Here is a 72,089-nt window from a genome sequence, read left to right as displayed (position 1 = left end):
AACTACTATGTATATTGAAGAGTGGAGGGCCTGTTGGCAGCTGGGGAAGAGAGAGAGAGGCAGGAAGGCGTCCATGGCTATGAAAACAAAATCTACTCTGGATCATCCATCTGCTCTCCTATCTAGGAGCAAGCACATCATGCTCAAGCATAGCTGCTCTCCTCTTTCCCCGTCACCCTCAGAGAAAATATTTCCAAAATCGTATGAAATTCTATTAGGTGATCTCACTTTGGGCACCACTGTGCTGGCTCCAGAAATTTCCTTTTCTCTGAACCAATATATCAGCTGCTTTTGCTTAAGTTTGTTGTAGGTCCAGATAGATGGAACCAAAAGTACCTTTTGTAGGACTTCAGTCCCTGCTCTAAACAAGAAGAGGCCTCGCATCTAAAACGTTGCCTTTTCTGTGATACAAGGATGCGCCTAAAGCCCTTGCCCATCCAAACACACAATAATTCATATACAGTTACTTTAGATACTTAGTGGTCAGATACTTATGGTCAGTTGAGAGTTTAGTATGCAAGGAGGAGCAAGATGGGGGATGGTAAGGAAGGGGAAGAAAGAATAAAAAAAGATCAAGCAGATGGTAATTAAAACATTAGAGCAGGCAGTGGACAGGGCATAAATGGCCATTCCAGGTAAACTCAGGAAAATCCTCCTTTGTCTTTTGTTGATGGCAATGATTCCATTTGTGTGGAACACTGGAGTTCATTTAGATTAAGCGTCCTCCAGCTTGGTTCCTAAGCTCTTGAAGATCCTAAGAGCAGAGAACTGAATGATGCCAGGGAGCTTATCCTGAGCTTTGAAGAGATTATCCCCCAAGTTCGCTGGCAGCCCTGCAGAAGGTGACCGCCTGTTATCTCAGAACACTCCACACAGTGGAGATCATCAACACCATTATGGCCCTGGGCGCCGGTAAATGCCTTTAAGCAGCTTTAGATAGAAGATATATGGCATGGACCCGGAGCAGAAAATTTCATCACCACAATTTCTCTGCTGGGCCCTTGTTTAGAAACATTGCTCACATCTTTTGGTTTGACAGGAAAACAGCAGCTGTTTTCTGCTCATGTGGCCATCTGTTCTTTATTGCTTATATTATTAACATTTACAAGGGCTAATTGGTATTTTGAAGTGACTAAGATGATTGATCAAGAAATACCCAACTATGTTTATCATAATGCCTGCTCTAAAACTGCCAAAGGTAGCAGCAGTTACATAATACTATCTCAACTTAAACTTTAAGGTCCACCTGACCAAATTCTCTCAGTTTTTTTTTTTAAATACTATTTTTTTAATGTTTTATTTATTTATTCGTGAGAGTCAGAGAGAGAGAGAGAGAGGCAGAGGGAGAAGCAGGCTCCCCGCCCAGCAGGGAGCCCGATGTGGGACTCGATTCCAGGATCCGGGATCATGACCCGAGCCAAAGGCAGACGCCCAACCATCTGAGCCACCCAGGCGCCCAAATTCTCTCAGTTTTAATAATCACGGAGCAACATGAAAATATTTACTTGTTTTTGTTTTTGTTTTTAAGTTAAATCTACTTAGCCAAATCATATCAACACCCCTCTCTCTGTACCACGTTACTTGCTTACTAGTTTGCTCCCCTGTTATGATTTAAGCTATTGAGCTTAAGGGCCATGCTTAGTTCTCTCTCTTTCTAGAGTAACCACCAATTCTGGCATTTTGTAGTTTTTCAGTAAATGTTTGGAGAAGACGTATAAATAAAACATTACAGAAACCACATTATTAATTGCTAATCCTTCTCTGGCACTTACAACATAAGTATAAAGTGTTTATCATATGCAATGGTATCATTCAATCTTTACAATAACCCTTGTAGGTAGGAGCAGCTTTTTTGTTCCTGTATATCCCAGTTTAAGCTTGGACCAAAGAAGTAGCTCAATAAATATTTGTTGACTAAACTTTCATAAGAATCCTCTAACGTAAGGCACTATGAACATACCCATTCCACTAGGATCACATTAGGGATAAGAAAAATAATTTGCTCAAGAACTGATGCTCTAAATAGTAGATTCAAGATGTGGACCCAGGTTTATCTGATTCCATAGCCTATGTATTTTACTACTCTGATGTACTGCAGCTTATAGATGAGGAAAAATACTAGATTCAGAGAGAAAGAAGGACACAAATATTAGGACAAACCAATAATTATTCTAAAGCATTTATAATCTATATTATAATATAGAATAATGGAATTCATAATCATGTAAAAAGTAAACAAGTGGTGGCCAGTTGGCAGTGAAATGCATTGCAATTATACTCTTGGATAGAAGGGAGAACTAATGGAAAAGAAGGTATTAAATTGAACCTTGAATAGAAGCAAAGATGTATAGATATAAGGAAAGCCATGCTTAACTTTGGGATCACATAGGAAATGTCACAGATGCATAGATTTTCCTGGTATGATCAGAATAGAGAGTGTGTAACAAGAGTAGACTGGATGGGAGAATGAAGAAAATATCAGGTGGATTCACAGAACTGAGGAAATGGCTCAAATTCTAAGCTAAAGACTTTTTCATTCTACAAATGATTAAGAGATTTTGAAAAAATCTGATCTCTTATTTACTAACTCTATGAGGGCTACCTTGGAGGAAAAGAGATGAGAAGCAGAGTCCATTAAGGGACCTCTGAGAAGTGTAGGTAAGAAATGACAAAGATTCAAGTAAATAAAGGGCAGTAAGGATGGAAATAATGGAGTAGTATAAGCTACATTGCAGATTAAGAGTCTATAGGATTTTAGCAACAAATGAGTATGGTGCCCAGGGTGAGGAAGGGGAGGAAAGGAAGAAGTTGTAATGAATTCTGCAGTTCATTGTGTCATATAAAGCCTTGAGCTACTTCATTGGAATTGATTAAAGACATAGTCTCTCATCAGAGAACCATACTGCAACCACAGTAACAATATTTATTTATTATTGAAATGCATTTATATTATATCTGATTCCAAAGGTTATATGATAACCCATACTAACAAGAATAGGCTTTGTGTTTTCAAAAAGACAATTATTCTTTTCTTGTCAGTAAGGGCAGGCTCAATTTATGTATCTCTTTCTTCTTAAGGAAATTGCATTTTCTTTTTGCTTCTTTACTAATACCAGTTGCCTGATAGATAGCAAATAAAAACCTGGCATTCAGTAATCTGGAAACTACCAATATCCAATGGATAAACTGGGGAAACAAAGCGGTTGGAAAAGAGGCTAACGTCAGGTGTTTCTGGTCAGATAATAAAGGAATCAAAGAAGAGATATAAGTGTGCTCTGGCATAATGTTTATGAAACTCAGGGTTATGTAATTTTCATAAGTTTTCAATTATCCACAGTATCTCTCTAGGTAGCCCACAAAGAGGAAGGCATAGCTTAAAAATAGCTCTTCCTAAGGAAAAATACGATATGGCTCTAAATTCCTTGATTCATCTGTTTTAATTTTAATCTAAATTTATTTGTAATTGTTGCTAATTATTTAATCATTTGAGTAGGATTTATGGTATAAAACAAGTGATTTCTTTTTCCTAAAATGGTTTGTTCTGATTTCAACAGGTCAACATATTTTAGGTATCTTATCCTGAATAAAAACTCCTTACTATCTGCTTCCAATTTTGACATCACAGTTTTTATTTTTATTGTTATTATTATACTATGATATGTTATGCTATCTCATTATATGCACACATATATGTATATATGCATATATAACATAGAACACATTATATCACATATAATAACATAACACACATATATTATATATACGTATATATAATATAGTGTGTGTATAGTATACATACAAACTCAATGAAATTCATGATTAGAATATTCCATCCCAGAAATTTGGCCTATTAGGGGAGGCTCAACCACAATTTCTTCTCAGATCACTTAAGGCACTTAAAGGAATTTGAGTGAAGAATAGTGCAAAATTTATGCTTTTATTAATTTTATCTGGGTGTGGCTCATATTCAGATTCCTGTTTTTGAATGTGTATATCTTTAAAATAATATACTTACAAAAAGAGTGGGAAAAATTTTTCCCCAAATTAAAAAAAGTACCAAATAAATCTCTACTTCAATCTTCACATGGTTCATTGTGTTCATTTGTTAAAATTTTGTCAACCTAGTATATTAACTGCTTTTTTGTTAGTGTCAAAGAGTTATTAGACTATATAAGTACTATAGTACTTATAAACCTCCGACCCCAAAACTTAGACTAGTGCAAAAATTGCACTAGAATTAGGTTATAAGGTCAACATAGGAGCTAGTCAAAAGTCACATATGGAATACTATCTCACAACAAATGTATGAGGTTGTTTCTTGTTTCTGTGAAGCATCCGTGACTAGCCTATAAGCCAGGGTACACATGTGCACACACAAAAACATACAGTTCTTCATCTTCCCCATATAAAAAACAATAGTTAATTGGGAGTAGTTGACTATCCACTGGAGAAGAGTATTTGTTGAAAGCTTTGAGGGTTTTATCTGTGAGAAGAATTTATGTAAAGAGACATTCATAGTTCTAGGGCTTTGTCTGAGTATTGTGTTGACTTTGCAAAAAATTTACAAAAGATACAAAAATAGCTCAAAAGTTAGGGATAATAATTTGTGTGCATTTTTCACATACATATTATAATAGTAACCATTATGTTACCTTCGATCATCCCACATAGGATTGGGGGAGTGAAACAGGAGGAATACAAGGGTAACATTTAGTCCTTGGACCTATTTGAAAAGCATTCTTCAGATCCCATATATTTATTCTAATCATTTACACAGGGTTATGAATTTTTTATTTGCTGGAAATATATGTTCCAAGAGTAGCATTTAAATGGAGACAGTATGAAAACAGAAAATATATCAGTAACTCTAAATTGAGGATGCTTTATGATGTAAAATGTAGAGATGAGATTGCTTATGTTCAGTTAAGCAAAGACAATGAGTGTAATCAGCAACATGTGCTGTGCTGAGCTACCTCTCAAAATAAACTAGAAGCATTTTTTCCATGTGTAATTACTGCTGATAATTAAGTTACATTCAAAGATTCTTCCTGAATTTTATATGGTTTTCGGTAAATAGTAGCCATTCTAAAATCTAAATAAAATTATACATAATTGAGTTTTTCTTAGATATTAGAGCAAAAAATATGTTGAATTTTAATTTTCATAAAAACTGAGGATTAGATGTAGATTAGACCTGGAAAATCTACTCAGTCCATATTTATGACTAATTGTAATATTTGAAATGAAAGACGAAATGGAACAGGAAGCAATCCTTAAAATAAGCAAATATAAGAAACAGAAAAGAAACAAAAATTCCATGTAATATGGGTGGAAAAAGTTAGGTAGGTGGCTGCCCAGCAAGAATTTCTTTGCTCTATTGCCCTTCCTTATTTTTGTAGGAAAAGTTTTTCTTAAGCACACACACAAATAGAGATATTAAACCGACTTTTACATTTCTCATCTGCAGTGTATTTTGACTTTTTTTTTTTTCCTTGTCATCATGAGAAGATAACATCCAGTGGGGTAGAAAGAGCAGCAAATCTGAAAATAGAATTTCTGAGTTTGAATCGTGGCTTTGCTCCTTAGAAGTTACATGTTCCTGGAAAAGACATTAATTATTGGATCTCTCTCCTCAGATGTAGGTAGATTAGATAATTTCTAATCCTCCTACTAATTGTAAAATTCATTGACATTTGAGTAATTTTTCTGGAGAATTTAAAGCAAAGAGAAAATACCTGACTCATGGAAGATTTTTAATGCAGGACTGTTTAAGGGTAGAAAAAGCAAATCAAAATTGGCTACCTAACCACAGGCATGATCCAGAATGTACCAGGGACTTTCGATCAGCCTTCCTGCATTCCCAAACACCCCTTACCACCATGGGGGAAGGCCCAAATGGCACAAAAAAGACCTCTTCTATCTATAGCCAATTATTTGCAAAATTCTTTTTTTTTCAATAAAAATGATTTTACTTCTCTTTTTCTCCTGATCATATAAATCAGTGCTTCAACCCAGTCAGAGGTAATACCTAATTTCTAGACAAATATTCCAATAATGCATTTATTATCCTTAATGAGAGATAACATAGCCTACCTACAACCTACAAGCATATTTTTTAAAAAATAGGTATATTATTCTAAATGTAATATAGAAGGAGAAATAAAAGGAAAATCTTTTAAAATATTCATAAGTAACAGTTTCTATTTTTTGTCTCTTGTAACCCCAGTTTATAGTAGGGGAAGCTTTAGAAATACACTGTTGTCTGATTGAGAATAGTTTAAATAACATCTTTAATTAAAGATTATCTAAAAGTTTGTATTTAACATAGGTCTTAAAAGTTAGAATTCAACTGTGAAACTTTTGGATCCAATTGTCTTTGTCATGGTAGATTTTAATTACTTTGGCAACTTCTAGAGTAATTGACCTATTTAAATGGTCTACTTCTTCTTTGATTAAGTTTGGTCTTCTGGGCTGGTAAATAACTTTATTTTTCAAATTGTTGACTATAAAGTTTTATCATTTTTGTCTCCATCGTATCTCTAATCATGTGTCTTTTTATTCTCAATGATTGAATGTCCTGCATATTTTTGCTTTATCTTCCTTTTTCCTTAATCAGGCCAATGTGTTTTGCATATTTAATTATTCATTTTAAAGAACCAGCTTTTGTATTATCATTACGATTATTATTAGTAGTATATATTTTTAAGATTTTATTTATTTATTTGACAGAGAAAGAGAGGGAACACAAGCAGGGGGGGTGGGAGAGGGAGAAGCAGACTTCCCGCGGAGCAGGGAGCCCGATGCGGGGCTCGATCCCAGGACCCTGGGATCATGACCTGAGCCGAAGGCAGACGCTTAATGCCTGAGCCCCCCAGGCGCCCCAGTAGCAGTATTTTAAAGTGAGTTTAGTTATACAGACTCTATAGCTGGACTACCAGGTTTTGAATCCTGACTGTTCCACCTATTGTGCAACTGTAGGCAAGATACTCAATCACTCTGTATCCAAGTCTTTCTGCCCTCTTCCCAGAAACCCTCACTTCAAAGCTTTCTTGTTACAAATGCCATGCGTCACAAATTATATGAAGTGATTTTTAACATATACCAATGCAATTTGCAATGGTGGTTTTTTGTTTGTTCTTTTTACACTTGTTTCAAGATCCTGATAAATCTTGGAATTGTTCCATGAATGATTCACCTGTAAAAATAATTGTACCCTCAGGTCTCTTTCATCTACAAAGTCAATAAAAATAAAAATGCTAGGAAATGTGATCTGATCCAAGAGATACTTTTTATCTCCTGGGAAGCTGCAGTGGATGTGCTTTTCCAAGTTGTGCATGCCTTGATAAAAAGGAAGTCCTCTATGACTTCGTACATTGCACTACAGCATCTGGTGATGATGTTCTTGTGTAGTGCATGTCTAAAGGGACTTTGGGAAAAAATGAGGTAAATTATACAGAATAGAACATTTTTATTATTCCTATCATTGCAGAAAGTTCTATTGGATATTTCTGGCTTTAATATTATCAAATTTAGTAATAAGTTGGTCATTATATAGCCTATGTAGTATTATGCTGCATATATTATGTTATTTTATGTTATATTATATATGTTATGTTATATTATGTTATTTAAAATTATATATATATACCCTTAGGATTACTTTATTATCTTGTAAGCAAACATGATGACATGATGACATAATTTGAAACTTTCTAAGAATCAGGCCAGTCATTTAGCTTTTTCATAAACTATTTTTTTATAAGGGTACACCTTATAATCTAAATAAATAAATGGTTAGTGAATTAGAATTTAGCTAACGTTTTAAAAATCATTAGGTTAACTCTGCTCTTGGCAGAAGTTTTAAAGCAGCTTAGCGGATCATATGGAGTAGATCTTGTCTGAAGTGTAGTGCTCATGTTTTTAGGTAACAGGTGCACACGTGTTATGAAGGATAAAGAAGTAGACTTGTATTCTCCATAGAGGGCTATAGAATATCTGCATGAATGGAAGATGTAAAACAGCCCAAAGACAAAACCAGGAATATTTATACAATATACTGTTAATTTTGTGCTCTATTTTGAAAAATATTTAATAGAAGGGGCAACAGTTCTGGAAAAGTTTGAGGAAGACAACAAAGGTTCATCACTACCGTAAAAACTAACTTGACTTGAAAAAATGAATACCTTTGAGGAGAGCTGCATTCTGATTGATGTTCTAGGTTAAATAGTCTTCAAAATGTACTTCCAAATAAATAAATGAGCTCCTGATCTGAGATTTTGTACTGAAAGGCAGTGATTTGATGGTTTTGCGAAGTTGATGGAGAGCCATTGTTTATGACAATATTTGGTCAACAGAATAGGGGAGGATATTAATTTTCCTGTTGTTAAGGCAGTGTTTGGAGAAACTAAATAAGAATATAGAGTGATTAGAGCATGGTATGATTTTATGCCTCTTTAAGTGAAAATATTATTTGTCACAATCCACTGTCTATTCAGTGACTTTTACTGGTAATGCTTAAAGGGTCTAAACGTGTTAAAGCTTTGGGATCTATGGAAAGGCCATATATCTTCTGTCAAGATCAGAGATGCTCAGCATTGGTTTCATATTAGAATTACCCGTGGAGCTTTTAAACTGCTGTTGCGCAGGGCTTACCCACACATATTAAATCAGAAGCTCTAGGGATGAAGCCCATAAAGTGGTAGTTTTACAAAGCTCCCCAGGTGATTCTAATGGGCAGCTAGATTTGAGAACTTCTGACTTAGATTAAAGGATTTAAAATTTTCTTTTTAGTTTTCAATTTTTTATTAGATATCACACCTCATTCATCAAAAGAGAGATTTTTAATTTTTTAAAATAACTTTAATGTTGCATCTAGTTAGTGGTAAACATACTTTAAAACAATATAGCATTAATGTACATTATTTTAAAAATATAAAATATAATCTAATGTTTACAATCAATGAGAAGCATTTCCTTCTAGACTCAATTATCTGATTTTTCTTAGCAATTAACAACAGCTTATGAGCTTCAGCACATCAGACATTTCAGAAAATCACTGTATTCTGGATTTCATGTCACTACTTTTACAAAAAGCTTCACCTTGCCCCTAAGCAAGGAATCACAGCTTAAATTTGTCATTTAACTAATTGCTACTTAAGCCATTTGAATTGAGTTGTCCTTACCTAATTATAATTCAGGTAATGAGATTGTCGACTCCACAATCCTCTTTTTCTTCACACTCCTCTATCCTTAGCATCCCATCTAACTTGGAAGACTATAAGAAATAACTTTAGCTTCCTGTTACTTCAAGGGCTACTGAGTCACAAATTAGGGGTAAAAATAAAGCTAGATCTAGCTACAGACCCAATCCTCCATGGTTCTCAAACCATAGCTGGGTCTTAATTTCAGTCAGGTTTTTCTATTTATCTGTTTAATTAACACTTGTTTCAAATGGCCATCTTTAACTGAAATTTACATAGTATAATGTTCTATGGTTTCTACATTGCTTTTTATGTGGATGTTCATCTCATTATCCATGCTAACCTTACAAATTAGGTACTATTTTCCATTTTTCAGGTTGAGTGAGAGAAGTTTAGAGAGATTAAATTTTTTGCTTAAATTCTCACAGCTAATAAATGGCAGTGTTGGGGCCCCTGGGTGGCTCAGTCGTTAAGCGTCTGCCTTCTGCTTAGGTCATGATGCCAGGGTCCTGGGATGGAGCCCCACATCGGGCTCCCTGCTCAGCGGGAAGCCTGCTTCTCCCTCTCCCACTCCCACTCCCCCTGCTTGTGTTCCCTCTCTTGCTGTGTCTCTCTCTGCCAAATAAATAAATAAAATCTTTTAAAAAATAATAATAAATGGCAGTTTTGGGACTTGGCTATGATATTCTGAACCTAAACCCAGTGATTTTTCTATAATGTCATGCAGTGACATTTTTTTTGTGACATCCACAGATATATTCTACAACTTTCTGATTTTTCATGATCAGAAAATACAAGTCGTCCACTATATGTTTAACTACATAATGGCACCATTTTTCCCCATAGTAAAGGAACCTACTTTTTCTTCCTTATGTCTCAGTAAGTATTGTATTATAGCTTCTGTGTTTATGACACAGGGAAGTAACCACTACGATTGGAAAATCCAAATATGTAAGGCACAATACAGAGAACAAATTAGGATTTGAATTTGGAATTTAAGTACCCATGAAATTCACTTTGTAGATTAACAAAATTAAAGTATGTTGAGAATTTCTAAGTTTAAGCCTATTTGCTAGATCCATTATTACTAACTTCAAATGAGTATCAACTGGGAAGATTTTCTATTTCATGGAGGGAATTTTCCTTGTAGCTTTAGATGGGGGTGATTTCTTCAAAAAATTCTCATTTTAGAATGACAAAACTCTGTATGACAGTGCTTTCTGATTTATGTTTGGAAGATTTTGAGATTGGTGAATAGGTGTTGAATTTATTCATATAAATCCTAACAATCCCAAATATTTTTTTGTATGACTTTCTCTCCTCATTATTCCTGAGTTTGAAATCTACTTTCTCTCCGGAGCTTTAGATTTTTATTTCTAATTATATACTGACACTGGGTGTCTCTCAAGCATGACAAAATCAACATGCCTCAAACTAACGTACTCTTCCGTCCCTCATTTACTCACCCTTCACCTAAAACAAATACCACTCCTGTATTTGAATTCCTTATCTTGGTGAATTACATCATCAGTCACGGGGAATACCCCAACTGTGATCCTGTCATCCTAATTCCTTCAACATTTTTACTTTTGAAAATTTCAATTTTCACTTGTTAAATCCTAGTATACCTACCATTTAAATCTCTCTTGAGAAATATTTTCTTGTTAGTATAACTCCTGCCATTGTCTGTGCTCAGGTTTTCATCTGTGTTCAACTGGATGGACAATTGCCTCATCTACCCCATTGTCATTCTTCCTTTAGGTCCTCCTCACCTAACTGCAGACTCTACAACTACTGAAACTCTTTTGAGTCCTTTCCCTTGTTAGGTCCATAAAAGTGTTCACTATTTTTTTAGGATTAAATTCAGCATTAAAGTCCCTAACTCTCCATCTAATCGATCTGCTCTGATTTCTCCCATCACACAAATTCCATGAACTAGCTATGAATATTTCCTCCTCATTCCTTTCCCTAATGGCTTGATGCAACTTGTCATAAATGTCACTTCCTCAGTGGGACCGTCCCTGACCACCCACACTAAAGTAGTCTCCTGATCACTTTATATCATGTCCTCTTGTTTTAATTATAGGCACAACACTCATAACTAATTTTTCCTTTGTTCAGTATCTGCCCCTTACTGGAATGAAAACTCTAGACTTTGTATGGCTAGTTTACCACTCTGTTTCTAGAATATAAATCACTGGTTGAAACATAAATTTCAGTAAGTATTTGTTGTGTGAATTTCGTTTTTCTGCTGGGGATACTCTTTCTTCTTTTCCTTGCGGGGACATCTTCCTAATCCTTTAAGACATATCCCAAATGTTACTTTTTTCTTGATAACCTTGCCAGGCAGTGTTAATTGGTCCTTTTCTTCTGCTCTCTTAGCCCTTGGCACATTCCTCTATTATAATTCTTACCAATTTCTATTATATTGTGTGTCTATTTTCCCTGGTAAACTCTGAACTTTTTCAGAATCCAAGCTATGAGTTGTCCATTGACAGGTCTGTTGATGTCTATTTTTGTGAGTTTTCATGAATGATGTAATATGTTGAGGAAATATTTTTTATATAGCTCAGTAAGAAAGTATGGATCTTTTCATAATGATAATTTTAAGAATACATTTCTTAATTTTGTTAATCATGATGAGATCATTTTGTAGCAAATGTAAAAGACAGCCATTGAGTATCAAAATAAAGTTTGCTACTCTTTTAGAGGAGAGGTTAAAAAGAACACAGATAAACCATGGATAAGAAAAAATGATACTCATCCAAGTTAATAAAGAGACTTTTTAAAAATGAGTTAATAAAGTACTGTTGACTTATGCTTCAAGACAAATAATTGTCACGTGCATTGTTTTTAGAATGTGTAAGTATTCACAAATGTATTTAAATCACAAAAGTTTTGGAATTTTACAGGACTTACATTTATTAGGTATTTGTAAGTCTGGGTTCCCTTAAACAAATAAACAAACAAATAAATCTGAAGCAAGTCTTAAGTGCTAATACATTATTGAATGGTGCAAGACCAGAGCAGGTAAAGTGGAGAAAAAGACAAATGAAGCAGGGAATGATGAGAAATAAATACAATACAATACAATACAATACAATACAATACATTACATACTCACTGTTGCTTTATGATGAACTGTGGAGAAAGAACAACCAGCTGCTTGGCATGTAAATCCACTAGGCTACCTGGGGAATCTCCAGCAAGTTGATTTTGAAAACATTGCCTCAGAATAGTCCACCAGCACAAGAAAGGGAGATGGGATATATCATACAGAGAGGGGATGTAGCATACATCTGCTGGTGTGTTCGATCTCTCATCTCCCTTTGCTCTAATTTCCCATTTGAGGAGAGTTGATTCCCCCACTTCTCCAGCTGATATCAGTGTTGAAGCTTTGGCAGCTTCTGGGGAGGCCAGACTCCATGCCTTAAAGTATGGTGCTTCATTCCTTCTTTGAAGTGGTAGGAGGAGTCATCCAATCCCCAAGTGTAGGCTGAATGCCCTCACCAGAGATGGTTCAGATGAAGTTATTAGGGCCCCAAAGGTGACTGAAATGTAACAAGTAGCTCAGGGTGAAGGGGGTAGGAGAGAGCAAAAGAATCTGAGGAGATATCTGTGGCCTATAATCCACCCTTTGATTTATCAGGATCCATTCATGTCGCCCCATTATCTGTCTTCCACAATACAATATAGTGCCTTCATTTTATGAAAGATGTCTTCATTTCTTCCTCCGAGGAGAGTTACAAACACAATCAGCCCCAGAATCTTCTTGAGCTAGTGGACAGTCATGATCTCATAGACTAAAGACAGAAACATAAATAAAACAAGTTATAGTTCTTGCTGCTGCTGCCAGTCTTTAGACTATGACTACTTCATCTCACTTCTGGGACACCCAATTTTATATTTCCCTCATCATAGTCCAGCACATTTCTGTCCTGGATTACTTCCTGGTGAGTAACCCAGAATTTCATCACTGATAGTATGAACTTTTGTTTGTTTGTTTAGGTATGGTTGCTACAATTATCTATTGACAGTTATCACAGGACAAAGAAAGACCCAGACAAGCCCCTGGGTTCCAGACATATGTATCCTGCTTCTTTTGTATAGTAGTAACCCTAGGCCTTTATTAGATCAGGATTAAATTACTTTATTAGAATCAGGATTAAATTACTCCCACCAGTATAGCAAGTAGCTGTTTTCTTGATTGTTGATCCACTAATGTGAGAAGCCAGGGTGAGGAGATTATAGTTATAGTCTCAAGATCTGTAAAACCCTTATTGTGCCCCACATGGAATGTTCTATATCCCTAGGAATATGAATTCTAATCTGATTGAGTCTAATGTCATGGAGATTGACACGAAGCACAAATTTTTCAAGTGGATCTCTAGCTATGATAGAGAGAGGCCACCATTACCATAATCAATGTTACTTCTCACAAAACTAATGCTTGGTTATGGAAGTGAAAAAATTAACAATGGTAAATCCATTCATTCATTCACTCATTTTTTTGTGTGTGTGTGTGTCCCAACTTTTCTAATGTAGTTTTTTTTTTTATTATGTCATGTTACTCACCATACATTACATCATTAGTTTTTGATGTAGTGTTCCATGATTCATTGTTTGCATATAACACCCAGTGCTCCATGCAGAACGTGCCCTCTTTAATACCCATCACCAGGCTAACCCATCCCCCCACGCCCCTCCCCTCTAAAACCCTCAGTTTGTTTCTCACAGTCCATAGTCTCTCATGGTTCATCTCCCCCTCTGATTCCCCCCCTTCATTTTTCCCTTCCTGCTATCTTCTTCTTCCTTTTTTTTTTAACATATAATGCATTATTTGTTTCAGAGGTACAGGTCCGTGATTCAACAGTCTAACACAATTCAAAGCGCTCCCCATAGCACATACCCTCCCCAATGTCCATCACCCAGCCACCCCATCTCTCCCACCCCCCACCACTCAAGCAACCCTCAGTTTATTTCCTGAGATTAAGAATTGCTCATATCAGTGAGGTCATATGATACATGTCTTTCTCTGATTGACTTATTTCGCTGAGCATAATATCCTCCAGTTCCATCCACGTCGTTGCAAATGACAAGATTTCATTCCTTTTGCTGGCTGCATAATTGTATATATATATATATACCACATCTTCTTTATCCATTCATCTGTCAATGGACATCTTGGCTCTTTCCACAGTTTGGCTATTGTGGACATTGCTGCTATAAACATCTGGGTGCACGTACTCCTTTGGATCCTGACATTTGTATCTTTGGGGTAAACACCCAGTAGTTCAATTGCTGGGTCATAGGGTAGCTCTATTTTCAACTTTTTGAGGAACCTCCATACTGTTTCCCAGAGTGGCTGCACCAGCTTGCATTCCCACCAACAGTGTAGGAGAGCTCCCCTTTCTCCGCATCCCCACCAACATCTGTCGTTTCCTGACTTGTTAATTTTAGCCATTCTGACTGGTGTGAGGTGGTATCTCATTGAGGTTTTGATTTGGATTTCCCTGATGCTGAACGATGTTGAGCACTTTTTCATGTGTCTGTTGGCCATTTGGATTTCTTCTTTGGAAAAATGTCTGTTCATGTCTTCTGCCCACTTCTTGATTGGATCATTTGCTCTTTGGGTGTTATGTTTAATAAGTTCTTTATAGATTTTGGATACTAGCCCTTTATCTGATATGTCATTTGCAAATATCTTCTCCCATTCTGTCGGTTGTCTTTTGGTTTTGTTGACTGTTTCTTTTGCTGTGCAAAAGCTTTTTATCTTGATGAAGTCCCAATAGTTCATTTTTGCCCTTGCTTCCCTTGCCTTTGGCGATGTTTCTAGGAAGAAGTTGCTGTGGCTGAGGTCGAAGAGGTTGCTGCCTGTGTTGTCCTTCAGGATTTTGATGGACTCCTGTCTCACACTGAGGTCTTTCAAACATTTTGAGTCTATTTTTGTGTGTGGTGTAAGGAAATGGTCCAGTTTCATTCTTCTGCATGTGGCTGTCCAATTTTCCCAACACCATTTGTTGAAGAGACTGTCTTTTTTCCATTGGACATTCTTTCCTGCTTTGTCAAAGATTAGTTGACCATAGAGTTGAGAGTCCATTTCTGGGCTCTCTATTCTGTTCCATTGATCTATGTGTCTGTTTTTGTGCCAGTACCATACTGTCTTGATGATGACAGCTTTGTAATAGAGCTTGAAGTCTGGAATTGTGATGTCACCAGCTTTGCTTTTCTTTTTCAACATTCCTCTGGCTATTTGGGATCGTTTCTGGTTCCATATAAATTTTAGGATTATTTGTTCCATTTCTTTGAGAAAAGTGGATGGTATTTTGATAGGGATTGCATTAAACGTGTAGATTGCTCTAGGTAGCATTGACATCTTCACAATATTTGTTCTTCCAATCCATGAGCATGGAACGTTTTTCCATTTCTTTGTGACTTCCTCAATTTCTTTCATGAGTATTTTATAGTTTTCTGAGTACAGATCCTTTGCCTCTTTGGTTAGATTTATTCCTAGGTATCTTATGGTTTTGGGTGCAATTGTAAATGGGATCGACTCCTTAATTTCTCTTTCTTTTGTCTTGTTGTTGGTGTATAGGAATGCCACTGATTTCTGTGCATTGATTTTATATCCTGCCACTTGACTGAATTCCTGTATGAGTTCTAGCAGTTTTGGGGTGGAGTCTTTTGGGTCTTCCACATAAAGTATCGTATCATCTGCAAAGAGTGAGAGTTTGACTTCTTCTTTGTCGATTTGGATGTCTTTTATTTCTTTTTGTTGTCTGATTGCTGTGGCTAGGACTTCTAGTACTATGTTGAATAGCAGTGATGATAGTGGACATCCCTGCCGTGTTCCTGACCTTAGTGGAAAAGCTCTCAGTTTTTCCCCATTGAGAATGATATTCGCTGTGGGTTTTTCATAGATGGCTTTTATGATATTGAGGTATGTACCCTCTATCCCTATACTCTGAAGAGTTTTGATCAAGAAAGAATGCTGTGCTTTGTCAAATGCTTTTTCTGCATCTATTGAGAGGATCATATGGTTCTTGTTCTTTCTTTTATTAATGTATTGTATCACATTGATTGATTTGCAGATGTTGAACCAAACTTGCAGCCCAGGGATAAATCCCACTTGGTCGTGGTGAATAATGTACTGTTGGATTCTACTGGCTAGTATTTTGGTGAGAATTTTTGCATCCATGTTCATCAAGGATATTGGTTTGTAATTCTCATTTTTGATGGGGTCTTTGTCTAGTTTGGGGATCAAGGTAATGGTGGCCTCATAAAATGAGTTTGGAAGTTTTCCTTCCATTTCTATTTTCTGGAACAGTTTCAGAAGAATAGGTATTAATTCTTCTTTAAATGTTTGGTAGAATTCCCCTGGGAAGCCATCTGGCCCCATGCTTTTGTTTGTTGGGAGACTTTTGATGACTGCTTCAATTTCCTTAGTGGTTATACGTCTGTTCAGGTTTTCTATTTCTTCCTGGTTCAGTTTTAGTAGTTTATACATTTCTAGGAATGCATCCATTTCTTCCAGATTATCTAATTTGCTGGCATAGAGTTGCTCATAATATGTTCTTATAATTGTTTGTATTTCTTTGGTGTTAGTTGTGATCTCTCCTCTTTCATTCATGATTTTATTTATTTGGGTCATTTCTCTTTTCTTTTTGATAAGTCTGGCCAGGGGTTTATCAATCTTGTTAATTCTTTCAAAGAACCAGCTCCTAGTTTCGTTGCTCTGTTCTACTGTTCTTTTGGTTTCTATTTCATTGATTTCTGCTCCGATGTTTATTATTTCTCTTCTCCTGCTGGGTTTAGGCTTTATTTGCTGTTCTTTCTCCAGCTCCTTTAGGTGTAAGGTTAGGTTGTGTATTTGAGACCTTTCTTGTTTCTTTTTTTTTTAAGATTTTATTTATTTATTTGACAGAGAGAGACACAGCGAGAGAGGGAACACAAGCAGGGGAGAGGGGGCGGGAGAAGCAGGCCTCCCACGGAGCAGGGAGCCTGATGTGGGGCTCAATCCCAGGACCCTGGGATCATGACCTGAGCTGAAGGCAGACGCTTAATGACTGAGCCACCCAGGCACCCCGAGACCTTTCTTGTTTCTTGAGAAAGGCTTGTATTGCTATATACTTTCCTCTCAGGACTGCCATTGCTGCATCCCAAAGATTTTGAGCAGTTTTGTTTTCATTTTCATTTGTTTCCACGAATTTTTTAAATTCTTCTTTAATTTCCTGGTTGACCCATTCATTCTTTAGTAGGATACTCTTTAGCCTCTATGTATTTGAGTTCTTTCCAACTTTCCTCTTGTGATTGAGTTCTAGTTTTAAAGCATTGTGGTCTGAAAATATGCAGGGAATGATCCCAATCTTTTGGTACCAGTTGAGACCTGATTTGTGACCTAGGATGTGATCTATTCTAGAGAATGTTCCATGGGCACCAGAGAAGAATGTGTATTCTGTTGCTTTGGGATGGAATGTTCTGAATATATTGGTGAAGTCCATTTGGTCCAGTGTGTCATTTAAAGTCTTTATTTCCTTGTTGATTTTTTGCTTAGATGATCTGTCCATTTCAGTGAGGGGGGTGTTAAAGTCCCCCACTATTATTGTATTGTTTTTGATGTGTTTCTCTGCTTTTGTTATTAATTGGCTTATACAATTGGCTGCTCCCACGTTAGGGGCATAAATATTTACAATTGTTAGATCTTCTTGTTGGATAGACCCTTTAAGTATGATATAGTGTCGGGCACCTGGGTGGCTCAGTCATTAAGCGTCTGCCTTCGGCTCAGGTATGATCCCAGGGTCCTGGGATCGAGCCCCACATCGGGCTTCCTGCTCAGTGTGGGAAGCCTGCTTCTCCCTCTCCCACTCCCCCTGCTTGTGTTCCCTCTCTCGCTGTGTCTCTCTCTGTCAAATAAATAAATAAAATCTTAAAAAAAAAGTATGATATAGTGTCCTTCCTCATCTCTTATTATAGTCTTTGGTTTAAAATCTAATTTGTCTGATATAAGGATTGCCACCCCAGCTTTCTTTTGGTGTCCATGAGCATGATAAATGGTTTTCCACCCCCTTACGTTCAATCTGGAGGTGTCTTTGGGTCTAAAATGAGTCTCTTGCAGACAGCATATTGTTGGGTCTTGTTTTTTAATGCGATCTGATACCGTGTGTCTTTTGATTGGGGCATTTAGCCCATTTACATTCAGGGTAACTATTGAAAGATATGAATTTAGTGCCATTGTATTGCCTGTAAGGTGACTGTTACTGTATATTGTCTGTGTTCCTTTCTGGTCTATGTTACTTTTAAGCTCTCTCTTTGTTTAGAGGACCCCTTTCAATATTTCTTGTAGGGCTGGTTTCGTGTTTGCAAATTCCTTTAGTTTTTGTTTGTCCTGGAAGGTTTTTATCTCTCCTTCTATTTTCAATGACAGCCTAGCTGGATATAGTATTCTTGGCTGCATATTTTTCTCGTTTAGTGCTCTGAATATATCATGCCAGTCCTTTCTGGCCTGCCAGGTCTCTGTGGATAGGTTTGTTGTCAGTCTAATGTTTCTACCATTGTAGGTTACAGATCTCTTCTCCCAAGCTGCTTTCAGGATTTTCTCTTTGTCTCTGAGACTCGTAAGTTTTAGTATTAGATGTCGGGGTGCTGACCTATTTTTATTGATTTTGAGGGGGGTTCTCTGTGCCTCCTGGATTTTGATGCCTGATTCCTTCCCCAAATTAGGGAAGTTCTCTGCTATAGTTTGCCCCAATGTACCTTCTGCCCCTCTGTCTCTTCTTCTGGGATCCCAATTATTCTAATATTGTTTCATCTTATGGTATCACTTATCTCTTGAATTCTGCCCTCGTGATCCAGTAGTTGTTTAGCTCTCTTTTTCTCAGCTTCTTTATTCTCCATCATTTGGTCTTCTATATCATTAATTCTCTCTTCTGCCTCATTTATCTTTGCAGTTAGAGCCTCCATTTTTGATTGCACCTCATTAATAGCCTTTTTGGTTTCGACTTGGTTAGATTTTAGTTCTTTTATTTCTCCAGAAAGGGTTTCTCTAATATCTTCCATGCTTTTTTCAAGCCCAGCTAGTATCTTTAAAATTGTCATTCTGAACTCTGGTTCCAACATCTTACTAATGTTTGTATTGATTAGGTCCCTGGCAGTCAGTACTGCCTCTTGTTCCTTTTTTTGAGGTGATTTTTTCCACCTTGTCATTTTGTCCGGAGGAGAATAGATGAATGAGAGAACAAAATGCTAACAGGTTAACAACGACCCCAGAAAAATATACACTAAACAAATCAGAAGAGACCTGAAACCAGAGGAAAAGAAAGGGAAAGAAAGAAAAAAGAAAAAAAAAGAAAAAGAAAAAGATAAAAACAAACAAACAAATGAACAAAACCCGAATATGATCAAATATGATCAAGCTGGTGCATAGAGCAGTGCCACACAGCAGATTTTGGGGGTATTTTGGTCTTTTAGAAGAAAGTGCCTCCCAAAATGTTAAAGAAAGAAAAACTTATATATGTACAAAAGTAAGGGTAAATACGATGATGAGATGGAATATGACTGTAAAGATGAAAATTATAAAAGATTATATAGAAGGAATTGATAAGAAGTTGGTTGAAAAAAGAAAGAAGAGGATTTAAAGAAAAAAAAGTAGAGAATCTGAATAGGCAGGAGACTAGAACAAAGCCATACACTAGAGATTTAGGGTATATTTTTGTCTGTGAAAAGAAACTGTATCCCAAAATTTTAATAGAGAGAACAACATGTATATATATATATATATATACACCAAAAATAAGGTTAACTACTATGAAGGGATAGAATATGACTCTAAAAATGAAAAATAAAAAAGATTTTTTAAAAAAGGGATTGATAAGATGTGGTTGAAAAACAGAAAAAGAAAAATTCAAAAAAAAAGAGAAAGAAAAAGAAAGTTAAAAAAAAATAACTTTGAAGACTAAATAATCATGGGAAAAAAGCCATGAATTCTATGTGCAGTATTCCCCTAGCACTGGAGTTCTGCCATTCTCATTGATTGGTAAACTTGGTCTTGGCTGGCTGTTCTTGCTGATCTTCTGGGGGAGGGGCCTGTTGCCATGGTTCCCAAATGTCTTTGCCGTAGGCGGAATTGCCCCACCCTTGCCCCATCCGGGCTAAGTAATCTGCTTGGGTTTACTCCGGGAGCTTTTGTTCCCAACAAGCTTTCCGTACAGCTTTGGAGGACGAGAGTGAAAATGGTGGCCTCCCAATCTCCGCCCTGAGGAGCCGAGAACTCAGGGCCCCACTCCTCAGTGAGACCCCAGAGAAAAGCAATCAATCACTCCTGTCTACCCGGTCTCCAGCCGCACTCTGTGCTCACCTGGCCTGTGGCTGAGCATTTCTATCTCTGGCACACGACCCCGTGTGGAGTCTCCAAACCCAGCAGATCCTGCGGTGTGCTCCTGCACCACTCCTCCCAGGGGAGGAAGGGGAGTCTTTCTGTATCTGCCACTTGTGGGTCCCTGCTGGAAGAGCAGTGGCCCAACTGTGCCGCAGATCACAGTTTATGGCAACTCCGAGCTGAGAGCCCACTCCTCGGCTTTGTCTCTGCAGCCGGCTTCCCCGCTCTGATACCTGGGAGCTCTGTTACACTCAGGCACCCTGGTCTTTCTGTGACCCCGAGGGTCCTGAGACCACACTGTCCCAGCGAGGGTTCCACCCCCCCACTTAGCCACTGGAGCGACGTCCCTCAGCGGAGCAGACTTGTAAAAGTTCCAATTTTGTGCTCCACGGATCTATCACTTGCCGGTAGCGGCTGACCGAGGCCCCCTTCCCTGCCATCTATCTTCCCGAATATCTCCTGGGATTCACTTCTCCGCATGCATGTCCTACCTTCCAGAATGTGGTCGCTTTTCTGTTCAGAGAGTTGCTGCTATTCTTTTCTTTGATCTCCTGTTGAGTTCGTAGGTGTTCTGAATGGTTTGATCCCTATCTAGCTGAATTCCTGAGACCAGACAAAATTTGTCTCCTACTCCTCCACCATCTTGTTCCTCCCCCCTCATTCACTCATTTAACCTAATGCTTATTTAGGACATACCATGTTGCAAGCAGTGATCTGAGAGTAGGAGAAGCAGTAATCAGTAACACAGATATAGTTCATGTTCTAATGGAGCTCACAGTTGAGAAGGAGTCACAGTCAAAAACTAAGAAATCTAACAACAAATAAATATATTCAGATATGATATATGCTAAGAAGGAAGCAGAGTGCCAAGGTAGCTCGATCCCAGGACCCCTGATAGGGCTGAGGTAAACCTGTGTTTTTTGGTCAGGGAAGGTCACTCTGAGTACAGGGCATTGACAATGAATTAGTCCCCAAAATTCAAGAAGTCCAAAGTCCCTGAGTTAAGAAAGTGTTGGTTCTTTTAGAGGTGCTGAAAAAAGTAGGGTGAAGCTAAAACATTGTGAAATAGAATTGGAGGGAAAAGGCAGGGACCTATCAGAGGCCCAATGTCAAAAAGAGGTACTTGAGAAAACAAGTTTAATGAGATCCAGGGCTTAAGAGAAAGGGAAGTTCAGTATCTGGCAAATAGTAAACACACAGTATTCTCGTTTAAAGACTATTGAAAGAAACATAGGATAGAGGTTTTCATGAAGATAGTTTTGTTTTGTGTTGATCATGTGATAAAGAAGAGTAGGCACTTCCTGTGTTGTCACTTAGTTTTTCAGTGTAGTATGTCACCAAGACTGAAGGAGTTAGAGGGAGATTGAAAGATTTTGGGAAGAGGTTATAGAATGATCCTACTGGAGAGTAGGAAGGCAGGTGTAGTTCACAAATATATTAGGATTGCTGAGGCCATGTTGAATATCTGTTTGGAATTTCTGACCAAAAATTTCAAGCAAAACCAATCAAATTTACTAGATTGTTTGTGCTAAATTGTTCAGGTCCATGGGTGCAGGCACAAGTAAATGGTTGAGTTTGTCCAGGGTAAGCAAAATCGAAGAGAAAAATGTCAAGAGAGGTAAGGCTTTATGTAAAGTGGTGAATTTAAGTGATGAGTTGTGGAATCTAAACTGGACAGAGATGAGTGAAGCCAAGAGCTGATGTCAGTGGTAAATGAAGCAGATTCATGTCTTGGGGATTTTGAAAAGGTGAAGATTTGTACTAGTGAGTTAAAAATACTACAGATACTTAACAGAGAGAGAGAGTAGCTGTTTGTCAAGGTTTCAGTGGAGGTCTTAATTTCAGGTGATGACAAAATTGACTGTTTACAAAGGCAATGCGTACCTGTGGTGACATGAAAGAGAATCTCAGTGGAGATGATGTTAAGCAACTGAGAGACTTAGATATTAAATGGTTAATCTATGTAAATATTGAAGTCATTGACAAAGATGGCAAGAATTGGCTAGAGAACTGGGGAGAAACAAGGAGAAAAAACTAAATCAACAGATGATAGTGATGAGGGGCCTATGTGAAGGAAGATGAAAACCGTGGCATGGTCAGATGGCATGAGCGTCAAACAATAGAGTTTTCTTTATTCTGGAAGTATATTGTAGAGTAAAGTCTCCAAGTATCACCCTATCTTTTGGTCCTAAGTTGTCTGGAATCTGAGAGAAAATTCAAGGTACTTTAGAAAACGGCTGATGAAATGTTTCCTCAGGGGACAGTTCTTTCGTCACAATATTCTTCCTTATAAAAAATACCTGACATTTCTAAGGTGATTTTGAAACGGTGAAGTCATTATTTTCTATCTGTTATTAAATCTATTAACTTAATTTCTTCATTTTATTAATATAATTTTCCCAAATGTCATTTTAATGGAAAATTAATGTCAATTTGTGCAAATTTTTCTAACAAATTGTCTATAAATCATATTTTAGTGTCACAAATAAAACACTCAAAATATATAGAATACTTTATTGGTTTAATTGTTATGCTACAAACATAAATGTTTTTTCTACCTCCGTGACATTTTACAAATCAAAGGAATACTCAATTGAAGTCTAAGGACTTAGATCAAATCTTGCTTACATTGATTACTATTTAACCTTGGGCAGGTAACTTCCATGCCAGGATTTCCACTCCTGCAAAATAGAATAATACTTGTTCTATCTAACCTAATGGGCTTGTGATGTTGAGTTGGGAATATAGTGATCTGGGCAAAGTCTCCTTCCAGTAAGTTGACCATGAAATATATTATTATGTAAATGACCTGCTCTTTTTTTATGGTATCCAAACTACAAAGAAAAACATAGCACATATGCTTCAATAGACTCACATGCTGTGGTTGAGGAACACATACTGAAGATAATGTTTGGGAATTCTACATTCCATGGAATGGTGCTTTATCTGCATTCCTATGTGAAAAGGCCAATGGCTACATCATTAGCTTCATAATGAAGCCATGTTGCTGCCCTTAGTAGAAATTCTTTATGTGATTTTAACTTCTCCTATTCAGGAGACATAGCTTCCTCAGAGAATGATGCTGACATCACAATGGGGTCTATTTCAGGGATGCTGATGTATTTTGGATTGTTGCCATCTTTGGATCTTATCTTGTCAATTCACATGTTTATATTGTGCTAGCTGTGAATAGGAAAATGACCATGTGTCCTAATAGGATAGCCATATGTGGCTATTACTTCAAAGTAATGAAACGAAATGTTGAATACCAAGGCACAGCTATAACTTACTGCTTTGGCACTGACCTGGCCTTGACATCCTGTGAATGCTTTGTCAACCACTGAAGGGTGACATGCTAACTTTCACTAATTTGTACTTTCTTCTCTTAATGTTATGAGAGTTAGCAAAGATACCTACGACTTTCCCTGACAACTGCCATTATCATTCCAATACACAATTGTTTTTTGGCACTAAAAATCTGACCAAAATGAAGTAAAAGATTAGTGAAATGGCCCATGACCATGTGCATTTGGGGGATTATAACCACACAGGTAATTTATATCTTTAGCTATTCTCCCCTTTTATTCCTTTCTTTCTTGAATCATCCAGATGAAACAGTGGCTTACGTTCATCCTAAATGAGACCTTTTATATCTCATTCATTAAACACCCTGGTTGAAATACCCGCATTGTCCACAGCAGTTCTAGCTCTAGGTAGTTGCTCCAGACTTTTGGTTTATTCTCCTGCTGCAAACTTCTTGAACTGTAGAAAAAAAAAATACTATTTCTGTTCCCTATAATATAGAAACTTCGAGGTCCAGACTCTCCCCCCCTTTTTTTTAAAGATTTTATTTATTCATTTAAGACACAGAGATACAGAGAGAGAGAGAGCATGAGCAGGGGGGAGAGGCAGAGAGAGAGGGAGAAGCAGGCTTCCCGCTGAGCCAGGAGCCTGATGCGGGGCTCGATCCCAGGACCCCGGGATCATGACCCTAGCCGAAGGCAGACGCTTAACCATCTGAGCCACCCAGGTGCCCCCTGGACTCTCCCTTTTAATCTTTTAGTCTTCTTGGATTTGTTTTTTTCTCCCTCCATTCTGCCCTCTACCTTGGTACGTTATGGGGTTCTCAGATCTCCTCACTTCAATCCTGGTCTTATGGAAACTGCCTGTTGCCTGCAAGTGAGTAGAAGCAGAATTTGGGTGTTTGCCCAGAATCTTAAATTAACCTGGTTTTCCTGCCACCCTCCTTAGGTAGTGGATGAAGTTTTATGTTCATGCTCAGGCTGTATCATGATTCAACTAGGGGACATAAAAGTTGCTAACTCTGCATTTGTTTGTTAAGAAAATGTATTGAATTTATTTAAATTTTTATTGAGGTATAATTGGCATGTAACACTGTATTAGTTTTAGGTGTACCACATGATTATTCGGTATTTGTATACACTGAGAAATGATCACCACAATTAGTCCAGTTACCATCTGTTACCATACATAGTTACAGAATTTTCTCTCTCTCTCTCTTTTTTTTTTGTTGTTGTAATGCGAACTTCTAAGATTTGCTCCCTTGGAAATTTTCAAATATATAATACAATGTTATTGACTATAGTGACCATGCTGTGCATTATGTCTCCATGGCTTATTTAACTAGATGTTTGTACCTTTTGACCCACTTCACCCATTTGCTCACTTCCCACCTTTCCTTCTTTCTGGCAACCACTAATCTCTTCTCTGTATCTATGAACTTGGTTTCTTTTTTCTTTTATTTTTTTAGATTCTGTATATAAGTCAGATCATATAGTATTTGTCTTTCTCTGTCTGACTTATTTCATTTAGCATAATGCCCTCAAGTCTACCTTTGCTGTTGCAAATTTCTATGGATGGATAGTATTCCACTGTATATGTATACCATACCTACTTTATCCATTCATCCATTGATGGATACTTAGGTTGTTTCAGTATTTTGGCTATTGTAAATAATACTGTAATGAACATGGAGGGGGAAGGGTGCATATATCTTTTCAAATTAGTGCTTTTGCTTTCTTCAGATAAATAGCCAGAAGTGGAATTGCTGGGTCATATGGTAGTTCTATTTTTTTTTTTTTTTTTTTTTTGAGGAAAATACTCCATACTGTTTTCTAAAGTGACTCCACTTATTTACATTCCCAACAGTGCACAAGGGCTCCATTTTCACCACATTCTCACCAACACCTGTTATTTCTTGCCTTTTTGATAATAGCCATTCTAACAGGTGTGAGGTGATATTGTGGTTTTGATTTGCATTTCCCTGATGATGAGTGATATTGAGCATCTTTTCATGTGACTGTTGGCCATCTGTATGTCTTCTTTGGAAAAAAGTGTCTATTCAGAGTCTCTGCCCATTTTTTACTTGGGTTGTTTGTTGTTTTGCTGTTGAGCTGTATGAATTCTTTATTTATTTTGGATAGTAGCCTGTTATCAGAAATTCACAAATATTTTCTCCCATTCAGCCTACTGAATGGAAGAAATCATCAATAAAACCATTTTATTGATGATTTCCTTTGCTTTGCAGAAGCTTTTTAGTTTGGTGTAATTCCACTTGTTTATTTTTGCTTTTGTTGCCTCTGCTTTTGAAGTCAGATGCAAAAAATCATTGCCAAGACCAATGTCAATGAGCTTAATGCCTACGTTTTCTTCTAGAACTTTATGATTTCAGGTCTTACATTCAAATCTTTAATCCACTTTGATTTAATTATTATATATGGTATAAGATAGTAGTCTAGATTTACTCTTTGCATGTGGCTGGTTTTTAGTTTTCTCAACATCATTTATTAAAGAAACTATTTTTCCTCATATATTCTTGCCTCCATTGTCATAAATCAATTGGCCACACATGTGTGGGTTTATTTCTGGGTTCCTTATTCTGTTCTATTGATCTATGTGTCTTTTTTTAATGTCAGTACCATACTGTTTTGGTTACTATAGTTTTGTAATATAGTTTGAAATCAGGGCTTGTGATTCCTGCAGCTTTGTTCTTCTGTCTTAAGATTGCTTTGGCTATTCAGGGTCTTTTGTGGCCCCATACAGATTTAGGATTGTTTGTTTTACTTCTGTGAAAAACACTACTGGAATTTTGATAAGGATTGCACTGAATCTGTAGGTTGCTTTGAGTAGTATGGACATTTTAATGATGTTCATTCTTCCAATCCATGAACACAAAGTATCTTTCCATTTATTTGCATCATCTTCAGGGCGCCTGGGTGGCTCAGTCATTAAGCATCTGCCTTCGGCTCAGGTCATGATCCCAGGGTCCTGGGATCGAGCCCCGCATCGGGCTCCCTGTTCAGCGGGAAGTCTGCTTCTCTCTCTCCCACTCCCCCTGCTTGTGTTCCCTCTCTCGCTGTGTCTCTCTCTGTCACATAAATAAATAAAATCTTTATTTGCATCATCTTCAATTTCTTTCATCAATGTCTATAGTCTTCTGTGTACAGGTCTTTCACCTCCTTAGTTCTATTTATTTCTTGGTGTTTTATTCTTGATGCAATAGAACCTGCAATTGTTTTCTTAATTTCTCTTTCTGATAGTTTGTTGCTAGTATATAGAAAGCAACATATTTTTGTATATTAATTTTGTACCTTGTAACTTTACTGAATTTATTTATTGGTTCGAATAGTTTTTTTTTGGTGGAATCTTTAGGGTTTTTTATATAAAATTATATCTGCGTGTTGATCTACAAATAGTGACAGTTTTACTTCTTCCTTTCCAATTTGGATGACTTTTATATATTTTTTCTTGCCTAATTGATCTGGCTAGGACTTCCAATCCTATGTTAAATAAAAGTGGTGAGAGTGGACATCCTTGTCTTGTTTGTGCTCTTAGAGGGAAAGTTTTCAGCTTTCAGTTGAGTATGATGTTAGTTTGACATATATGGCCTTTATTATGTTGAAGTATGTTCCCTCTACACCTAGTTTATTGAGAATTTTTATCATAAATAGATGTTGAATTCTGTTAAATGCTTTTTATGCATCTATTGAGATGACCATATGATTTTTATCCTTTATTTTGTTAATGTGGTGTATCACACTGATTGATTTGCAGATGTTGAAACTTCTTTGCATTCCTGGAATAAATCCCACTTGATCATGGTGTATGATCCTTTTATTTATTTATTTATTTATTTATTTATTTATTTATTTATTTATTATTTTAAAGATTTTATGCATTTATGTTCGTCAGAGATATAGGCCTGTAATTTTCTTTTCTTATGGTGTCCTTGTCTGGTTTCCGTATCAGGGTAATTCTGGCCTTGTAAAATGAGTTTGGAAGTGTTTCTTCCTCTTCAATTTTTGGGGAGAGTTTGACAAGGATTGGTATTAGTTCTCTGGAAAGGGAATTTAATTAAAAGTAGAGTGTTATTTTAGGGTGTTCTTGTGTTTTCTTTTTACTTTGTATGGGGGGGGTGGTTGGGTAAGGAGGAAAGTATAGTTTCATTATCCAAAATGTTCTAATTCCAGCTTTCTGTTTTCTTCTGGTCTTCTGGTTTTAGCTTTGTACAAATATTGCTTTTGGTTTATTTGTTTTATTTTGTATTTAAAAAAAATATATAGTTTCCTAAGAAGCAGTAAGAGGAGATTCTGTGCTGGCAAGAGTTTGGGTTTTGACTGAGTTACTGAGTTCTTACTTTTAGAAATTCTCTTCAGTTGGTTCATTGGATTTCAGTGTCTTTTATAAATGGTGGTTTTGTTTGTTTGTTTGTTGTTTTTTGTTTTGTTTTGTTTTAAGGAAAGCGTTGGTTTGTCTTTGGTTGGTAATCTTTTTTTGTTTCTTTAAAAAATTTTAACCACTTGTTATTCTCCTTTTTGTTCACCAAACCTCCAAAATATCCTCCCTTTTCTATCACCTCCTTGGCCCTCAGAAGTTGTGCCTCGCCCAAAATGTTAATGTTTGGTCTCGTAACTTTTAAGCCCCTCCCTTTTGATCTCCCTGTAGTCAATGTTCTGTCTACCAGGTTCTCAAGCTTCTGTTTTTCTCTTATGTTAAGATTCTCTCTTTCAAGGATTATTTTAATCTTCAGGGAATTCCAGTATCTTCATCTATTTTTTGCACAATTAACCGGATTCTCTTCTGACCTGGGTGCCAAATTTGACTCTGCTTATCTTAGGTGTTTATTTCCTTAAATCCATAGAATTCAAAAATTGTAATGTTCTTTGTCAATCAGTTATTCAGTAGAGTGGTTTATAGGTGGTTTCGTTTGTTCTTTTTAATGATTTGTATCATTTTGGAAGACATATGGAGAAATTGGATTTAGATGACTCCTGTATTATTTTATAAGAACTCTTCCTCATGTAATTTAAAAATTCATGTCTGATGAATATACTTTCTAGGTACTCTGAGTTTTTAGTTTTCAGGAAAATTTTATCTTCTTGAATATCTATTTCTAATTTTATCAGAAAAATAATACATATAAATGGAGACTCTGGAAGATATATTTCTCTAGAGAAAATTACTTTTGCCTTTGTTTAATAGCTAGGATAAAGATAATGATCACTACCTTAATATGATATTGAAAGGACTGGAAATGGGCTTCAGACCCGATAAGAAACCATTTTATGTTCTTCTTATTCATATAGTACAGTGCTTTGGGGCCCCCATCAAAAGTCTTGGCATTTACCAGAGTCTGTCTTCTTTGTCTATACCTGAATTTCCTTTTTTTTCCTCCCTGCTACATGGATCTGCAAAAAAACTATGTTCGGTTTCTTAGCTTTCAGTTCATCACTTTTGCAATCTGCAATTACTTTGAGTGGAAAATGCCTCCAAAAGCCATTCTTAGCCCTACTTACCTCTCTAGATTTCTCTTTGTCTTAGATTATGTACCTGCAAATCATTTCTTCCTTGAAAACTATGCAATGAATTTAAATAGATTTTTAAGTGCATTTTTCTATTATATTAGATTATTTCTATTATATGTATATATGTATTGGAGGGTTGGTCTGAAAACCATAGTCCACCTTTATCAGAAAATCTTAAATGCTTTATCTCACTATCTCATTTCTGTTTGTTGTCAAAGGTTATTGATTAGTATTTCAGCTTTATCTTGATTTGTTTAATATCACAAATTAGATATTATTATTACTGACTTATACAACCAATGCTTATTTATATAGGTTACCTGACATATTTTCCATTTTCTTTACTTGGCTTTCCTACTTCTCAGAGTTATTTCTAGGATCACTTTTCATCTCCCAGAATACTAAACTCTCTATTTTCTTTTACTAAGTTTCTGCTGTTTTTAAGCACTTTAAGTTTCTTTTTGTCTGACCATGTCTTTATTTTACCCTCATTCTTGAGTGATAATTTTCATTGGTGTTCTGCATTTTTACTAGTGTGTGGATTTTTTTTATTTGCCCCACTTTCTGTGGTTTTTATTTGTTGCATTTGGAATTGATCGTGACTCCTGAATGAATGGACTCAAGTCTTTCCTCCATTTGAGGAAATTCTCAAAAATTGTCTATTTGAATATGACTTTTCCTGCATTTTCTCTAGTCTCTCATTATGGAAATCTAATTAGATATATGTTAAGCCATCTTACTCTATTCTGTTTCTCATCTCTCTTTCATATTTTTCTTCTCTTTGTTTCTAAATTCTGGTTAATTTATTCTGGATTGTCTCCCAGTTCTGGAACTCTATCTTCAGCTGTGCCTAATCAAGTTGGCAGAATATTTTACTGGAGAGTGGCTTTTGTAGACAGACTGCTGAGGTTTTAAAGTTAGTTGTGCTAGTAGTTATACAATTTAAGCCTTATTTTCTTTATCTGTAAAATGACGATAATCATTATACATGCTTCATGGGTTGTTATAAGGATTAAATTAGCCAATCACTGTAAAGTGATCAGAAGAGTGTCTGGCACATAGTAAATCCTCATTAAGTGTTAGCTATTGTTATTGTCCATTAATCTACTATTTAATCTATCCATTTGCTTTTAAATTTCAAAGATTATATTGTTATTTCTAAAATTTCTATGACTTCTTTCTTTTTCAAGTTCTCTATCCTTTATTATAGTTTACTTTTTCTCATGACTTTGTTTCCCACTTTTATTTCTTTAGCCACATCTTTTTTACTCTGGTCTAGAAATTCTAATTGATTGGAGCCTCATGAGCAATGCTAACTATGAGCAATGTTAAAAAAATTCTGTCATGAAAAGTGTGGGTTTAGGTTATTATAAAATTAATAAAATTATCAGGTTGGGCCACTGTGACTAGCCCACTGTTTTTGGAGTTCTGGGATCCAATCACCAATATTTTCAAGTCTGCATTATGGAAACATTTTTGAGAAATTTGACTGTATTGAAGTTTTTGTGGGTTTAATTTTGATGTTTGTTTTTTCTATATATTTTTGTTTATAAATTTGTTTCATTGTGCATTTTCTTTTTCTTTCTTGAAAAGTTATTTTCTTTCAGATCTTTTTTTTTCTCTGTAGGTCCAGGCATATGGATGTATTCCCTGAGAAAGATTTTACATTTAGTTATATCAAGTACCTAAAGGTGCTTACCTTATGATAATTATAAGTTAAGTGCTGTCTTGAGTATCTTAAAGATCCCTAAGTCAGATGAAGATCAGCTCAAAACTATGAATTTTTGGAGATATATTTTATTTCTCTGTTGTAGGCTGGCAATGGCCCCCAAAGATATTCACATTTTAATCCTTGGAACTTGTGTTACTGTATTAGAGAAAAGGGTCTTTGTAGATGTAATTAAGTTAAGGCCTTTGAGATGGGGAGATTATCATGGATCATGTGGGCTGGTGCTGAATGCAATTACATGGATCCTTATAAGACAGAAGGAGAGGGGGACCTGTAGACAGTAGAGGGGAAGGCACTGTGACCAGAGAGGCAGAAGTTGGAGTGATGTAGCCACAAGCTGAGGAATACCAGCAGCCACAGGAAGTTCAAGGAAACACAGAATAGATTCTCCCCTAGAGCCTCTAGAAAAAGCACAATCCAGCTGACACCTTGATTTTGGCCTCCAGAAATAAGTGACAACTTATTTCAGACTTTAAGGCCTCCAGAACTGTGAAAGAGTAAATTTCTGTTGTTTTTAGGAACCTAGTTTGTGGTCATTTTTATAGCCACCAAAGGAGACTCAGATACCCTTCATTCAAAACCAAGCTAAAAAAATTTCTCTGGCACTTTTTTTTGTGTGTGTGTGGAATAGTAACAAATAATAAACATTTGTTGATTTAATTCATGTTGATCACTCCAATTGTAAAACATTGTCCATGGAATTAGGAGAGGGTCACATAGCTCCTAAACCTTCATTTAGAGTTTCCTTACTTACTTTATTCCAGTAACTTGGCTGAATTAATGTCACAGGTGGTCTTTAGTTGCCCAGAGGAATTACAGATTTTCCAAAAGTATGTCTCTAAAATGTCATATGTGATGGGATCATCCTAATGTTGATCTTTAAACAGATCACAGTACCCTATTGCAATACATCACTAGGTTTTGAAATCTAGCTGAAAAGTTGTGTTATTTATATTCCTAGACTTTGCTTTTATTCAATGCAAGTTTAGCTCCAAGCAACAACCAATTATTTGACTAGAGAAAAGTTTTACCTTCTATGCCAGTAGTGGGCTCTGCTGCCTTTGATTTGAAAAGGATCTTCTCAGAACCACTGAAAAAGAAAGGTTTATTTCGACTTCATACATTAGTCTTCTAAAGGCCTTTGATCTCTTTAAAGGTATTCATGGTCTAAATAACTACCACATTCTTATAGAAATAAATGAAATCTGGATTTAAAATAATTGACACCTAAGGGAAAACTTATTAAATGTAGTAATCTTTATCCACCATGTAAAAGTTTTTTTAGATCAAACATTAAAGGTGAAGAAATTCTTTCCCCATGTTTTAAAAAATTAACTATTTAAATATGAGTAAGGATGTCTATTTATTATTAAATAGGAAATCACCCTAAAAAACAAAGATAAGTAGAGACGTTCCATCGAAGTTAGCCACATTCAAAATATATTCCCCCCCAACTTAATTCAGAACAGAAAAAAAAAAAAAAAACCAGATGGTGCATACAAAGCTGTGACATATGATGACAAATTTAACTAACAAGCATTTGCATCTTTTAACATGACACAATTTTTCACTTAGGTGTAGATCGATGGTAAATTCTTTGAAAGTCAGTAATTACCACTTTGAGTTTAGGGATTTCTATGAGAGTTTATTTTTTAGCGAATTTCTCACTACTTAAAAAAAATTATTTTCTCACAATTGCATTTACTTTCATCAGTTGAAGTTCAAATCTTATTATACCTTAAGTTTGAGAAGGAAACTGATCTTGAATATAAGGAATTTCACTCCTGGGATCTCATTTCAGTTACTAAAAGCCATATGGCTAAAGAATTACTATGTTCCATAGTTTAGAAGTGCAATAGATTGTGCTTTGGAGTGACACCTAAGGGAAGCTTAGGGTTTTTTTTGAGGAGTTGGAATTAAAAGACCAAATATATAACAATGAAATCGAGAGAAGAGGCCTATGAAAAAAATGGGGAAAATCACTTCTGGGGCTTTTGAAAGGACTAGCAGTACACATTTACATTTAACATTGTGGCTTTTGAGTATGGGCAGATTTTGCTTTACCCTGAACTGGAATAACTTTGTGTCTCTCTTGTTGGTCTTAAATAAAATTGTTTCCCGTTCTGATTTATACTGCATGTGTTCTATCACTGTGAATGGTCAATGCAAAGATGGGTAAGATATTATTTCATGGGCTTGGCATTCTTCCAAATTGTGACCATGGATTTCATATTTTATATGTATAAATGCTCTGCATGACAGATCTCATTGATTCCATGTGTATTCCTTTACTAAGGTAAGCATGGCATCACTATATGTCAGTTCAAACCACTGGCACGTGCATTTTTTTCCCCCAGAAACCTGATTCCTGAGAGTCTGTGTTTTAATGATTGCAGCTTTCTGAGTGACACCCAAACAAAGGTGCAATTGAATTGACGAAGAGCGTTATTTTAGCTAACAGTACTTAAAATGGAAGACTATAATTTAGGCTTTTTAGTTTAAGCTTCTTTGGTTGTAGGCAATTTTTCAAATAAAAGAAAATATTTTCTTAGTTTCCAAGAGGGAGACCACAGGTTTTCACATTTACAGTGATCACAGGAAAGAGAAAAGGATCCTTGAATAAAGATTTAAAAAATTGGGGGCAATGTTTTGTGTGTGTGTGAGGGGGAGATTTTTTGAGAGAAAATAACTCCGTGGTCCTCTTCAAGCATGTGGAGCACCATTATGAGTAACTGACTGGCTGCTTTTTATCTCAAAAGAAGAATGACGTGGAATAAAGAAGAAAGTTATATAAGACATATAAATAAACTTCTGAAAGTCAGGTTTGAGAAGTCATAGACTAGATTTTCAAAAGCTGATTTGAAGAAGTTGGAGGACAGCATGAGGGAGACCTGACTTTCTGACATCCATATGTGTTTTGTTGTCTTAGGACTTCTTTAAAATTGTCTGCAAAATGAAATGGTACGGTTTTATTGCAAACGGCTGCCTGCCTTTGTCTGAAAACTTAAGTATCTTTGGAAATTAGACATTTAAAATAAAGATTATTTGCTGTAACATAAACCATATTTTGATCATTGGAATTTATAACAGTTGTCTCAGGATATCATGGGATTTTTCTTTGTTTCCATATTTTCCCCTTAAATTATACACATTTCCTGACCCTTTGCCAAGCCCGTGGTAGTGAAACATTATTTAGGAGATCAAACACAGATCATGTGAAAGAAACATCTGTTGTAGCTATTGTTTTTCAGAAGTTCATGTTGCCCAAGAGGTCCACGAGGCAATATTTTCCAATCATTTTTATACAACTGGGGGATCTTGGTGGCAGCAAAGGATAAAAGGCTGTTAATTTAATGTTTGAGATGTGTGTGTGTCCTGAAGTTATTTGTACTGAAAATGTTTTGGGAGAAAAAGAAAATTCCGTGGTGACTATTGTAGTTTCTTCTGCTCCGGAGCCTACTAGGGCAAAAACCACATTGAGAGTGGAGGAGGAGAAGCCAAAGAGAGAAGGGATGGGAAGCAGCTGTTGCTCTAATTGTTTCTTGATTTTCTAGTCCCATCCCCACCTATCACTTCAATCTCCAGCATTTTCCGAACCCAATCCTCAAAGCAGAGCTCATTTTTGGGGAAGGAAAAGCTTCTTTCCAGGCCAAGATTCTTCTCTACTCCCATTTCTCCTACCCACTGTCTCCTAGTCAGCTGTAGAGTCTGCAATTCTCTTTTAAAACAGATCAAAAAGAGAAAGGTAATTTATATTTTAATGACAAGGCTTGGTTACGTGTTGGACACAGAGGGTTTATAGCCCTGGGAGGTAATTACTTGGGTTGAAAGGTGCTTCATCTGTTCAGATTGCAGCTTCCAACAGGGTGATGTTCTCAGTGAAACTGGTGATGGCAAAACCATCTGAGAAATCATGCAAGGAAACTTCATTAAAGGAACATTTCCCTTGTTCTTCAATTACTAAATTTAAAATTAATTACAAATTTTATTACTTTTATTAAAACAATCCAACTGAAACCCTTAATATGCTGTATAAAATTTACTACATGGGATGCCACAAAGGATGGTGGAAAAAGCCCTGGACAGGGGCTGCTCAGTAAACCACAGCCCTGCAGCTCACTGTTTTGTGACCCGGGACCTGACCTTTATTTTTTTTTTTTTAAGATTTTATTTATTTGCGAGATAGACAATGAGAGACAGAGAGCATGAGAGGGAGGAGGGTCAGAGGGAGAAGCAGACTCCCCGCTGAGCAGGGAGCCCGATGTGGGACTCGATCCCGGGACTCCAGGATCATGACCCGAGCCGAAGGCAGTTGCTTAACCAACTGAGCCACCCAGGCACCCTTGGACCTGACCTTTAAATTCCATTCCAGTTTGTGCCACATATGATCCTACATGATATAAGAAAAAAACAGATATTTTTCCCCCCGCAACTGGCATGGTCTTTTACATAGAATGCATCCTATGAGAAATGTGGGAGAATCAGAGATAAAAATTATTTTCTTGCCTCTACTTTAGAAGATGATTACTTCAATCTCATTTTAAGCTTAAAGGAGAATTGAGCTAATTAACTGTCTCACATAGAATCGTCATCATCATCATCATCATACTACCTATGACAACCACTTTTAAAATACTGTGCTATCCCAAGGGATAGAAAAATATTGTACTTTCCAAAGGATCAAGAATGGAGTCTGATAACTAGTGTTACATGGAATAGCAGTATGGTGCTAATATTATGAGGCATTTAATATGTACCTTTAAAAAACTTTTAAAATAATTTTAAGCTTACATAAGAATTGCAAAATTAACTCAGAAAGTTCCCATGTACACTTCACCCAGCTTCCCGACATCCTGCATAACCTTAGTATAATTCTCAACATTGAGACATTAAGTTTGGTACAATACTCTTAACTAAACTGTCAATTTTATTTGGATTTCCCCAGTTTACCACTAATATACTTCTTCCATTCAGGGGATCTAATCCAGGATGCCACAATGCATTTAGTTTCATGTCTTCCCTGTCTTTTCCAATCTGTGAAAGTTCTTCAGTCTTTACTGTCTTTCATGCCTGTGATGCTTTTGAATAGTGCTGGATAGTTATTTTGTAGAATGCCTTATAGTTTGCATTTGTCTCACTTTTGTTTTCATAATTAGTGAAGGGTATGCATTTTTGGCAAGAATGCCACAGAAATGATGTATTCTTGTAAATGTATTATATCAAAGGGTACATGATATTGATAGTCTTGTTTAAACTTGATCACCTCATTAATGTGGTGTCTGCTAGTCTTCTCCACTATAATGCTACTGTTTTGTCCTTTTAAATTAATAAATATCAGGGGGGGAGATCATTTGAAACTGAAAAAATCCCTCTTCTCTTCCAACTTGATGCTTTCAGCATCCACCTCTAGATCTTGTTTGTGACAATTATTACTGCAATTTTCCAATGGTTACTTTCCGTTTCATTTAGCTTTCTACATTTGTTAATTGAAAATATTATGTAAGGAAGAGCTGCTACTTCTTCCTCATTTATTCGTGTGTGCCAGTATTTATTTTTTTAAAGATTTTGTTTATTTATTTGTCAGAGAGATAGAGAAAGAGAGAGAGCACAAGGAGGGGGAAGGGCAGGCAGAGGGAGAAGCAAGCTCCCTGCTGAGCAAGGAGCCCGGTGTGATGCATGGCTTGATCCCAGGATCCTGGGGTCATGACCTGAGCCGAAGGCAGACACTCAACCAACTGAGCCACCCAGGCGTCCTATGTGTGCCAATATTTATTTATGTTGGTATGGTATGCTTGGCATTTATTTCATTCTATAGGTTATAACCTCATGCTATATTTGTTAATTTTATTTCTCAAAATTTTCCAGCTTTGGCCAACAGGAGCTCTTTCAGGTTGGCTATTATGATCTTTCAATATGAGTACTTCCTTATTTTATGCCACCACACAATATTCCAGGCTTATTTCTCATTTTCTGGCCCCAACCCTGGAATCAATCATTTTGCCAAAGAGCCCTGATTCCTTTAGTTAGAGAATTGTTATTTAAAAATCAAGATCTGGGTGCTCAGTGTGCTCACTGCTACTAAAATGTTATCTCATCTAAACCCTTTCAGGGGATAAAACTTGGAAACGCATGTATAGTACCCAGCCAAACACACACACACACACACACACACACACACACACACACATCTTAAGTTACTTCTGTATCTATTGTCATGTGTGGCATAAAATCACAAATTCATACCGAGACCTCTCATTGTAATCCATCACCACAGGCTCCCTCTAGTCTTCCCATATTTTTTAATTGCAACTTCTTTTTCTGATAGTAAGAAACTTGACTCTCATTATCCACAATATATTACTTATTCCTTCAAACCAAATATACACAAAAAATTGGTTTCAGAATTGCTGACAGATACCCCTGCAAGAAACAAATCTGCTAAATATAGGAAAAGTATTTTCTTATAGCTCTTTTCGCCTCTAACTTATCCAAAGTATTGATTCCCAAAGTGGTTCTTTTCTTCCCTACCCACCTCAGTCTGTGTATTTTGTTCATTTGTAATACAGTTGAGTTTATTTGTTGCAGTTTGTATTCCATTTTGTTTTCTCCTCTCATTCTGGTTGAATATTTTCTATCTAAAGACTCTACAAACTGTGTAAAAACTCTTTTTGCCTAGCCTGAGATCACAAAGATTTTCTCCTATATTTTCTGCCAGAAGTTTTATGGTTTTGTATTTTACATTATGGTCTATGGTCATTATGAGTTAATAAAATGTGGGTCAAGATTCATTATTTACACTGGACACACGGATGTACATTTTTCCCAGCACTGTTTTTGAAAAGACTATGCTTCCTTCACTGTAATGTTTTTATACTTTAAAAAAAATCAGTTGATTATGATGCTGTGCATATTTTTCTGGACTTTTTCCCATTCATTTATGTATCCTGTTACCACTATCATAATATCTTGATTAATGGAACTTCATATTAAATCTTGAATTGGGTAGTGTTTAGTCTTCTTATTTTGTTCTTAATTTTCAAAATTAATTGGATTCTTCTAGCTTTTTTGCTTTTCCATATTCATTTTAGACTCAGGTTAGCAATTATCTACCAGGAGAAAAAAAAGCCTCTTAGGAATTTGATTTGGATTGTGTTGAATATATATATCAATTTGGAAACAATTTATATCTTGATAGTATTCAGGCTTCTAATCCATGAACACTGTATACCTCTCCATTTATTAAATGTTCTTTTATTTATTTCATTGATGTTTTATAGTTTTTAGCACACTTATCCTACACATACTTTGTTAGATTTACACCTAAGTGCATCATTTTTCTCTGCTATTGTAAATTTTATTGTATTTTTACCTTTCAGTTCCTAGTTATTCATTGATAATATGTAAAAATCCAAGTGATTTTTGTATACTGACTTGATATCTTATGGACTTTTCAAACTGACTTACGAGACTTGGAAGCTTTTTAAAGGTGCTTTAGGATTTTCTACAGAGACATGTTATTTGTGAATACAGATATTTCTCTATCCAATCTGTGTGCATTTTATTCTTTTCCATGTCTCATTCAAATATCTAGAACTTACAGTATAATATTGAATAGAAATTGTGAGAAAGAACATTCTTGCCTTGTTCTCAATCTTAGGAAAGCATTCAGTCTTCCCTCATTAAGTATAAGGACAATGCTCAGTTTTAAGTAAAATCCCTTTATCAGGTCAAGGAAGCTTTACTCTTAGTTTTTTGAGAGTTTTTTTTTTTTTTAAAGATTTTATTTATTTATTTGACAGAGAGAGAGATAGCAAGAGAGGGAACACAAGCAGGGGGAGTGGGAGAGGGAGAAGCAGGCTTCCCGCTGAGCAGGGAGCCCGATGTGGGGCTAGATCCCAGGACCCTGGGATCATGACCTGAGTGGAAGGCAGATGCTTAACGCCTGAGCCACCCAGGCGCCCCTCCTGAGAGTTTTTAATCATGAATAAATGTTGAATTTTGTCAAAAGCTTTTTTTTTTTACATCTATTGATACAATTAGATGACTTCTTTCATTAGCCTGCTGATACAGTGAATTATTTTAATTGTTTTTTCTAATGCTAAACCAGGCTTGCTTTCTTCAAATGAACCCCACTTGGATGCAGTCTATTATCCTTTCTACATATTCCTGGATTTGGTCTGCTAATAGTTTGTTGAGCATTTTTGCATCTATGTTCATAGGGAATATTGGTCTTTAGTTTTCTTTTCTAATATTTTTCTTTGGTTTGTTATTAGAGTAATGCTGACCTTCCAAAGGGAGTTAGGAAATATTTCCTCTTCTTCAGCTTTCTAGAAGAGTTTGTATAGATTTAGTAGTGTTTATTCTCCAAATATTTGTTAGAAATCACCTGTGATGGCATTTGGACCTAAAGTTTTCTTAGGTGAAATGTATTAAATTATTAATTTAAATTATTTTACAGATACAGGGATATTCTGTTTCTTCTTTTTTTTTAAAAAAAGATTTGTTTATTTACTAGAGATTATTTATTATTTATTTGAACATATTCTTTGAACATAAGTTGTGCATGCATGCAAGTGGGGGGAGGGGCAGAGGGAGAGGGAGAGGATCTCAAGCAGACTCCCCACTGAGTACAGAGCCTAATGCAGGGTTTCATCCCAGGACCCTGAGATCACGACCTAGGCTGAAATCAACGCTTAGCCAACTGAGCCACCCAGGCATCCTTGTTTCTTCCTTCTTGAGTGAGTTGTATTGGTTCATTTAAGTTGTTGAATCCATGGGCATAGATATCAATGCAATCTATATTTTTATAGAATCAGTTTTGTTTTCATTGTTTTTCTCTATTTCCATTTTTTAAAATTTTATTCATGTTTGCTCTTAACTAATTAGTTAAGTTCTTCTGCTGTCTTCAGGTTTAATTTTTCCTTCTCTGTCTAGTTTCTGAAGCTGGAAGCTAAGGTAAGGGATACTTAACTTTACTTATTTTTCAAAATAAGTGTTTAAGTCTATAAATTTTCTTCTAAGCATGGTTTTAGCTGAACCTACAAATTTTGGTGGGCCGTATTTTCATTTTAATTCAATTCAAAATACTTTTTAAATCCCCTTGAGGCTTTCTCTTTGACCTATGTGTTATATCAATGTATATTATTTAATTTCTAAACATTTGGAGATTTTCCAGATATCTTTTTATTTTGATCCTAGTTTAATGCCTTTATGAACTTCTATTTGTCTTATTGTTAGAATTTGTTAAGATTCTGTTTATGGCACAGACTATAGCCTATGTTGATGAATGTTCCATGTGTACTTGAAAAAAATGTGCATTCTGCTATATGCTGTCAATAAGATCAAGTATATTAAAAGTGTTTGTTAGGTCTTTCTATCCTTATTTGTTCTATGAATTTCAGAGAGAGAGAAAGAGAGAAAGATGTGTTGAAATCTCCAATTATTATTGTAGATTTGCCTGTTTCTCCCTTCAGTTCCATTGGGTTTTGATTAATATATTTTGAAGCTCTGCTCTTAGATATGTAATATATGATAAGATATTAAATATAGACTGACACACATGGATTTATCTCAAGATGATTAGACACAAGAAATAAGAAAAAATCCATCTATAATTCTTTGAACATATGTTAAAAATTAAAGGCCAGTATATTGTACTTCCCATTAAATCAGAAGACATTTCATGGGCATAACAGAAACTAAATAGTTCTTGAAGGAAAGCTAAATCTTTTTTGGTGTTTCTTTAATACTGTCTGGTATTGTCAAACACTGAAGTCTTTTACTATTTAACTAGGTGTCAATTTTTTTTTTTTTTTTTTGGTAAAACTCAAGAAGCGTGGTTATTTCATGCTTGGTTCTTAAAATGACATATCTCACTTATTTTTAAATGTCTTTCTCTGTACACAGTTACCTTTCGAGATGGTACTTCAAGGCTGTGGGAGGCAGGATCCTAGGAAAGCCCCAAGATTCACACACACCCTTTCATACACATGCCCTTTACAACCTCTTTTCTTTTCGTGTGGGAAAAGATGTGAATATGTTGGAATATCATTTACATGATTAGTTTACATTAAGTCAAAGGGACTTTCCAGATATAAAGATGTAACTATTTTCTAATCAGTAGACATTAAGTTAATCAAAGGAAGATTACCCAGGTGAGCCTGACTTAATCAGGTGAACTCTTCAAAGGAAGATCTAAAGGTCAGAGAAAGAAAAATTCAGAGAGAAATAAAACAGCAGACAGGCTCTTCTGTTGGCCTTGAACAAGTATTTTAAATATCTGAGTTACCATAAATTCCTTGGTATAGCACAGAGAAGGAGTTTAAACCTTAGGGAGGAAAAAAAAAAATACTGGATTGGATTTGTCATGAAAAACCTCCTAATTATATTTCCTGAAAGGGCTTGGAATATATTTATTTCACAAACACATTGAGAGAAATTTATAGGTTAAGGAGCATAGCATCTTATAAAATATTGTAGTGACTGTAATTGTGCTTACCAGTAAGTGCTGTTGCCGTTGAAAAGATTTCTCACATTTCACTGGTTATATCAAGCCCCTAAATGGCAGGAAAAAGTAGTAACACCCGCCCCTAAGTGATAAAGTGAACATGCTTTCCATAATATCGAGAGCTAGTGTGGTAATCAGAATGGTCTGACTTACAGGTATATTTAGTGGTGATAATTAATCATGGGGATCCTAGAAGTTCCTCTTTATAACCCCAAAATTCTAGGCCTAGAGATGTACCACATGATGATCATTGCCACTTCCCCAGCACCCAGACCTGAGTCAGTTCATAGTTCTCAAGCTAGGCCAGACAACAAAGTTTGGTTTGAGTTCAAGAGCTAGCAAGAATGGCTACAAATTTGGATAAGGTTACTTTCCTTTCTGAACTTTTCAAAAACTTCGATGGATTTTATTTAACCCAATATACACAGAATATCATCTTTTTAACCTTTCAGTGGGGCCCAGTGGGAGATGATTTTACACTTCCATTCAGAGGTAATGAGGCATTGTGAGTCACTGCCCTACCTTTGTTAGGGTGGTGTGGGTGGGCACCAGTGAGAAACTGAACATAAATACCTGGCCAGCCCTCTTGCTATACCTCAGGAATACTTGCTAAAAGGAAAAAACAAAGACTAAATAGAATCCACAATATTAGAATATCCAAAATGCCCAGGATACAATGAAAAAAATCACTCATTATACCAAGAACAGGGAAATCACAACATGAACAAAAAAAGACAATGAATGAATAAAGGCCATACCAAGATAACACAGATACTGGAATTACTTGAAAAAGATTTTAAAGCGGCTGTAATAAAAATGCTTCCACATCGGGGTGCCCAGGTGGCTCAGTCGATTCGGTGTCAGACTCTTGATTTTGGCTCAGGTCATGATCTCAGGGTCATGATCTCAAGGTTGTGAGATCCAGCCCTGCTTAAGATTCTCTCTTTTTCCCCCTCACCTTCTGCCCCTCTCTCTCTCAACAAAAACAAAAAAAAATACTTCCACAAGGAAATAACTATTCTCTCTTGAAATAAATTTACAAAGTAGAAACTCTCAGCAAAGAAAAGAAGTTATAAAAAAGGAACCAAATGGAAACTGCAGAACCGAAAATATAGTAACCAAAATTAAAAAACATGCTAAACGGGCTTACTAGAAGACAGAATTAGTGAACTTGAAGGTTGATCAATAGAATTGACACAACTTGAATAGAGAGAAAGTGGACTAAAAAAAAAATGAATAGTGTCTCATGGAACTGTAGGAAAATCATGAAAAATTACCATTCCCCCTCCCACCCACCCAGGGGGACTCAGTGCAGGCAGCGTCCCTTTGCTCTGTGAGAAGTTCCAAGGCCCTTGGGTGTGGGTGTGGCAGCCGCCAGAACACAGTCCCTAATCCCTCTCCTTGCAAAGTGGTGCAAGCTCACTCCCCTCTACCAGTTGCCATGAGTGGTGCGTCTGGCCCAGGATAAGGAGAAGGAATGGCAATGAAGAAGACCGATATCTTCCCATGCGCTTCCACCCCCAGAGCAAACCCTGTCTTTCATGATTCCTGGGACACAGAGTCTTCAAACAGCAATGGTGGTGGGATCAGCAGCAGCAGTCAGCACTGTGCCAGGGCCCTACTTCCATGTCAACCAGACCCTGAAGGAGGCCTCCTTTCATAGACTACTGCACCAAGGACAGCCTTGGACTTGATGTGCCAGCAGTTTCTTACCTTCTGGGAAGGGACAGCAGCTGTGCAGATCTGATATTTCAGCTTATGATGTTTTTAAAATTTGCACAAAAATATGCCTGTTGGCTTTTCAGTCTATATTTGAAATAATAGGTTAACAGCCAGTTGTTTACTTGTGATTTTGCTACACGATTGCAGTTTCAAAGGGGCTTTGAAAGAAATTTTTATAGGATTCTTTTGAGAGTGGGTATTAAATCTGCGTCAAGGTCATGGTATGAGGAAATCTCATGCGTGTTGAATCCATAGTTTGTCCAGTTCAGACTGATTTCCAAATCTGTCAATTAGAAATTCTACTTTATGTAAAAAGGCCTTTTAAAAATGCAGGATCTTCAATTTTTTAAATTCAGTAAACTAGTAAAGAGTATCTAGTTTTCATGAGAAAAAAAAGTTACCATTCTTCATTAGAGTCCCAGAAGGAGAGGGGAAAGGCAATCATATTGAAAAAGCTGTACTGAAAAAGCATTTGATGAAATGAAGGTTGAAAGCTTCCAAATTTTGTGAAATATATAAATCTACAGTTAGGAAGCTTACTGAACCTCAAATAGGATAACTCAAAAAGTCAAACACAGATGCATCATAATTAAACTTCTGAAAACTAATACAAAAAAGTCTGGGAAACAGTCTTGGAGAAATGATGCATTAACTTTAGGGGAGCACAAATTCAAATAACAGCTGATATCTCTTCTGAAACTATGGAGTCCAAAGGCAAGTGACACAATATTTTTCAAATAGTGAAAGAGAAGTGTCAACTGCAAATTCTATATCCACTGAGACATCTTTCAGAGATGAAAAAGAAATCAAGACATTTTCAAATGAAGGAAAGCTAAAAGAATTTCTTGCTAGCAAACTTACCTTTAAACAATGGCTAGTGAAAGTTCTCTAAATGGAATGAAAATTGTAAGGAAAAAAGAAAAACATTGGAATGCATAAAAATCAGGGTAAAATAATAGCTACCTTATTTCTCATGAATTTCCTAAATCATATTTGGTGGTGTAAACAAAGTATTTTAACACGGACTACTGTGCTGTTCAATGTATATAAAGGAAATACATAAGATAATTATATTTTAAAGAGTGAGGTTAGTGGAACTTAAATGAAAGTAAGTACACTCCAGTGAATTTGGTAAAATATCAATTGTAGTACACTACGATGTTATGTATGTATGTTGTAATACCGACAGCAACCACTAAGAAAATTCAAAACTCAATGATACAATAAAGAAACTGATATGGAATTGTAAAGGAACGTTAAAATAACCCATGAAAAAATAAGAAAAGAGAACAGAGGACTGAGAAACAGAGGCAATATACATAAAACAAATAACAAAATGCCAGACTTATGATATGTAACATATTAATAATTACCTTAACTATAAATGGTCTAAATATATAAATTAAAAGAGGCTGGCAGTGTGGGGGAAAAAATTCAGCTATATGTTATCTACAAAACATTCCAAATACAATGGTATAGGTGAGTTGAAAGTAAAAGGATGGAAAAGCTTTGGAATTTGGGACTAGATAAGGAATTCTTAGAGTTGATACCAAAAGCATTATGCAGTATATGAAAAATTGACAAATTGGATGTCATTAAATTTAAAACCTTTTTCTCAATAAAATAACCTGTTAAAAGATGTAAAGATAATCTGGGAGAAAATATTTGTAAACTATACACTAGACAAAGGGCCAGTATCTAGACTATATAAAGAATTCTGAAAACTCAGTGGTTAAGAAACTATCTAATTAGAAAATGGGCAAAAAGCATGAATAGACATTTCACCAAAGAGATATGTACATGATAAATAACACATGAAAAGAGGTTCAAGATCATTAATTATTAGAGAAAGCAAGTTAAAACCATAACAAAATATTACTATACACATATCAGAAGAGCTAAAATAAAAAATACTGATGAAGTTACAGAAAAAGTGGATCACTCATATGTTGCTGGTGGGAATATGAAATGGCATAGCCAGTCTGGAAAACAATTTGGCAGCTTCTTATTAAACCTAATATGCAGTTGTCATATTACTTAGCATTTTAACTCTTGGGTATTTATTCCACAGAAAGAAAAATGTATGTTCACATCAAAACCTATACACAGATGTTCATAGAAGCAGTATTAGTGATAACCAAAAATTGAAAGAATCCAGATGTCTTTCCATGGTTGAATGCTTAAACGATTAAACCAACTGAGGTACTTCCATACTATGGAATACTATTCAGAAATAAAAAGGAACAAATATTGATACATGTAACATCCTGGATGAATTCCCAGAGAATTATGCTGAATGAAAAAAAGCCAATCCCCAAAGGTTCCATGCTGTATAATTCCATCCATATAATATTCTTGAAAGGATGAAATTATAGAAATGGAGAACAAGGGCTAGAGACAAGAGATGGGGAAGTGTGGTGGATGTGGTTATGAAAGTATGAGGGATCCTTTTGGTAATGGAAATGTTCTGTATTTTCACTATATCAATGTCAATATCTTGGTTTTGATATTTTAATATAGTTTTGCAAGATGTTACCATTGAGGGAAAGCGGATATACGGCACACACATCTCTCTGCATCATTTCTTCCAGCTGCATGTGACTCAACAATTATCTCAAAACCAAAGTTTAACATTAAAAATAATAAAGAATTTAAAATAATATGAAAACCAAAAAGTGCTATTAATTACCATGTAACTCCATACCAGTATTCTTTTAAAAACTAAAAAGAAATCCAGATTTAGTGAAAAAAAATCTCAGGAAAACAACCGTCTTGGTACATTCTGTGCTTTGAGAGCCTCCAGTGTTTTACTTCCCGACCTAGCATGGTTTATCTTGCAGCTCTTGAGGCTGTTGAAGTGTGCGTGCTAATGTATTTTACAGTCCTCAGTGTACAACATTGTAGTTATTTACCCACTTCTCATCAAAACAGTTCCTCAAGTGTTTGTGCTCAGCCTTCCTTAAGTAGACACGTTCTAAGAGATGGCCAGTCAGCCATAGTGGTCGCCATGGATCTCCTGCTGATGACTACAGTCAAGATGATGTCCAGGGATCACTGCCAGTAGGATCAAGATGACTAACACAAAGTTCCCTCTCGTCACAATAGTGTCTGGTCTCCTGGGGCAAAGTTTGCTAAAGGATTATACTCCTCTTGTGACAAGACTCATATCTCTTTGCTCTGTCTTTGCCACTCATTCTGTATTTGCCAAATCCTCTGTAATTATCTCCACCTACTCTGCCATCCTAATCTCCGACTAGTTCTTATATAATAGACTGTGCTCCATAAACACATTTTTTCTCTGGGTTGGAGCCTCTGGATCTTCCCATCATTTCAAATTTATTCAGGGACTAGGGTGAAGAAGGAATATTCTATTCTCCTTCTCTTACTTAAGGAGAACATCTTCACATGTACGTAAGAATATAATGAACTCCCTGTGATAATCTAGGTAGATCATCCTACTCCTTTTACACCGATGCCACCTTTTGCCTAATAAGGTCGATTATGAAAGGATTTGCCTAAACTATCTTGGAGGAAATATGACTGTGGAATTAATTTCTCCTAGAAATTAATTTTCTTTTTCATGCTCTGATATGAGGGCTCTCATAGAACTTCCAGATATGGACGTTCCTATATCCAGATATCCTAATAATTTTTGTGCCTCCTTTTTGCAGGTGGAATGCCTCATCTAAGACCAGCTGCTTTTTTTTTTTTTTTTTTTTTACCTTATGTGAATATATTCATTCTGTTTAGTGAATCACTAGATTTTAACAGCTGGTGGTGGTGCTTTGGTTTTGATGCGGATGGTTCACAACCATATATAGGCCTTCGTCACCTCCCTGTTATTCCAGTAATTAGAAAGACGGTGCTACAGTGATGGACCTGCTTGTCAGGCATTATGTTTGTTTCACTAAATTTGGTGAATGACTTTATGAATATAAGGCAGATCATACTTTTTTGGCAATATCCAAAGGTGTTACAAAGGTGTGCTTTGCAACCCTGCCAGTGAACACAAACCAGTTGCTGTCCATATGGGGAAAGAGAAAATAGTATTTATGGAGTCGGTTACCATAAAAATTCATCTAGAATCTGGACAGTGTGTTGATTCTACGGTCATATAACCACTGCTGTAGAGGGCACCATTATTTTAATTTGCAATGAACCACTCTAATGCCCAATCCTGTTACATAAAAAATAAGAAATATTAAATGGGAGACTAAGATTTACCAAATACCTTCTCTTTCATGATATCAGAGAGCCTGTGATTTCTTCCACTTGGTAATAAAAAATATTGATGAGGTTTAATAACTAAGAACAGTGGGGGCAAATCTGGCATTTCCAGGGACCTGCATTACCAACATGGTATGGCTCTGTGTTCACAAGTTGTGAACTGACACCACCCTTTCATTTCCTAGATATAACTGCCCATTATACAGATGGCTGAGCTACTGGTAATATTGACGACTGTCCCTGCCTTATACCTTGATTTTTGTAGGCTCAAGATGAGTTATAGTATAAAACCATTTTTTTTTTTTAAGTAAGGAACTAATCTCAGAAGGATCAGAATCAACTAGAATGACACCCACCTGACTTCCTTCCCCCAATGCCACAGAACCTCTCTTCTAAATCCTGACCCACTTTCATCATATTCTGGCTTGCTCTCCCTTGGTGGCACTGGGACACTGCCCCAGTCTTAGTGGCATTTATTCCAGTTATTCCACGACATGTCCCCTTTACTTCTTGTGTTTTCCTAGGGCATTGTAAGTTGATTTATGTATGTATTTGTGGCTTTCTTTCTGTTCTCTCTCTTTTTAAAATTCCTTCAGTATTTTTCCACTCTCATTAGATTATAAGTGCTTTTGTAATCCCCCATAGTTCTATGTATAGTCAACTCTTGATTATCTGAGCTAATGGAGGGGAGCATTAGCACGGATGATATCAGAGGACAAATAAATTTCCCAGGGGTTTGCATCAATTCTATGAGAGCATCTGAGTCCCGGAGGCAGGCAAACTAAAATCTAAGAGAAGCAGAGAGCAGAGAAGCATTCTGAATGAAAGAGTGAGATGTCACATTCTCACAGGGCCGTGACCTACTGCTGCAGCTGCTAGTGAAATTTTGTTCTATCCCTGTCAGACTGTTGGGAGATTCTCAAGAGAGGGGCTCCAAAGATCTTTGGGCACAAATCCCACTCCACTGGCCCTCTCCCTTTTGGCATCAATGTTTGGCTTAACACAGTATCGGGCCAGGGCAAGAGAAGTGCAATAAATGGATGAAAGAAGAGTAACAGGGAATTCTTGGCAGAGAAGTCAACAAAATAGAGGCTTTATGAAGCAGGGAAGTGAAATGCTGTTAGTGAAGGGTCTTACCTTAAGGAGAGCACGTGTTAATTGGATAAAAGTTTTCCCTCCCCTTCAACTCCAGCTTCCCGCTCACGCCTCAAACCTAGCAGATGCTTTATCAGTGTTGGAGGAAGGTGAACAAACAAGCAGGCAGAAAGAGAAAAGAATGAAAAAAGTGATGGAAATTTTCCCAGTGATCTGGAAGCTACTATTCACAAAATCTACTTTCTGTGTAATTGAACATTCTGTTTGCATACTATGGGTATTCTAAGAATAGCTATAAGAAGACTCTCTGGGTATCTGGTTAGAAATGCTTTTCATTTTTTATTGTTGAAGAGCAAACCTATGCAAAAGTAGATCTGTTTGGCTGCATGGCAGGGGGACCAAGGGAATTAACGTTCTTTGAGCAGCTACTATATTCCCAGGGAAGCACTTCTATTATTTCATCTTGTTTATTACTTATAACAATCCTATGAAGTGTTATTATTCTGCCTATTTGACATGTAAAGCAACGGAGGGTCATAGTTGTTACGTATTTTCCCCAGAATTATCCAGCTAATCAATACCAAACTGGACTTCAAATCAGTTCCTTTCTTTTGAAACCACCTACTCTTTATTCTACATTGTGCTGCTTCTCAGTAATAATAGTAGTTACAATTTATTGAATGCCTGCTGTGTGAAGGCCTTATATTTATATAATTTTTAATCTTCCCATTAGCCTAGGCAGGTGGGTATTGATATCTACATTTCTGAGATAAAGATAGAGCTACAGAAGCTAAGAATGAGAACCAAGGTTACTGGTAGGGTTAAGATTTGAGCTAAGTCTCTTTTTGAGTTATGTTCAGTATTTTCCCACTATAGTCTGGCTTTCTTTTTCTAAGTATCATGTTCTTTCACTTGGGCCACATATTACTTGCTGTAATCAACCCTAAAATTTTGTTGTAGATGGTTCACTGCAATATCATCATTTCTTTATTCTTGAGTAACTATATGTTTCAATTGCAGAATGATAACCTCTGCATCTGTATTCAACCCCAAGTACACACCTACACACACACACACACACACACACACACACACAGATATACATTTATTATTTCACAAGTTTCCATATTCCTATCACAAAAAGAAATCCAGTTTCAGATAATGCTCGTAGAACTAGAGCACATTCATAAAGAAAGTATAAGATACCACTAGCACTAACAAATCATTATTTTGTATCAGATAGTGCTAAATAGAAACCTGATTTAGAAATTCGCCTGTGGTTCTTCCTCAGTGTGAAAATCAGTCTCAGCTTTAAGGTGAAACAGCATACTATTAATGTCTACAAATGTAATGTAGCACTTCTGATCCATTGATCTTTTAATTTGCAGAAGAATGGGAGAAGCTGATATTATAAAGGTTCCAAAAGTCTATTTTGTATTTACCTGCATTTGTTTCTCACAGGTGTCTTTGCCAACAGGGAAAGGGCATATGGCTTGTCTCCTGGGAAAGCTGTCCCACCTGGCAAAAAGGCCTCTCCAGAGTCTCCTTGGGCACCAGAAGGAAAGTGGCCAGCTCCTCTAGGAAGAAGGCAGCCCAGGATCTGTGGTCACAAAGAGACACATAAGACGGGCCACCTCTCCTTGCCCAGGGTAAGCAGCTGCTTGAAGTTCTCGCCCAGCACCTTCTAAGTCCTCTTCCTCTCCGATTGTCCTTAAGACAACAGCATCCCAAGCACGACCTACCAGTACCTCTAGTGGTTGGAGACTGAGTTGGATGGACATTTTTTTAACAGCAGGAAGAGAGAGAACCTCCAATGGAACTCCTTCCCTCTCAAGATTCTCTTGGCATAGCCAATACTCCATCCTCCTTCAAGGTCTAGGTTGTGACCCACAGAGCTGGCCAGGGTGGTATCTTTCCATTACTCTATAGAGAATGAGAAATAGACCAGGTGAGGATATGCCTGTGGGGCTCAGCATAGGATTAACTAAAGGACACCTGGGGAAAAACTCCAGCAGAAGCCTGGATTTTTGCATGATGGTTCACTCCATAGTGATCCTTCCAGAGATACATCCTCCCATAAAAGAAAAGAAAAGAGAAGAGAAAAGAAAAGAAAAAAAAGAAAAGAAAAGAAAAGGAGAAAGAAAGAAACAAATAAACAAAGAAAGAAAGAAGAAAGAAAGAAAGAAAGAAAAGAAAGGAAGGGAAAGAAAGAAAAAAAAAAAACTAGACTTTAGGGTGACTGTTGCTGAAATAAACTTACTTATTCCATGATTTGATCACTGCTTAACCCTTGCCAACTGTGCAGTGTTAGTGCTACACTGTTTTGGAAATGTATGGATCTCATACCTGCCAGGAGCCCCCGATGTTTCCAGGTTTGAATCCTCTTGATGGTCTCTGAATATAGAGGCTGGTTCTCTGACCTTCTTTCAAGGTCATCGGGTTTTCTTTGTACTTTTATGTCCTTTCAAAATTTTCTGCTTTCTTTTTGATTTTACTCCTTTTCAATTTATTTATGTGTGACAGCCTCAATCATCCAGTTATCAATTCAGTAAAATCTGTCTTGCAGAATGTCCATTTTATCATTCAAGCCTGAAATCTGTTCTGCAATCCTTTTATTTCCCTCCTGAATTGCTTTCAAAGCCCTCTAGGGAGCTGGCCTGCAAAAAGAGAGAATTCTCACATTGTTTCGATGAAAGGTGCTATATAACCACACAGCAGGATTATTGTTCCCCTTTCTCTTTCATTTCGGTCGCCCTGACTGATCTGCTCTGCATTGCAAGCGCAGTGGCCTTTTTTCATCTTAATTTTATTCACTGCTGTGGTTACTTTCTTTCGGGGAACATCAGATAGGTGTTAAGTAAAAGACGGGCATGGGTGTCACAAGGAGAGTCTAAGCACCTCCCTTCCCCTGTCACTGATTTCTAACACCTTGTCTGACCATTCAGCTGAGCACAGGGGCCCCTGCCATGATCTCTTCCCTGACTAGGCTCAATTTCCCTGGGAGTTTTTTCTTTGTGCATAGAACTAGCCTAACTCAATCAAGGCAAACTGCAAAATTAAATTAATTTAACTCGTTCATCTAGGTGTTTAATGTAATATTTTGACAGATCTGCATAAACTGAACTTCCTAAATTTGGCATAAGGGAATAAAATTGATGGATTCAAATTCATTTCTGTTGGTGAAATGCAGAGATTTGTAATCCATCAGCTGTTCTCCCTAATGCACAATCTAGACAGCTCACGCTGCCTGCAGTTGGCATGAAGTGCAAACACCTCTGCTTAAGTAATAGTAGCTGCATCACAAAAATTAACAAAGCCAGTTTTAAGTGACGATTTGACATTAAATCAATATGTTTAAAAACAAACTGAAGCCAGGAAGAGAGGGGAAGATTAAAAATTGTGCTATTTTTAACTCAAGAAGAGGAATTCAATATGGCTTAGAGAAAAACATTAACTATTAAAGACAAAGCAATAAAAAACTCAACGAAGAAAGTCTTTGTGGTTGTGGGAGGTGGCATATATAGATGAGTCTAGAAAATCGTGGGCGTGGGTGAATGTATATTTCCACCCCCTGCTTTCTTTTTCCTTCTAGAGAGTTCCCTAGGATAATTAACTGAAATGACTATGTGCAGAATGTTGAAACACAAAATAATTTAAAAAGAAATGATACAGCTGTGGAAGGTCTTCCAAATGCTTCCGAGGGGGAGCCGGGGCCCAATATATGTATATATAAATAGTGTTTATTTATCAAGATATGTCATAGTGGTTTGAATAAATACACGACACTAGATTCATAAAAAATAAAAATCTACCATGGTGTGAAAAGATATGAAAAGTGGTAAACCATTTATTTCTAGGTTTTCACAGTGTGTGTTCTGTTCATGCTGAGTAGGGAAATGAAGCTTCTTATTTGGAGAATTCTAGGTTGAGAACTATTTCCTCAACCAGAAAAGAATGTCTTCAGGTGAGTATGTATATTTGAGTGGCATTTCAGTTAGCCACGTATGAAAACGTACTGTAAAGATTTCTATGTCAGTTTCGAGTCTAAACACCCTAACCTACAAAATGATTCAGAGGGATCGCATCAGTGATCCACGCAAAAAACACTATTTTATAAATGTTTATTTTTTTAATTGAAAATGTTGGGAAATGGCTAGTAAAATAACTTAGAATCACAGAATTTATGGCTCAAAGTCCCTCTATTTCAGTGAATCTAAAATGCTTTGATATCAGTGCTTTCTTGATCCTCCCAGAAGTATGAAAAGAATTTTTTAAGATTTGTTTATGTCACTCACAACCACACCTGACAGGGACATAAAATGTCTTTGATTGAAAGATGCATCTTGATTTTGGAGAGTTTAAAATATGGGGGAAAAGTACTTTTAAAATTGGCAAAATCGGGTCTTACAGAGATCAAACCCAGTTAAGTCATTTTACAAAGAATGAACTTAAGGTCTAGGGTGCCTGAAGGTTACACAATTGCTTAATAATGAGGCATGGCCAGATCCCCTGGCCATCTGCTCAGCTTTTCCCATGACGCCCTGCACCCTGCCCTATGGCATTTCCACCACTTATACTATACTTACTCAGAAGTTAGTAAACTTTTCAAGTACATATAAGCAACCAAATAAGTTAAACACATTCACTTGCGTGTGTGCGCGGGTGCGCGCGTGCGCACGTGCGCACGCACGCCTGTGTGTGCACATACACAGGCATCATGCATATAAACACACACTGTCCACTCATTCATCCATTCACTTGCTCATTTATTTGTTTACAGAATTTTCCAACGTCACTAACAGGATTGTTATCTTAAATGCAGAATTTGGTAATTAGTTGGCATTAACAATATTTTCTAGTTCTGAATTTTCCTATTCCATGTATCCAACAATCATATTTATTCAGGTATTACATTCATTACTCAGTGTTTTTTGTGCATCCGCTTTGTGTCAGTAACTATACTATCTACTAGGGATGTGGAATGATTCTGTGCTTCAAGTATAACTCAAATGATTATGTATTTACAATCATGGTAAATGCTATGAGGAAAGTGAGTGCTATGAGCATGTATAACAAGGAGGATGGTCTAATTTAGACCTCTCTGAGGAGGTGTTATTTAATCTGACATCTGAAGGATGAAGCTAGATGGAGAGAGGGAAGGCAAGTTTTCCAGGCAAAATGAACTGCAAGTGTAATTGCCTAGAGTCAGGGAAAACCTGAGTTCCTTAGTTGCTGGTGTCAATATAGAGATCCATGACAGAGTTTTTGGCTACAGGAATCCTACACTAGAAAGGAGAAGGGGAAGAAGATCGGGTATTGATTTTTTTAAACATCTGGCCAAAACAGTTAACTGGAATGCTGAGAAAAAACATCGCTTTTGAGAACAAAGAAATAAGGATGAGAACTGACTTGGGTATTTTTTGGTGTGTGTGTGTGTGTGTGTGTGTGTGTGTGTGTGTGTGTGTGTGTTTTCTTCTTGTTTATCTACTGGCTTTATCTTGGTGGTCATGAATATTTTACTCTTCACTTAAAAGAGTTAAGAGCAATGAGATCAAGAAAAGTAGTGAGATAGTAAAGCATTCAAGAACATTGAGATAAAGTTGGGGAAGCACTTTAAAACCTTCAGGGACAATGTGATAAAGGAGTGAAGAAAGTAGTAAGACCTGCCTTAAACTGATAAAGCTATAGAACTAGTAGTTTCAGTTTTGCCACAGGGTTTTCCTTCAATTTAATTTGGCCTACCTGTGCTTACACTGTTTGAGTTAAAATAATGACTAATATTTATGGAGCACTAACAATGAGTTGGATTCAGCTGTCCAAAATGGTAGCTACTAAGTACATGTGGCTATTGAGCACTTATCTGATTTGAGATGTGTGTAAAGGTAAAATATATACCAGATTTAAAAGGCAGTTTTTTTAATAATATGAAACAAAATTTCTTAATACTTATTAAAATTGAGTTCTTATTGAAATGATAATATATGGGGCATATTGGGTTAAATCAATTTTACCTACTTCTTTTTACCTTTTTTCATGTGGTTACTAGAAAATTTAAAATGACGCATGTGCCTTGCACTGCATTTTATTGGACAGTGCTGGTCTAGTTATTGGGGATGAGGTATACAAAAAACATACGAAACCCCTGCTCTCATGACCTGACATTCCTCTAGTAAAGACAAACAATAAGCTAAAACCAAATAAATAATAGATGCTATCAAGAATGATAAAGCACATTTAGAGGGTAGAGAGATTGTGGGTGACATTTTGAATAGTTGAATCAGGGTACATCTCTCTGATTGGAGCAAAGACATAAATACAGAGGGAGAGAACCAAGCAGATTTGGGAGGAGAAGAACATTACAGGCTGGGAGGAAGACCACAAACAAAAAGATTCTAAGATGGGAGGCTATAGCTGGAATGCAATGAGGAAAGAAGAGAAAGCTAATAGATAAGGTTAGAAAAGTACGGAATAGGATAGGCCTTTGTTGGTGAGAGAATTTTTTGGATTTTATTCTGAATGAAATTGTATGGTAGATTGAATGCAAAAATGTGGGAATCATTCCCCTCCAAGTGTCCGCATGCCTTTGTAGTGTGACTTTGTAGTTCTTCCTCACAGTTGATGGGGTTTTGCAATATAGGTGAGGCTTGGTGGGGTGAGGTCCAGAGCAAATGACCAAGAAAGAATTCTTGAGACGTCTTTGGTGCAAAATGGTGGTTTATTAAAGCACGGGGACAGGACCTGTGGGCAGAAAGAGCTGCTGCCCTGGGGTTGTGAGGGGTGGCTGATTATATACTAAGGGGTTGGGGGAAATAAGGAAAAGGGAGGTTTTCAAAAGAACTTTCATATGCTAAAGAGGACCTGTAAGATACGGGAGGCCTTGCCATTGTCAAGTTAAGGTTGTTTTTCCCCTCTAGCAAGGCATTAACATTAAGGCATTAACATTCTTCCTGGAAGAATATCACACCTATCCCACCCAGGAGTAGGGGGGTGAGGGTAGGGGGAGGTTGCAGGGTGTCTGCTTGTGCTTTGTCTTCAGCTAGCCTTCTGCTCCCTCATCACAATGAATCTAGGTGGACTTTATGACTTATTTTAACAAATAGAATGCAGCAAACTTACATTGTATGATTTCTGATTTCCATGCCTAAACTGTAATAGGCCTTGCATGGTTCTGTTCTCTTGGAACCTTGCCAGCTGCCAACACAAGCCCAGGCTAGATTGCTAGAAGATGAGAAATCACCAGAGGTTAGTCCACTCAGTTGTCCCAGCTGAGGCTCCAGAGATGTTGGTGAGTCCAGCTGAGCTCAGCTGAACCGTGCTCAGATCAGCAGAACTTCTTCCCAGTTGACTGTAGATTTTAAGTAATAATAAATGACTGTTATTTTTTTTTTTTAAGATTTTATTTATTTATTTGAGAGAGAGAGAATGAGAGAGAGCACATGAGAGGGGGGAGGGTCAGAGGGAGAAGCAGACTCCCTGCCGAGCAGGGAGCCTGATGTGGGACTCGATCCAGGGACTCCAGGATCATGACCTGAGCCGAAGGCAGTCGCTTAACCAACTGAGCCACCCAGGCGCCCATAAATGACTGTTATTTTAAGCCACTAAGTTTTAATGTGTTTTCTTATGCAGGTAAAGGGAACTAATGCAGATTCAGAGATTTCAAGTTTTATGAGATAAATGACATGCTTTGAGGTGATAAAAGGTGATTCAGTTTGAATATGTATTTGTGATTAGAGCCAAAAGCATTTTCTAATGCTATGGATGTGAGGCAGGAAAGAAATAGAGAAGGCAAGAATGACTCTTAACATCTTAGCCATAGCAACTGAAAGAATGGCATTATCGTTGCTAAGACAGGGAAAACTGGAGAAATAGTTCTTTGAGCAAGGAAAATTTTGCACATGTTAAATTAGAGATGTTTATTAGTCATCCAAATTGAGATGTCAAATAGACAATTGGTTAGAGTTCGGGAGTGAAATCTGGAGAGCCTTCCTAAATGGAGGAATAAGTAGCGTTGATGAAGGATAGTCAGAAGAAAGGCAGGCAGGGACAAGTGCCTCCCCGCCCCTCCCCTGATCTCAAGAGGAAACCAGCCCCGGAAGGATTTTACACTACTCTGGAAGAAGCCTTCCACCTTTTCCTATGTGAACAGCCCAGCCAACAAACCCATAAAAACCCTAGACTTAGAAACTCTGGTGACAACCCTCTCAGGTCTCCTCCCTCTTCAGGAGCTTTGTATTATCCTTCAATAAACTTTACTATCGCTCAAAAAACTTTGCTTTGCTGCCCACCACTCTTCGTCTGGTCTACCTCTTCATTCTTTGAAGCAGTGTGACCAAGAACCGTGGGCACTAAAGGAGAAGAAGTTCTGTAACAGCATTATAAGTGGCATTTAAAGACATGGGACTAGATGAAATTGCTTAGGGTGTGGAGGGAGGAAGGCCCAGGATTGAGCCTAGGGTATCCAATATTTGAAGCTTGGGAAGCTGAGGAACATCTTATATAAGAAGCCAAGAAGATATGAAGATAACCCAGAGAGAAGCAAAGTGAAGACAGAGTTTCAAGAGACATTATTCAACTATATCAATAGCCAATAGATCAAGAACGCTAAGAAATGAGAAGTGAGGATTTAATTTGGCAATACAGAGATTTTTTTGAGTTTAATAAGAGCAGCTTCTATGGCAGGTTGATAAAAGCCTGGTTGAAGTCGTCTCAAGAGAAAAAAGAATGGACCATGAGGGAAGAGAAGACAAAAATTTTGAAAGAAAAAAGAAAAAAAGATTCAGAATGGCTAGTATAGAATTAGTAGTTCCATAACTTTATCTATTTAAGACAGGTCTTCTTGCTTATTAATAAGTGGCACCAAAGCCCATATACTTTGCACTATGCCTGAGTTAATAATGAGGTTATTTAATATATATTCTAGAAAGAAAATACATCTTATGCTATATCTTAAAAAAGCTAAAAATAAAAATAAAGTAACTTGGTAAAAAAAAAAATACTGTAAATAAAAACAGAGAAATGGGGCCCAAACTAGAGAGGAAGTGGGATTAAGAGATTTTGTTTGTTTAGAAAAAGACACGACTTTTTCTAGTTTGTTAGAACGCTGATAAAAAGGATCCTACCTAGATGTAAAAGTTGATAAGCAGAATGTAGGAATGATACAGGGAACAAAGTTCTTACATAGTGAGATTAGATGGAGTCCAAAGCACTGACAGTTCTCAGGGGTGGCAGGAGGCAAAGAAGGTAGGACACCTCTTAGTAGGTGGGGAGATTCTCTGCTGGAGGAATGTTGAATTTCTCTTCTTCATCTTTTTAAAAAGATTTATTTATTGTAGGGGAAGGGCAGGGGCAGAGGGAGAGGGAGAGAGAAACCCAAACCCACTAAGTGTGGAGTCTGCCACAGGGCTCCATCTCACCACCCTGAGATCAGACCTAAGCTGGATGTTTAACCCAACTGTACCACCCAGGCACCCCTCAATTTCTCTTCTTATCTCTTCTCTTGTCTCAATGAAACCAGAGACAAAGCCGTCAAGCTAGTGTGAGGACTGAGGTGCAGGATTAGTTGTTGGTAGAAAAGAAGGCAATGGTCTAGAAAAATAACAATGGATAGACTACAAAAATTTAGTGGAGCTACCAAAGAGCTTGAGGTTCTTCCTTAAGGTTTACAAGCAAACATTTAAGCTGAGGGCATTCTGCCTGGTTGTGTGGAGAGCTGGCTTTAACTAGGGAGTGTCACAACAGAATTGAAAGGTTTTGATGGGTCACAGAATATAACTTGACTAGACAGAAGGAGAGGCATGAGAGGATGATAGAAAGAGTAAAGATGATGGGGTCAGGGGATTTGAGATAACAATCTGAAGATTTTTTTTTTTTCTCTCTAAATTTAGAATACCAGAGGAGTAGCCTGAACATATACAAGGTGGTATTTGGAGAGTGATGTGCTTGAAAACAAAATGTCTATAGAAAGTATCATCTTTGGTAAACAGGTCCAGGGCATTGATTTTCCAACAAAAATAATACCACACCCTAAAGTATTTTTTTTTTAATTAGTGGGTAATTTTTATTGTCACAATGATTGAGGAGTGATGCAGAAATTTATTTATTTATTTTTTTTAAGATTTTATTTATTTGACAGAGAGAGAGAGTGCCAGAGAGCACAAGCAGGGGGAGCAGCAGAGAGAGAAGGAGAAGCCAGCTCTCTGCTGAGTAGGGAGCCGGATATGGGGCTTGATCCCAGGACCCTGGGATCATGACCTGAGCCGAAGGCAGAGGCTTAACTAACTGAGTGACCCAGGCGTCCCGTGATGCAGAAATTTAGAGGCAGCACTAAGAAGCCAGATGCTTCAGTGCTTGGAACAGTACATTATGTGTGTATCGATTGGCATGTAGCTGTTGCATTCACAGTAATTCTACATATATTAATATATTTATTTAATTTTAAAATATTAAATACCAGTTTGAAATTGGGTATTGTAGATTGGCCTGCAAAAGAACACTTACCAGGGTGCACCAATGTGGGTTCCATCCACACATTATTTTCCAATGAAGAAATCAGCCTGTTAAAATTACGTAAACATTTGATAAAGAAGGATGTTGACTAAGTTAGCAGGCATATTTATATCCAATATTGAAAGGAAAAGTTTTAAAAATCTTACACTGTCTCTGGAATGATTTAAACATTTCTTCCATTGAAAGTATAATTTCCTCTTGCTTCACACATGTGCATACATGATCACAAATGGTAACCTTCACGGTAGTGAGGAAGAATTAATTTTGCCAAGAATACATGATGTTTTTGGTATGCTGACCAAAGAAATCCAAGTGAAATAATTTTTCTCTTCCATTGAGCAGAGATACTGTTGAAGAATAATCGATGAGATGGCAGAAGATGTCAAAAATTAGCTGTGAAGTGAACTGTAGTCAAAATGAATTTTCATTACAAGTGGATGAAACTTCCTTTGGATAATGAGGTTTTACCGCCTGCATTTGAAAGGTTCATATGGAATGAAAAAGTCATAGAGGAAATGTTGTTTTTAAAATTACTGATTATAAATATGAAGGGCTTGCCAATATTTGAAACTCCTTAAATTATTTTATGGAAAAATATATTCCCTTTTTTGGGATCGTTGCTTCTGTTACATATGGGAACGCCGGCCATGGGTTGTTGTTGGCTCTGTGGGTTTATGGCTGACTTAAAAAATGCACCAGGTGTTTAGGAATCCATTGCATTATTCATGAACTACATGTAGTCCCCAAGAATTTTTATGAAAAGCTCCACAAACCAATGACTGTTTTTAACAGTGTTAATAACAAAATTAACAATAAATCTTCGAGTGATTGATTTCACACAGAATGTACTCCAATAAGAGATTGAATATCTTATTCTAGACATGAAAAGTAAGATGGTTCTCAAAGAATGTACTTGAAGACAGATTCTGTTTAGTATTTAATATTGTTTTATTTCAAAAATTTTACTAACAGAAAAATAAACGTCAAGATTGAGATATTGTGAATGGATGTAACTTATTTTTCATATGCACTTGGTTACCTTAAGCCACAACAGAACTAGATCAATTTTATTAAAATGCAGCAGATAATCATGGGATTCATCAACAAATTTACACTATTTAAAAATGACCTTGCTACTGAGAATTTTCAAAGTGTCTGTCTTTGCAAACCTTTAGATAGTAAAGATATTAATTGGGCATAGATTGCTCTCATTTTTATTAATAAATAAGATGATGGTTAGATTTAAAGTTCTGAATGTATTACATAATACCAGATTAGGTGGTTAATCCATTTGAAGTGATTGTGGAACAAGTTAGCCAAGATATGCAAGTTGTGGAGCTAAAAACACAACTTTTAGACCAAAACACAATTTAATTATCCTAATTATGAAAGGATTTGGATCCAGCTAAGACTTTCATACTGATGTCTTTGAAAATAAGTTAAATTACCAATAGCTTTTTCTTCCTTTTTTTTTTTTAAAGATTTTATTTATTTATTTGAGAGAGAGAATGAAAGACAGAGAGCATGAGAGGGAGGAGGGTCAGAGGGAGAAGCAGACTCCCTGCTGAGCAGGGAGCCCGATGCGGGACTCGATCCCGGGACTCCAGGATCATGACCTGAGCAGAAGGCAGTCGCTTAACCAACTGAGCCACCCAGGCGCCCTAGCTTTTTCTTCTTTTTGACAACACGTGAATTTAAGGAGGATTTCAGCAAAAGCAACAAAACTCTTTGTCTTCCTTGTAGATCTATAAATCCATTGTAGACTTTGTGTGTTGGTTGCAGTATTGACCATACTTCAGGCACCACATGTTTATGTATATATATAAAACATATTCCGTTGTCTACCCTTTTAAGTGAAAAGACCAAAGCACTCTAGATGAGCAAATTCTTACTGGTTTTTCCCACCCCCTCCCCCTTTCATTAATATGATTAGTGATAGCCTATACAGAAAATTCTTTAAGTGTGTGGTTGAGGATAGAAGCTCAATTCTTAACCATTACACATTTTCAGGACTCACTTTAAATTAAATTTCAGGCTATCATTAGCAATGTATAGCTATTCTCAGATTTCTTTTATAGTTTCTTGTTTTGATGACCTTTTCGTACTTCAGTCCTTTGCTTAACTTTATTCAGAGTTAGAAAATATGGTAATTTTGAACAACTTCTTGGTAATTCTGCAAATGAAAAGGAAGTTTTAAGAAGGCAGATGTAAAAAAAAAAAAAAAAAAACGAATCAATTTGATTCCAAAGTTGGTATTAACATATTTTAATGCAGAGGAAAGAGCAAGATGCATCTTAAGTTTATAAGGGGTCCGTCAAATTGACCTACACGAGCTCACAGAAGTTACATGTTTCCTAAGGCCAAGGAACCGTTCCATGACCTTGAAGGGTATATTAGTATTTCTATTTAAGTCATTACATTTTCAAACATTGGAACTGCTCAGATTTGGTTCACTGCACAAACCAATCACTTAGAATGTTAAAGAGCATGACTTTGGTCTCCTGGAGACAGCTCTTCTGTAATTGAGCTCTCGTTTGCATGGCCTGTCTACCTTCCCTGTTAATTTTTTTTCTTGTTTTTTTTTTTTTTTTCTTTTCCTTGTCAACCTACATTATGAATGCAACTGATAGAACAAACACCAACACCTAACATTGGAAATTCTCTCCCCAGAACTCATTTGAAACACATGCTGAGGTTCTCAAACGGCAAGTTTTATAAAATGTCAGAGCATTTTAGAGTTGGAAGTGATTGTTGGATGCATATTATAATCACATGGGGAGCTTAAGAAAATACTAATGCCTCAGCTCCACCCTTAGAAATTCTGATTTCACTTGTCTGGGGAAGACTGGGGGCATCTATATTTTTTAAAAACTGTCCAATGAATTGTAGTGTCCAGTCAAGTTTGAGAACCACTAGACCAGTCCCGTTCAACCAGGTGAAAAAAGAAATTTAGAAAGAGTATGACCTTTGATATGTCACGAGACACTAGTAAAGCTGAGACTAAAAGTCAGATTTACTGACACTTAGTACAAAATATTTATACTGTTTTGAAACTACTTTTTGAGAGCTGTTCTCCCACAAAAACTTCAGACATAAATCTGGCATGTTCTCCAGTTGTGGGGCTATATCCAGCCAGATGTCCCTCTCCAAGGGACCAATGTCATTCGATATAATACTTTGAAAGACAGTAACTTTTAGAACACACTAATACTGTATTTTCCATAAAAAGGGGAGGAGACTGTGTTTTGTGCTGATCTGTAGAGCCCAAGTATGGTGATGCTCAAATAGTCTCCACCCCTGAAGAGAGTTTACAGAAAATTAGCATAATCTGCACTACAGTTCAATCCCTTTGAAGCTCGGCACATGGCAAAAATATCTTGCCAAGAATTTACAACAGAACAATTTTCAACTGTATTATTCACAATACATCATTACTGTTGATTGTTCTGATGAAAATGGCCTCACAATTGCAATGAATCATCTGCTTTTAGAGTGACAGAATTTACAACTGCAACAGAAAGACATAACAAAGAAATGGTTTAAGAGTTGACATTTAGCCTTTGTTTACAGTATTCTTTTAATATTGATGTTGATCCTTCAGCATGCAGCGCTCAGATGGACAATCTCAACAATGGCAGTTGAAAATTATGCTTGTTTTTAAATTTTGTTTTCTTGTTTGTGTTCATATTATTGTAAGAACGAGGGTTGACAGTATTTGGTGTGCTTTATATTTTCTTTTATGATGTTTTGGCCAAAGAAAGGGCATATTTACACTCTGAATGCGTATGTCTGATATATAATTATACATGGAATTATTACACCTTGTTATGTCCTTCAGTTTTCTTTCAAGTAAAATATTTCTCTTACCCCTGCTTTTCCCTGATCATATGAAAAACAATGGGTTTTAACTATCTTGAAATTGGCAAATGTTTAGTTTTGCTGAAGCGCAAGAGTATGCTCAGCTTGAATGTTTGGTGCATTATTATGGATTTCTAGACTCTGGCAAACTTGTGAATATAGAAAAGAGCAAAGTGGGAAAAAAAATTAAATTGCTTTATCTCCAGGTGATAAAACTTCATGAATAGCTGAAAGGAGAAGGACACAAGGATGAAAAGGGTAGAAAATCCCAGAAAATTGAAAACAATGATTAAATGATATGTAAATGACTATGCAGACATTTCTAAAGCTTGTGATTATTTTTTTAAGTGTGACTAGTATAAAGGATTTATTACAAGTTCAGTTCAATACTGTGCGTTTGAATATCATACACATATATTTATAGTGAGGTATTGAAAATTAATGAGAAATTAAATATCATGAGACTTTAAACTGATTTCTTTTTAAGAGGTGCTAGTGGAAAGAAAGGACAGAGATGCTTTGATTTAAAGGCAGAGTTTGAAACCATAATCTAGGATGCCGGAAGAAGCATTCATAGATAAAAGAACTAAAGCTCAGAATTTAAAAAATATATATATAAATCAGCAATGGTCATTTGTTATGGATTGCCTGATTCAAAATAATACCATAAGAAAAAAAACCTGTAAACTTTTCACTCAGAGTGAAGGAAAAAAGATCTAACTTTTTGGAAATGGGCTGAGTATCTTGTCATAGGGGACCTGATTAAGAGTTTATTTGATTGGAACTAAGAAGAGGTTTGAAGTTCACTTCATCCAAACAACCAACCAACCAACCAACCAACCAACCAACCAACCAACTGATCAACCAACCAATACTTGACATTAATGCTATTTAAACAGAAATTCTTTCATACACATTGAATAAATTATTTTGACATATTTTATAATTTATGATTAGAATAAATATAGACCAAATTATTTGAAAGCACTATTTTCTCTTCTAGGCTTTCTGTTACCAAAGTCCTTAGATTCTCCTTTCTTTCAAATTTGAAGTATTTAGGAGAAAATTCCAATATGAATACCTCTCTTCTAAACTGTAAATTCCTCAAGGGCCAGAATCAAGTTTTATCTCTTCCTGTGTTATCCACTGTACTAAGTGTTTAGCATAAGGTGGGTTCTCAATACACATTTGTTTAATGAATGAGAGGAGGAATGAATACATAAATGATTAACATTGCTTCTCCCCCAAGATTGTGTGCACAGATTGTATTTGCATACTTTTATTATGTTTTTCTTCTTCATTTCCCCTACTTCTTTGACTGTCAAAACAGACTTATTTCTGCCCAACATGAAATGATTGGTATTTATCATTTCACAGCTGTCTTCTGCAACTTCAGACTGGGAAGAAGGAGCAGGAGAAAGTAGAGGCACGATTACCTACACAATTAGAAGGCAGCTGAGACCTTCCCTTCTTGCCACCCCCACCCGGGCCCCCAGTAGTCCTTTAGATACGCTTAAGCGCATTCTCTTCTTGAAAGCAGAACAATTGTGCTGAGTGGGGAGGAACATGGAGTATGAAGGCAAAGCTTAGTGTCCAGGACAAGGGGAGACTAAATTAATACATGATTGCTCAAATCATCCTTGTCACACATTTCATCCTTGAAACTCTTCTCTTGGTAATCTCCATGTTGCCTTGGGCAATCCTATTAAGTCCTAGAGTTTCAATTAATACCTTATTGATGATGATGACACCCACATTTCTGCCTTTAGTCCTAATTTCTCAGCTGAGTCCTGGTCTCTTATCTCCTGGGATGCTTGGCATCTCCACCCCATAATTTCTAAAACTAAATTCTCAGTTCTACTTTGTTGCATCCCATAAGTTTTGGTATGTTGTGTTTTCATTTTTGTTTATCTTAAGATATTTTCTAATTTCCTTTTGATTTCTTCTTTGACTCAGTTTTTTAAAAAGAGTGTATTGTTTAATTTCCTTGTCCTTGTGAATTTTCTCCTTTTCCTTACATTATTGATTTCTAGCTTCTTCAATTGTAGTTGAAAAAGATACTTCAGATGATTTCAATCTTCTTAAATTTGTTAAGACTTCTTTTGTGACCTAACGTGATCTTGGAGAATGTTCTATATACACTTGAGAAGAATGTGTATTCTGCTGTTTTGGGTTGGAATGTTCCATATATGTCTGTTAGGTCTGTTTGGTCTATGATATTTTTCAAATTTGCTGTTTCCTTATTGATTTTCTGTTTAAACATCTCTGAACATTATTGAAAGTAGGGTTTGGTTCACTTGATGGTATCCCATAAGTCCTGTAGGCTTTCCCCTACTCCTTTTACTTATTTTTTTTTTTTTCATTCTTCTAATTGGATAATTTCAAATGATTTCTCTTTGAGTTATTTGATGCTTTCTTTTATTTGATCATCCCTATTGGTGGTGCTCTCTATTGACTTTTTCAATTTAGTCATTTTTCCTGCTACAAAATTTATTTGGTTCTTTTAAAAATAATTTCTGGGGTGCCTGGGTGTCTCAGTTGGTTAAGCATCTGACTTGATTTTGGCTCAGCTCATGATTTCAGGGTCATGAGATGGAGCCCTGTGTTGGGCTCTGCACTCAGTGTGAAGTCTGAGATTCTCTCCCCACCTCTCCCCTTGCCCTTCCCCACATTCATGCTCTCTAAATAGATAAATAAATATAAAAAATAATTTCTATCTATTTGTTGAACTTCTCTTTTGTTCATGTATTGTTTTTTTTTTTTAATTTCATTTAATTATCTATCTGTGTCTCTTGTTGCTCACTGAGCTTCTTTAAGACAATTATTTTGATTTTTTTTCAGACAATGTATAGATCTCCATTTCTGTGGTCAGTTGTTGGAGCTTTATTTTGTCCCTTTGGTGGGTGTCATGTTTCCCTGATTCTTCCTGTACCTTGTAGCCTCGCATTGGTGTCTGCACACCTGAAGAAACAGTCTTTATGGACTGGGTTGGGAGAGAAAGACCTTCAGCAACAGGGCTGCCTAGATATTTTCGAGATCTTTCAAACCTTTTCTACAGATGTGCAGACTCCACTCCTCTCACTCTGTTGTGTGTGTGTGTGTGTTTGGGGCGGGGATTTAGGATTGTGTGTTTACTCTCAATCCTGCATAGTCACACCAGGCACTGAGATTCCTCCTGCTGTCTTTCCCAGGCAATGCCCTGAAATGCTGAGCTTCCCCCTCTCCCTCCTGAAGGGGAGGTCTTAAGTTGTGCACCTTTTCACTACCCCACAGCTCTTGCCAAGTGCCACCTGCCCCTTTTCCCTAGGGCAGTGTGCAGAGATGCCAGGATGAGAGGGGAAAGCTCCTCTACTCTCTGTCCCACCTGAAGAAGCAGTCTCAGGGTTGTGTGCTTTCTCCCAATCCCACAAAATTGAGCTGGCTGCTGACATCATTGTCAGCTGCTGAGATCCACAGGTGCAAGCACCACCTGTGGTGCTTCAGAGGTGGGCAGGCACCAGGTGCAGGGGCATACTTGGGCTGGCTGGTGGGGTCCATGGATGGGCTGGTGGTGTCCCTGGATGGTCTGTTGTTGAGATCGACATACCAGGTGCTATGAACCCCTACCCCTTTCCTTAGCTTCCTCCAGAAGACTCGGTCATGCAGATTCCCTTGGTGCTCTGGGCAACATGAGATTGAAGTGGGCCTCTCAGGCAGCATCCCAAAATTCTGGGGAAGCCAGAGGCTCATTTTTCTCTCCCTTTTCTCTGTGGGAGAAGTCATGGGCTAATGGGGTCTCTCAGCTCTGAGTAGTGCTGGATTTGGGTAGGGGTAATGCAGATAAAGTGACAGCCTTCTTTCTCTTCAGTGTGGCTGTTTTTGGATTTTGTGTTGTACTGGAATGCTGGAACCCCTCAACTGGACTCTGGAGCTCTGATAAAGGTATTTTCTTCCATGGATGGTGGTTAAATTGATGTTTCAGTGGGGGAATAAGGGGTGGGACTTCCTAGTCCACCATCTTGTTGATTTGGCTCTCTCAAATTAATTTCTCACAACCTCAGATTACTTGCGTTTTACACACCAGAGAAACAGAAAACTATTAGTCACTCTGAAAAAAACCAGGAATGTCACAAGGTCTGTCCTCGGCTCACTACATTTCTAAATGCCTCATTTTCTTCCCCTACCTCCACTCATGCCAGAAATATCCTATGTATCTTTCAAAACCTGACTTTGTATCTAACACTTGGTAATATTAGTAACAATTAACATAATCTTGGAAATGACATATACCTTAATATGGTACTTAATAATTTAAAAAGCATTTTTACACAAATCATCATATTTTCATTACCATGCACTTTGAGATGGGTAAGGCAGATATCATTTGCTATGTGTACTTGAATAAAAGCTTCGTGAGGGCAGGGACTTTTATTCTACTGTTCATTGAATCTCTTGTGCCCCGGTGAATGCATAGCATGTAGCTCGTCTCAATGAAACTTTGTCGAATAAATGAAGTAACTGGTGGATTAGAAAGTTTAGTGATTCTTCAGGGATATACAGCTAATAAGTCAAAAGATGGAGTTGTGTCTTAATCTAGTGATGGCCCGGGAGCATTAGTTGCAGTAAAAATACTCTAATTACTTAATACACACTATATAATGCTTATTAAATTTTCTTTATATGGCAATTGAATTAGTGTGTCTTTCTCTCCTGAATCAGGACTTGTTAACGTTTAGGTGGCTTATACTTTTATTTATTTATTTACTTTTCAAATAAGCTCCATGCCCAATGTAGGGCTCGAACTCATGACCCAGGATCAACAGTCTCATACTCTACTGACTGAGCCAGCCAGGCATCCCATACTTTTTTTTTTTTTTAAGTATTAAATAGCAAGTTAGCAAGTGATTCTGAGATCAAGAGCAAAGCCCTTCTGTGAGAAGTGACGAGATCTATCTTTTATTCTTATTTCTAACCTGAGGAGCAAAAAAGGAAAAGCTGAAAAATGATTAAGATATTTCTGGATGTTACATAAATGATGTTAGGCAACATCTAGTTGTGATTAAATTCCCACGTAATTTCATAATTTGGGAAAGATTCTTTGAAATAAATGATGCTAGTTTTAAATAAATGCTATTAGAATTTCAAAGGGAAAATGGCATAATGAACATATTCGAATGGGGAGTAAAAAATATGTCAAAAAACATTTCCTCTATTTCTGGTTGTTTACCATAAGACAGTACTATTACACAAAACACACACACAGAAAATCATTTAATAGGGAGTACGCCCCTGGGACTGTGAACGAATGCCTTCCAGCTTCGGGTTTCTGCCTGCTTGATTGGACTGTCCTTTGTGGAGTGCTCTGTGATGACGGGATTGCTCTATGCATTTGATCCCCTACACATCAGTCCATAAAATCAATTCAAACAAACAAACTCTTTTAATGACGACCAGGAGCTTTGCGTACTTTCCTCTTTGACCCTAGTTGCTTCTGCTAGTACTTTGTTTAGCAGAAAAAAACTAGTGTTATATTAAACCGTGGGGCTCTGTAACTGTATTATTATGTAGCATTTTATGGCCTGCAAGGTATTTTACAGCTGCTGTACAGTTTTTTCCCTACTCAATCCCTTTGGGTGGTAACCACAATGTTGTCATTACCATTTTTATAAACTTCAGAAAGGAGGCTATGCGAGGGTAAGTGACTAGCAGAAAGTCAGATGATAAGTTAATAGTCAAAAAGGTATTAGAGATCATGATCTTTGAATTGCCAGTTTATTTCCCAGCTCACAGGGCTATACTGATTCTTTACTAGCCTGCTGCTGATGTGTCTGTGATAGATTTTTGAAGCTCAAAAACGGATGAGTTTGTTAAGTGATAGAGTACAACGTATGTAAGAAAGCAGCTGTAATAGTATAATTTATTGTGAACAACTGTCATTGAACTTTCAAAGTAAATACATGGTTAGTGTAGAAAAAAAATTATTATATCCACAAATATTGAAACTGCTTCTGTACTGTTAAATTTAAGTGGTCAAGATGAATTTATTTGGAATGGTTTCAGTTTGAAAAGCCAAAGAGGCTTGTGTTGTCAAAGCTGTTAGATTGGTCAGAATCATAATATTCATTTTGGGAGAAAAAAGATGAAATCAGAATATGATTTCATGATTCCAAATTACATAAATGAAAAAAAAAGTTGAAAACAGATAAAGCCAATAAAAGAATTGGTGAAAGCTGAAGAAAAGTGAATTTAGTATTTGTCAAATAGTGGTGTTAAGCTACAAACTATTAAGTTCTCTAGAATTAAGTATATAAAAGGAGATATTAGAGATCCTTTTTTAGTTGATGTCTTAAAACATAGTCTGGTTTAAAATCATAGTCTCTTAAATACTTTCATGGTTCAGATGCTTTTTAAAGGCATTCACCCACAAAAGAAAGTGCTCGCTTTTATTATCAGTTTGCTATTAAGTTGGAAGGCTTGTATTTGCATGAAATTCTTTCTCAGGAAAATGTTAATAGGAACCAGAATGTAAATAAGAGAAGGAAGCCACTCCAGATATTTTTCTGTGGTTCTCCTTGATAGGAAAATCTTATGTACATATTCAGTGGGGTGAGTCTCACTTGCTCCTGGGCTCAATATTCAACTAATTAATGTCATTCAAGCATTATATGCATTTGCATTGGCATTTGATCGAATTTCAAATCCTCTATTTGAATGAATAGCACCTTGAGAAGAATTCATTTTTGTATTTTATTTAGCCTAGGCTGTGTCTACATTTAATCTCTATTCGCTTCGAATATGTTTTTTACTAGTCTTTTGGAACAAAAGGCAAGGTTTCTCTGGCTGTGGTAAATCCATCCCTTTTTTGCCACTTACTCTCCGTATGTTTATGTGTTTCTGTGTATGTTTGTATCTGTGTATGTGTACGCGTGTATGTGTGGTAATTAATCAACATATACACAGAAATTGATTGCAAAGACTCTATTGCCAAAGTGACTCTGAAACCTGTAAAAAAAAATATTAACTTTGTTTACATTCAGGTCATGCTAATATATTAATGGAGTCATAAGATACCGCTCCGGGTGACATCCTTGCTGGTCATTTTCATTTTCTTTATAGTGCCATGTTTTCCAAATTTCTAAAAATAAGGGAGAGGTAATAAGAGCTAAAATTCATCAAACATTTTCTATATGACTTTATATGCGTTGTCACATTTAATCCTTTCAAAAACTCTATTCATTACTATTGCCAATTTGCAGATAAGGAAACCAAATTCCAGAGAAAACAGAATACCTTGTCCAAGAAGACATAGATAGGAAGTGACCCAGGAGTCATTTAAACCTTTGGCAGAGTTGCTAACTTGAGATCTTAATCCGTATGCTGTATTAAATAAAAACGATTTTCTAAAGGGGCAAAAAGCAAACACAGTTTTTAAAAATGTATATCCGTAAGTGTTTGGTGAAAAATAATTACCCACAGAAAATGCCTTTTAATAGATTCTTCTGTCTCCTTTATGACTTTCCCTTATGCAGGCTTGCCTCAGCAATATGAAGTCATCATCTTTCTCTTGGGCTGTGGCAATTATCTCCTAAGACAATTTCCTGATGTCACTGCTGCTCTCCCACCATCTTGTCTCCACCTAGCAGCTTCGATGATGACATTCCTCTCAGAACTTTCCAGGGGCATTTCACCTTTCACAGAATGAGAGACAAGGTGTCTAAAGGCCTTACGTCATCTGTTTCTTTGTCATCATCTGTGTTACGATGGCACCTACGTTCTTCCTTGAACAATCTATCATATGCCCCGCTCAGGAACGGGCCCTTGTTATTCTCTGTGCCTAAAATGAACTTTCCCTAGAGACTTGGATTACTAATCTCTTGCTTCCTTCATGCCTTTGCTTAAATGTCATTTTATAGAAAGGTCTTTGTTGACACTCTACATACAATAGACACCCAACCACTCCTGTTTATTTTTCCCCAGAGCACATACCACCACTTCAGATACTATCTATGTATTTGTTAATATGTTAATATCTATCTCCTTCCCATGGGATGGGGTCCTTTTGGAGCATATATAGGCCTCCCTCCATGAGGAAGTTTGTTTTATTCAGAGCAGCAATCCAGTGCCTAAACTATGACTGGGACAAAAATGTGTATTCAATAAATATTTGTTGACAGAATGAATTTGAACTGCAAGAGTTATTTTTAAGAGTTATTTTCTATGTTCCCTGGGATGTTTTTGTCCTTAGACATTATAACATTAGGTACAATTTTAATTTGACTCAGTGTTTAATTATACTTTCAAACTTAGTTGGAGACAATGGAGATATAATGCACTTAAATGATTTTTTTAAGATTACATTTTGTATCACATTTATAGAAAATTATGACGAATGTTCATCAGATCATCAGGAGAAGTGTCAGTCAGCTTTTATAGGCATATATGTTGTACAAAGGCTGAGGGGTACGGATTTCTGAAAAAGGAGGAGAACTAAGAGCTCAGCCAGGGTGTCAAAATCTTATTAATGAAGGCAAATGAGGGATCGGGTGCAATTAGGAGTGGGAATTTGACCTGTGCAACTTACTTAGCTACTTTGTGCCTCAGTTTTCTGGGATTAATAAAATACATTACAAGTGTAAAAGGGATAACGTTTTGTCAGAAATTAATTTTACTTTTTAGGTCATATTTTATTTCAGCTTCTCAGTTTTAAGCAGGAGACTGGTATTTTAGCCCCGAACACAACACTATGCTTGAGCCCCAGGCTTTGTGGAGAGAGATTTGCCATATTCCTTTATCAAAGACTTCCACTCACTCACTCACTCACTCACTCCTATGCCATTGGCCAGACCTGGAGGGGACCTAGGTTAGAGTGTTCTACCAAAGTGTAGAGAAAATGGCTTTTCTCTGTGTGTGTGTGTGTGTCTGTGTGTGTGTGTTTAATCTATTTATTTGAGAAAGAGAGTGAATGGGAGGGACAGGGAGAGAGTATCTGAAGCAGACTCTGCGCTGAGCTCAGAGCCTGACTCAGGGCTCAATTCTACGACTGGGAGATCATAACCTAACCCGATAC

General features: G+C 36.7%; 1 long non-coding RNA gene across 1 annotated transcript; it reads left to right on the top strand.

Annotated features, from left to right (window-relative positions):
* The first annotated feature begins 50,310 nt into the window (after positions 1-50,310).
* On the top strand, positions 50,311-66,913 carry LOC144378971 (uncharacterized). Its single transcript, XR_013440924.1, has 3 exons — positions 50,311-50,328; positions 52,537-52,643; positions 66,891-66,913. It is a non-coding gene; the product is annotated as an uncharacterized LOC144378971 (long non-coding RNA).
* Positions 66,914-72,089: the final 5,176 nt, after the last annotated feature.

This window comes from Halichoerus grypus, chromosome 9 (assembly GCF_964656455.1).
Source record: "Halichoerus grypus chromosome 9, mHalGry1.hap1.1, whole genome shotgun sequence".
In the NCBI taxonomy this organism is placed as follows: Eukaryota; Metazoa; Chordata; class Mammalia; order Carnivora; family Phocidae; genus Halichoerus; species Halichoerus grypus.
The sequence above is the reverse complement of the archived record's forward strand: the minus strand, read 5'-3'. Positions and strand labels throughout refer to the sequence as shown.